The sequence below is a fragment of the Ipomoea nil genome, unplaced genomic scaffold (assembly GCF_001879475.1).
Source record: "Ipomoea nil cultivar Tokyo-kokei standard unplaced genomic scaffold, Asagao_1.1 scaffold3088, whole genome shotgun sequence".
Classification (NCBI taxonomy): Eukaryota; Viridiplantae; Streptophyta; class Magnoliopsida; order Solanales; family Convolvulaceae; genus Ipomoea; species Ipomoea nil.
Window position 1 is genome coordinate 215560 of NW_017619516.1, and position 72089 is coordinate 287648.

At 37.2% G+C, this 72089-nt stretch overlaps 1 protein-coding gene and 2 pseudogenes across 1 annotated transcript; 2 read left to right on the forward strand and 1 right to left on the reverse strand.

The window, feature by feature from the left end:
* Window positions 1-1996: 1996 nt before the first annotated feature.
* On the reverse strand, window positions 1997-2881 carry LOC109166432. Its single transcript, XM_019315394.1, has one exon. It carries the CDS (start codon window positions 2879-2881, stop codon window positions 1997-1999), a length of 885 nt encoding a protein of 294 aa, XP_019170939.1.
* A 9825-nt stretch (window positions 2882-12706) lies between these two features.
* LOC109166433 lies at window positions 12707-41656 on the forward strand (annotated as a pseudogene).
* On the forward strand, window positions 14946-16559 carry LOC109166424 (annotated as a pseudogene).
* Window positions 41657-72089: the final 30433 nt, after the last annotated feature.

Here is a 72089-nt window from a genome sequence, read left to right on the forward strand (position 1 = left end):
CCTGGGCTGCGGTCCAGAAGCTGGTTGTAGTCAGACGGGAATTCCTGGCTGCAATCAGGTGACATCTTTCCTGAGCTGCGGTTCAGAGGCTGGCTGTAGTCAGATGGGAATTCCTGGCTACAGTCAGGAAACACACACCCTTGGGCTGCGGTCCACTGTTTGGTTGCGATCAAACATTATGATGAGCTGCGGTTCATCGGTCGGTTGCGATCGACCCCTCCGTGTTGCGATACGGGGCAGGGTGCTGCGGGGCCGTGTCAGAGCTATATGCGCTGACCCTCATGTATGGGCATGCGATTGGTCCTGTGGCGCCAACAAAGTGTGCTATGTGTTGTGATACGGATAAGCTGTGATTATGAGTATCTCGGAGAAATGTGACTGTGGGATTTGTGTTGGGGATTGATTATGATGGGTGGTGATCATTGTTTATGCTTTGCCTTATCTGCCTTATCTGTTGTGAACTGCATATGCTCGTTATAACTGTGCTCGTGTCTGGCCTTATCTGTCGAGTCATTCCCGGTCTTAAAGCTAGTGTTCGTAGGATATATCTTCATGCTCAAAATGGTTTTCGTATATCTATATATATCTCTATATGTATTGTATCTCAACGCGTTGGTGTGGGTTACCAGCATCTCTCGCTGAACAGATATATTTGGCTTTCAGGCACAGAGGATTAGAGCACTGGAGCGCGCTAGAACTGGAGCGTAGAAGTAGTATAGTTTCCCTTTCGGCCTGCGTGCCATGTTATGCATTTATATTTCAGAGGATAGTAGCTAGACAGCCTGTGCACCTGGGTTCTCTAGCCCAGGTGTGGCATAGCACCCCGTACACTTATGTTACGCTTTGGGATTTAATGAGATATTACCTTTATTATTGAGTTTTAAATGTCTTGAAAATCAGGGGTGTTACAGTCCCAGTAATCAAGTGGTACTGAGCCTTCAGCGAGTAGAGCAAGACCCGTTTCGACGATGTGCCTATTGCGGCGCTCCACTCGCCCGTTTTGTTCATGTGTGTACGCACATGACTGCCGATGTTGGATACCTAAAGTTTGGAATATTGTATGTAACTTTCTGAATTCACCCCCTAAGTCCGATTGGACACATTTGATAGAGCGCGAGAATTGTCGCTCTACCAACACCCGAAACAGTTCAAACATTTTATAAACATCAGATTTTACCCGTAACGGATAAAACCAACAGTACCGGGAGTAATCGTCTACAAACAGTAAAAAGTAGCGATTACCACTAGAAGAAACTACTGGAGCGGGGCCCCATACATCAGTAAAAATTAAGTCTAAAACATTCAAGCTAGATTTTGGATTCCTATCTAACTTGAACCGAGACGACTTGCCGAGGTGACAAGCCGTACAGGACTCCGCGGATTTTGACTTATTCGACGAAACTGGACAATCTTTTAGAATGTGTTTCTGAACAACCCCATGCGGGTGACCTAGCCTGCGGTGCCAAACATCTGGTGTGGCCCGGGAACTGACGAACGCAAACGGAGTGTTTGACAACGGAAGCTTGTATAATCCCCCGGAAGTCGGTCCCTTAAGCAGAATGTCCCTGGTGTTGGAATCCTTCACAACAAAACAATCATTATGAAATTCAAAATAAACACCATTTTCTTTTGTAAATTTTTGTACAGAAAGTAAGGGGACCGACAGACGCGGAACATGTAACACATTAGATAGATTTAAACATTTTGACACGGACAGGATCGATGCATGACCGACACGGGTGATAGCCAAACCTGCGCCGTTCCCGACCCGTAGCACATCTGGACCGTTGTACTCATCCGAGCGGGACATCATGCTTGCGTCCGGCGTAGCGTGCGCGGTAGCACCGGTGTCCGGGTACCATCCGTCCGCCGACGTAGCCGCGGGAGTCGCCGGAATCTCGCCGGCGGTGGCAACATGGGCTTCTGCCGGCGGTTGTGTCGTGTACCGCTTGTAGCAGTACACCGCCGTGTGGCCTTGAACACGGCAGATCTGGCATCATGGAACACCACGATTATTCCGGCCACCTCGACCCCGATTGTTCCTGCCGCCATTACTGCTCCGTCCACCACGCCACTGTTGACCCGAGGAGTTCCGCCCGCCATCTCCGCCGGATCTGCGACCACGACCAGCATATAAGGCTGCCGGAGGGTGGCCGCCACTGCCGTCTGCCCCGGTTGAATAATCATCAGAGATGATGAATTCCTGAGCAGTCAAGAAGTCGGCCAGTTGCGGTAGAGACACAGCCTTGTTGGTGGCGGTTAATGAAGCGGCTAATACTCTCAGGTCCTGACGCAAACCGCGCAGAACATAGAGGTTCTGCTCGGTGGATGACAGCGGCCGTCCAGCTTGCGCCAACGCTTCGACGAGAACCTCCGCGCGTCCCAAGTACTCGGCCGTCGACTGATTGCCTTGTCTCAGCGTCTGGAATTGGCCTAAGAGGCTGAGACATCTCGCTTCGGTGGATGACCCGAGCGATGAGGTGATCGACTGCCACACCGCCGCCGCTGTCTCCCGTCCGACCGCCAAGTGAAGAACCTCGTCGGACATGGAGGAGATCAGCATGGAGAGAATGGACTGGTCTTGCAAGACCCAGGCCTTATACGCGGGGTTGGGAACGACCGCATTCGTTGTCGCACCGGAGCCCGACTCGCCGGAAGCAGCAGCCGCGACTGTTGGCGATGGACACGACGTCGATCCGTCGACATAGCCCAGTAGATCTTGCCCCTGGACGAATGGGACAAGCTGAGTACGCCAGAACAGGAAGTTCCGGCTGTTGAGCTTCATGGAGACGTGATGATGGGCTCCGGCGAGAGAGACGCCGGTCGCCGGCGACGGGGAGGCACCGGCTGTGACGGTTCTCTCCGATGAATGCGAAGACATGTTGGCCGTGAAGGTGGTGGTTTGAGGTGGAGAGAGAGAAAATGATCTACCCTATCTGATACCAAATGAGAATTCAATTCTTCGATTAGTTGTAACTGAACGCAAATACAATCAGATAAAAGGTAAGTTAACGTGAGACTCTCCTAACTAATAGAGAGCTCAGGTCAACACAAACTAAACCACATAAATAAAGAAATATAAAACTATATACTATAACATGTACTAACACCTTTCACTATATATATATATATATATATATATATATATATATATATATATATATATATATATATATATATATATATATATATATAATCCGGATCAGGTGAGGACCTAATCTTATGTGAGGACGTGAGGACTAATCTTGTGCGTTTGTTTTTTTATTTGGATGGTCCAGATTTGAGTTCTTGAGATGACATGGATTGATCTTTTTTGCTAAAGTGGGATAATAATGTCTTTTTTTCAATTTTTTTAAGTGTGAACACATGTATAATCCTTGGCCAAATAAATTTCCTATTTTCTTGGATCATCACCGTTGCAATTTGGAGCCGCGATTTCTTCATCATTGATTGAGTGTTCGCCCATGGAAACTAATCAGTATTTTTTATTTTTTTTCACTTGTTCTTTTGAGTATAATATTGTCTATATTTGGATTGTCGTGTATATGTATAAATGCCTGAGTAGTACGATTGTGCATTCGTGTGTGCTGATTGTGCATTCGTGTGTGCTAATTGTGCAACCTAGTGTTGTAAGTTGTGCACTATAGGCTAGGGAGTTGTGCATTATAGCACATAGTTCAATGCATCGTAGAACATTGGATGTTCACTGTATGATTTTTTGGCGGGGTTTGAATGCACAACAATGAAGTTATTGATGCACAACACTCAGTATAGGAATGCACAACATTTTGTATAGGAATGCACAGCTTTTAATAAGACTGATTTACCCTAAATTTATATATTTTAATATTTTAAAGGGATTTGTTTTCTTAATCCGTGTGATTTGTTTCTTTTAATCTCAATCATACATCATTCTGATTTAATGGTCTAGATTAGTCCTCACGTCCTCACCTAAGATTAGGTCCTCGCCTGATCCGGACCCTATATATATATATATATATATATATATATATATATATATATATTCAATCAACCATTTAATAAAATGGTTAATATATAAATTCATCATTCAAGAAATAACTAGAAATTACGTGTTGTATAAGGTGTTTGAATAAATTTAAGTTGGATACAACATCATATCACTTTTTTGTTTTTGTTTTGGTCTTGCTCCCTGAACGGTGGTAGCATGTCTTACGTAAGCTCTTGTATAAACAATAAAACAACCACGTTCTGTCCTTTTTTTTTTTTTTTTTTTTTTTTTTTGACTAGGGAAACCCAGCGTACTGTCCTTGTTTCCTTTTCCCTGTGTGGTGGAGAAATTGTTACATCTTTTCTGGCTAGTCCTTTAGTATGTACACATACTATATATATATATATATATATATATATATATGTATATAGGGTAGGGTTCCACTGAGAACATATGCATAGGTGAGAATGTGAGAACACATCATATGCATCCATCTAATATTTTTTAATGGTCTAGATTAGATTATGTGTGTACGAACGCGCATTAAATATGTGTAAACGCGATTTAGTTTGCTTGTAAACATTTAATGCGCGTTCGCACACACTTAATTTAATCTAGACCATTAAAAAATATTAGATGGATGCACATGATGTGTTCTCACGTTGTCACCTAAGCACATGTTCTCACTGGAACCCTACCATATATATAGTAGGGTTCGAATGAGAACACTTCCTTAGATGAGAACGTGAGAACAAATCGTGTGCATCCATCTAATTGTGTAGATTAGATTAAGTGTATGCGAACGCGAATTAAATGTGCGCAAGCGCACTTAATCGCGTTTGCACACATTTAATTCGCGTTCGCACACACTTAATATAATATAGACCATTAAAAAATATTAGATCGATACACAACATTTGTTCTCACGTTCTCACCTAAGCAAGTATTCTCATATGATCCTATATATATATATATATATATATATATATATATATATATATATATATATATATATATATATATATATGTATATATATATAAGTGTCAATAAAGTTAGATCTATAACGGGAACTAAAAAATATCCGTCCAATTGTTTGATAAAATGAATGGTTCAGATTATTTTGACTTTAGTATTTTTTTTTTTGTCTTACTTTATCTCTATTATATTATTTTATTTCCCTTGAGTACCCTCGCATTTTGTTAGTATAAACTTTAGTAACGGAATATTCCGTGTTAACTTTTAACTTACTCATTGATTTCAATAAGAAATGTCTTAGGTTCTAACCACATCCCGATCAGAGTTGGCATAATTGTTGAACATTTATTACGAATATGTTAGAGTGTATTAAAAAAATACAATATAAAATTTAACATAAACTTTAGTCAAATAATTAGTTAGACTAAATGCATAGCATTCAAAGTTGAGCATGAAATATTACTAATAATGAACTTTGAAAATAATTTTCTTGCGATTAAAAACAATTTAGGTTGATTTTTTTTTCGTTTAATTAATCTTCTTTTGATTTTTTAGAACAAGACTCAATATTTCAATTATGATTTTGCATTATTGAGAATGGTTTAGGTCATTATGGTATTAATATTTTTTTTTCTATAATGATATAATAGTACATTACTTTACAAATATTGTACTATTATTTTTTATCGGACAAAATTGTTTTTGCATCATCGTCAGGCCTGCGCAACCTAACTACAAAGTTGTTGATCATAAATACTACACCTGGACTCTAAACGGTAGGATCATTGTCCAAAGAATTGCCAGTGTTGATACCCAACTAGCACCAATTGAACAAGTTTATGGCCCTGTTTGGTAAATGGTTGTTAGCTGTTTGGGTTAGAGGGTATAACTAGTTGATAACATTAGCTAATTGTAGAAAGTTTTTAGTAAATTAGTTGTTAGTTGATAGCTGTTTGGTATAATTTATTTTCTCAAAAAGCTAATTGAAAAAGTTTGTTTTAAGCAGCTTTTTGAATTTTAGGATTTTGGAGTTACAAAAAGCTGATTATCCAAACACTTATAATGATTTTTTAACCAAATCAAACAGTTAATAATGATCAAATAAGTCAAAATTAGGTGATAAGCTAACTAATTTACCAAACAGAGCCAAAACTAGTTGATAACATTAGCTGATTGTAGAAAGGTGTTTGGTAAATTAGCTAGCTGATAGTTGTTTGGTATAATTTCTTTTCTCAAAAAGCTAATTGAAAAAGTTGCTTTGAGCAGCTTTTTGAATTTTATCATTTTGGAGTTACGAAAAGCTAATTAACCAAATACTTATATTGATTTTTTAACCAAGTCAAACAATTAATAGTGGTCAAATAAGCCAAAATTAGTTGATAGGCTAACTATTTTACCAAACAGGACCTATAAATCATTCTTAGAATTTTATCAATCCATGAAAACTTCTAAAGCAATTTGTACGTTAATTTTTACTATATCATTATAACAATATCTATTGTAACCATATATTTCGAATTATTTATTCTCATCCGAATTTAGAATCTTAAGTAGGGGGCTTAGCCCGCCCGCCTACCAATCAAAGAGACTGAGAGTAAGCGTAAACTCACCTGTAAGCTCTTCAAGCTTCCCTTCATTTGCTTTGTGGGAGCCGCACATCACATAGTTGGAAGTCAGAGGGCCCATACTACCTACATAACCCTTCGCTCCGAGGGACCAAAGATCGGAAAGCGCCTTCTAAACCACCTCATTCATCCAAAAGAGAAGGGAAGGGTCGGGGCATATGTATTTGCATGACCCCTGCAGATTGAACCCTATTTACACCCGGAGCCACTCCTCGAGCGGTCCTGCCACCAAGCCACAGAACGGGAGCTCGTGTGGAACCTTTTATTCTAGCGTAACAGTAGTAGAACGTAACAAAATATTACGACCCCCTAGTTCAAAATAATTTGTCTCAACAACGAATGGAAATAAACAAACAATGAATTCATTGTTGTCGATGAAAAGTAAGTACCTCACTCTATTACTTTTATTAAATTAAATAAATTAGTAGCTATAACAATAATAACAACAACAACAAAAAAAAATTTGTTGTCTACAATGCCTTTATTCAAAAAAAAATTTATTCTTTATCAAAATATTTAAAAAGAAATATAATTTCATTAGTTATATTGTCTTTATTTTCTACCATGCAAAGATTCCTTACGTTAAAATTCATTAATTAATTATATTAACTATATTGTCCATTGTCTTCTTTTTACACTATCTTGTAATTAAATATCAAAGTTATAATAAAAAATATGTAATATATTTATTTACCAAGTTTTTATTAATACCATGGAAAAATTGAAAAATAGTTTGAAGCCAATCATATTAACTACTTCGTGAGGATTTGTTGACAAAGAGGGTATTCAAATATCCAAGAAATTGAAGTGGGAAACTATACCATAATATCTCTGCACTACATCACAGTTATTCATTTTAAAGGTAAATCATATTTCTTTTCTAAGATGATTTAAAATGTATAATTTTTTACTACATTATCTAATCTTATTCCTTAAATAAACTAGGAATTTCTCTATCCACAAGAACTCATTCAACAATATATAATGGTTTAATCAAAAGTACCTCGAGCAAAACACCTAACGGAATTATATGTTTTTATGTTGATAATAATATATAAATGGTAATTAGATCATTGTCTTACGTTGCTACATTTAAAACTCAGTATTAAAAATGACAATGTAGGGCAATAGAACATCGCGACACACTTGACGCATTGAAAAGATGTCGAGACTACAATAATGATGCAATCAATCTTACAAATTCAGAAAATGACGAAATTTTAAAAATAGTCACCGTTGCAGCATTCATTGATCCACCATATAAAATACTTATTGTGCATCTTTTAAATATATTAAAACTAATATAAATTTACAATAATTCATTTCATTTTCTAGACTCAACTTGTTTGGATTAAAGACAAAATTAGCATCAACCTTAGAGAACAAAAACACTTGTTATATAGGATGTAGCCATTGTTTAAAAAAAGGTTTATACACAAAATGTCAAACTATTTAACTACATGCATTGTGTTGATAAGGCAGCAATGGGTACTCCAATATTAGCATCAATTCAACAAAAAAAAAAAAAGTTACAAAATAAACACACTTACACGCAGCAAAAATAAAAAATAAAAATTAAGTACTACACTCATTTATACTAATTCCAAAAATATGAACTTCAAAATGATCTAAACAGGTGCAAAATAGATGTGGAAACTATTGATGAAACTCGACATATTGCGGCATTAGTATTGGACTACCTACAAAGTCATTGTTGTTACTATAAAGTAAACAAGTTATGGAACTATAAGAAAATGTATTACTCATGAACCTTCTACAAATATAATAAATATTACTCCGTAATATTTTGTTTAATACTTTCACATGAGAATCTACGACACACATCTCACAACACCTGAAATATGTGGGAAAAACTACCACGGCCAAATATCAACAGGCACTTGCAAGATCAAGAGTTCATAGTACAACTAAGATCCCCGTCATATACACAAACACAACAAGGCAAATCCACATCTTCTTACACCATAACCTCATTGCATGACGTTGTCATCTATACTACCACCACTAACCCAATTGCCCATGACACATTAACAATAAAAAAAGAAAAGGACAAGTACTGAAGATGAAGACAACGACAATACTACCCAAAAGAGAATCAAGAAGACTTGGAGAAATTCAAACTAAAATTAAAGTAGTATTTATTTAGATTATCATTTTTAGACTAAGTGTTTAGACTAGCGTTTTTACAAAAGTGCAAATATTTATTTTAGTGACAATTATAATCAACTTCTCCTATATTATCTTGCATTCATATGCTTTGAATTGACGATTTAAATAAACAAATTCAACATTCAATTACATATGGATGAACATCTCCTATTTAATCTTACATTGATATACTTTAAAGTACTTATTTAAAAATAAAAATTAGGCTCCATTCTCCCATTCGCGCAATGCGCGTGAAAATAAACTCCGCATGCGCACACCACGTTGAATCACCAATTCAAACAAAATTTTTCTTGTTCTTAGTTACAACCTCGTAATATGGGGTGTTTGAAAAATGGTTTGTCAGTCAAAATTTAGTTTGTTTGACCAATTTAATTTATTTGAATGATCAAACAGTTAAACAACTAATATGAGTGTTTGGTAAACACCTTTCTTGTTTAACAATTCCAGATTCTCATCGTCTGATCTTCTCGTCACCAATTTATTGGATGTTGACGATATAAACTTTCTAAGCCCGTCGACCAGATGGATGTTGCGATCATTCACTGATTTTTAAGATTCCGAAAGATCCAACAACGATACTTTTCAGGATTAAAAATTATAGATTCACATTGTGCAATATAATAACCGAGATTTTAATTTCCATAGGATCGTTATGTTATGCATCCGTATGCAAAAACGACGTCGTTTTGACGTCTAACTTAAAAAAAAAAAATCAGAATTATATAACTACACATTCATAATTTCATGACATCCATAATTTCATAACTATACATCCAGAATTACATAACTACACATCCATAATTTCATAACTATAAATTCAGAATTGCATAACTACACATCCATAACTTCATAACTATATATCCAGAATTGCATAACTACACATCCATAACTTCATAACAATAAATCCAGAATTGCATAACTACACATCCATAAATTCATAACTACACATCCAGAATTGCATAACTATACATCCAGAAATATAACTGTAACACATGCAGATTAACAACAAAACTAGCACAGCGGAAGATAAACGGAAATTGGATAAAAGAAATCCAAACAGGGGTGTTATGCCACGTATACCACACTAGGTAACGCTAAGGCGACAATCTGCAAGTGTATCACACTATCCCAAAACATCAGTCTAAAACCATCTAAAACCATTGGCGTGCAGGCCACAAAAACACAGTCTAAAGATACAGGTGCTAAGCTACCAGGCTCTAGACATCGCGCTCGACTACTCAACACCTGAAAGAACACAAAGATAAACATCGGGGCGACGCCCGGTCAGCGAAAGATGCTGGTAACCCACCAATACCGTTAAGTATCATAAATAGGTAGATATAAGATATAAAAAACATTTTCGAAACGGAATACATATATATAAGTCAAAAGCCAAGATCAAAAGACAACACAAGACTCACCACTCACAAGGATAACACCAGGAACACATCCCAACCACAAAGGTTAACCACATACAAGGATAAAGACTCACCCAACGGCAACACATGCCAAAACACCACAAGCCTCCGTGACTACACACGTCACGAGAGAAGATCACACAACAACGGCTACACAAGCCCTCGTGACATCACCCATCACGAGTTGATATGCCTTCCTTATGCCTTGTTCCAACCTTATGGCTACCCCCAACCTTGTATCTTCTTTCCAACCATTACCTCCAGAATCCCCTGTACAGCCAAGTCCAACCTTATTCCTCCGGGACCGTCGTCCCCCACCAACAAACCACCAACGAACCACCACCAATCACGGCAACACATGCCCGGATAACACAATGTTATCCCCCAATCACGTGAACCTTTCTCGAAGGAACACAACTCCATAATCACGTCATGGCCACCACGAGGACCGCTGTAATACCTTGGTGACTAGCGTCCCATACCACTAATCGTGCAATCCAGGTAGAGCCACACACGCACCACCACTCACACGAATCAATCAACAGATTGCAAATAAGGTATGAAACTTACTCAATCAAGGAACGGATCACAGCCCAACGACAACAACGATGAATAACGCAAGTTATCATCAACCAAACGGAAGGTACAAACAACACACACACTAGCATTAAGACAACAAACTAGCATGCTTATCAACGGGGAAACTCAAGATAGTTCTGAGGAACACACAAGACACCACTTGGTTCAACGAAACACAATGTTGAACACTTAGCACGATTCAAGACACCAAAGATCCTACATGGATACCTACCATATAGCTCTAGACCTACGAAACATCAAGAAGACGCTCAAATAGTTCAACAAAAGAACATCGGGAAGCCAAAAAGATCAATCACCAAGACAACCGAATCACGGGGAATAAATCCCGACATCTCCACCACTATGTACCCGCGGGTGGACCCACGGGTAGTGCCCCACCCGTGGTCCCGCCCACGGGAACAATATCCCACGAGGCTGTACCCGCGGGTTGGCCGGCGGGTGGTGCCCCGCCCGCCGTTCCGCCCGCGGGAATGTCCCGATATCACCACAAATCCCTTCGGGGATTTTCTCCTCCAAACACAAATTCAAGTCCAAAACACACCAAATCTCACCAAACACAACAAAATGACTTGAACGAAGGAACATGCCAAGCAATGGCACAAAGGAATCCTAAACACAAGCTCTAGATATGCAATATCACAAGATAAATGCATAAACACTCACATTTCATAGCAAAACACATGTAGAATCCAAGAAATCATATATAGGTAAGCAAAATAGGTTTTGTAGAGCATGGGTTACCTCTTGAAGACCAAAAGACTTCTCTTACACCACAACAAGCTCTCCACTAAGCTCACTAGCCAAACCCACTTCAAGATCAAACCAAAATTTCATAAAGATCCTACCTTTAAGAAAAAAACAACTAAGATGGAACCAAAAACACTAGACAAACTTAGATCTTACCCTTCTAGATGCCCAAATAGGTGAAAGATTGAATCTTGGAAGCAAAATTTGGAATCTTGACAAAGGTCTCACTTGGCTTGAAGAACAAGCTACTCTTCTTTTCTAGAGAGAAGGTAGTGATATTTATCTAGGAATTTTAAGGAATGAAATGAAGAAGTCTTCTAGGTTTAGATTACAACACTAGCTCTTGGTGAAAAGACAAGGATACCCTTACTAACTCTTAGAAAGTGTAAGGAACAAGGGAACTCCTCTCAAAGCACAAGGTACAACACAACTTAAAGATTGACTAGTCAAATACTAGTCCTTGAGTATTAAAAATCATAATTTTAGGAATCAATTCCTCAAGAGAAATAGAATTAATTACTCAATTAATTCATGGATTAGAGCATGGATATTTGGGGTGTCACAATATAACTATACATCCAGAATTTCATAACTAAAAATCCAGAATGAATAAACTAAAAAATGAATAACATAATGTTGTTGCTAGGAATCGAAACTGATTTTTTTTAAGTATGACGCGCGTTTTGATGAAAAACAGCGTCGTTTTTTTGCATTAGTATGCACCATGCATGGTGCATACGGATGCACAACATAATTTGCCATTTCCATAATTAAAGATTACATATTCACATCGAACAATATTGCATAGGAATGAATAATTAGGGTTTAAAAAATCAATACTGTTCACCGTGTTAGGTAATAAGATTGAAAAATCCAAAAATAATAATCCTACAAAAAGATTATTATTATGTGGAAAAATAGGCTAACATTTGGGAAGGAAAGGGTGGATGATTCGTTTAGTGGTCAGTACGAGTTGAACGAATCATTCTTTTCCTTAAAACTTTATTTGCTACCTCCCACAAGTGCTAGGAGCGTTGTAGCCTAGGTTTCCCAGGATAAAACGTGTTACGGTTCAACGTTTGAGCACCCAACCTATGAACCCGGTGAACAAGAGCAAAACTAAGAACACAGTAGGCTAAGAAAGGAGTAGAAGCAGAGAGTTTTGAGAGCTGGAAAAATATATTTTTGTGTACTGAAAATCTGCTGCTACTACTTATTATATAATAGCCACTAACTGAGATTAAATTCGAAATTCAAAAATTGGAATTAATTCTGTAAGTCAGTTGAGCGTTGAACGAATAGGCTAACATTTGGGAAGGAAAGGGTGGATGATTCGGTTAGTGGTCAGCACGAGTTGAACGAATCGTTCTTTTCCTTAAAACCTTATTTGCTACCTCCCACAGGTGCTAAGAGCGTTGTAACATAGGTTTCCGAGGATAAAACGTGTTATGGTTCAACGTTTGAGCACCCAAACTATGAACCCGACGAACAAGAGCAAAACTAAGAACACAGTTGAAACTCTGCTACCCAAACTATGAACCCGGCGAACAAGAGCAAAACTAAGAACACAGCTGAAACTCTGCTGCTACTAATACTTATATAACAGCCACTAACTTGGAATTAATTCCATAAGTCAGCCGAGCTATACCGTCCCGCAACCATTTGTTTTGCTACTAATACTTATATAACAGCCATTCCATAAGTCAGCCGAGCTATACCGTCCCGCAACCATTTGTTTTGCACCTCTTGTGCACGAGAAAGAGCCTCTATACTATACAAACAAATCAATAAATCTTAAAAGAGCTCTTGTATAAATAATAGGGCAAATTCACTTCCAAAACCAATGTGGGACAAAACTTCACTTTTTCCTTCATTTTTCAACTCAAATGGGTCTACTTTGAGAATCAATATCTCATTCACCCATTATCCGTTCTGAGCGTACAATATATCAATCTCTTCGTCTCACTACGAAGAACCCGAATCCACTTTGACCCGATCCAAATCGAAAGTGTACCCCACTGATAATTGTACCACAAAATAGCTACTTAAAATGTCATTTTATGCCAATTTATGCTATTTTTTTCCAACACATCGAAGATATAAGGAACATTCATGCTGATAGCGTGTTATGAATTTGAATGTATTCTCGTGTGAATTGTTTCATAGTACCAATCACAGGAAAGCAATAGATAAGAAAAGCCAAGAGAAAAGAAGAACAAGTTAACTAAGAAACCCCAGAACTCCTTTCTCATTAGATCACCGCAAAATACATATAAACATTAGATAAAACAGAATACAATACATGATCTTATAAAATAGGATAATGACCTTCAAAATATATATATTTACAACAAATATGTAATTTTATCATCCAATTAAAAATATTTAGAATGAAATGAAGAGAAATTAGGTATTGGGCACATCATATCACTTCTTATTTTGGGACTTGCTTCCTGAATAGTTCGGTCCTTGTATCTTTTCTTCTTTTCTTTTTTTTTTTTTTTTTTTTTTTTCAATGTGGTAGGTGCAGATCGAAATTATTAAACGATGTTAGTATGTTACGTTAATTTAATTTAAATCCACGTACGTTCTTCACAAATTAAGCTCTCAACATCAAACTGATCATCTTTTTCCAGCTAGTCAATATAATTTAATGAGTTAATACCCAAAATGGTCCCTCGACTATGCCATAATTACCAATTTGGTCCTCAACTACTATTCTTACCCAATTAAGTCCTCAACTATGTAACTTTTACTCAATTAAGTCCTCAACTATACAATTCTTACCCAATTTAGTCCTCAACTATACAATTCTTACCCAATTTAGTCCTCTGTATTAATTTGATTGTGTTGTTGACTGTCAAAAGTCGGGATAAAATTATAATTTTACAAGATTTCTCCTTCCTCTCCATTTAGCAGCGCCAAACCAGGCAGCAATACACTCCGATCAGATTTCGATCGTCAAAAAATCGTTGGAAATCAAATTCATGGGCTATCCGATGCATAACCACTACTTCGATACTGACAGGTTTAGAACCCAACCGGAGCTTATTGCTACATGTTTTGGCGCTGCTAAATGAGGAGGAAGGAAAAAACTTGTAAAATTACAACTTTATTTCCACTTTTGGCAGTCAACAAACAGTCAAATTGACAAAGGACTAAATTGGATAAAAATTGTATAGTTGAGGACTTAATTGGGTAAGAATGATAGTCGAGGACCAAATTGGTAATTACGACATAGTCGAGGGACTATTTGGGTATTAACTCTAATTTAATTTAAATCCAGGTATTTCTCTATATATAAACTCCGCATGCGCACCATGTTGAAGCACCAATTCAAAGAAAATTTCTCTTGTTTTTAGCTACCGACAAACCTCCTAATATAATATATATTTTTGGGCAGATCAGAATAGCTTAAAATGGGTTCCGTCAAGAACAGGCACGCTGAGGTTGAGGTTGATGATGATCACCCCTTCAACACCACAAGTAGTCTACTTTTGGATCCTAAAGAGTTCAGGAGACAAGCCCACATGGCTGTTGATTTCCTCGCTGATTACTTTCACAACGTCGGCAACTATCCGGTCCGTAGCCAAGTTGAACCGGGTTATCTCCGGAAAACTCTACCGGAAGCTGCCCCCAATACGCCGGAACCCCTAGAAAACATCCTCCGGGATGTCTACAAAGATATACTTCCGGGGATTACCCATTGGCAAAGTCCAAATTTCTTTGCTTACTTTCCTTGCATCTCTAGCACCCCCGGCATTCTCGGCGAAATCCTTAGTTCCGGCCTCAACGTCGTCGGCTTCAGCTGGATAGCATCGCCGGCGGCCACTGAGCTCGAGAGCATTGTGATGGATTGGTTTGGGAAGTTGCTAAGACTTCCCAGTTCTTTCCTTTTCTCCGGCGGCGGTGGAGGGGTACTCAAAGGTACCACATGCGAAGCCATGGTATGCACTATTGTGGCCGCCAGGGAAAAAATTTTGAGTAAGATAGGGAGAGACAAAACTGGGAAGCTTGTTGTCTATTCATCTGATCAAACACACTTTTCACTAAAAAAGGCCGCACAGATTGCGGGCATAAACCCCGACAACATTCGTGTCATCAAGACTATTAAAGCCGATTTGTTTATTTTGTCCCCAGAAGCACTTCAATCCTCTATTCTTTGTGACATAGAACAAGGCCTAATCCCGTTGTATTTATGCGCGACGCTAGGGACAACAGCAACCACCGCCGTCGACCCAATACGGCGGCTGTGCGAAATCGCCGGCAAACACGACATATGGGTGCACGTAGACGGGGCGTATGCAGGAAGCGCATGTATTTGCCCAGAATATCAGCATTTTCTTGACGGCCTCAAAAACGCACATTCTTTCAGCCTTAATGCACACAAATGGTTCTTTTCAACGTTGGATTGTTGCTGCCTTTGGGTGAAGCATCCAACGGATCTAACAAAGGCTTTGTCCACCAACCGCGAGGTCTTGAGGAACAACGCCACCGAGTCCAAGCAAGTGCTTGATTATAAAGACTGGCAAATCGCATTGAGCCGACGCTTTAAGCTCTAAAATTGTGGATTATTTTCAGGATTTATGGAGTGGCAAATCTCAGAAAGTTCATTCGTGGCGCTGTGAAAATGGCAAAAGGTTTTGAAGGGCTTGTAGCCAAGGACGAGAGGTTTGAGATTATGGTTCCAAGGAATTTTTCTTTGGTTTGCTTTAGAGTGTTGCCAACAGCAATTGAGAAGCATCTCAAGGCTTCACAGGGAGATGACGAAGAAGTGAATGAGTTCAATGCGAAGCTGTTGGAGGCCATAAATTCAAGTGGGAAAATTTTCATTACTCATGCAGTGGTGGGAGGAGTGTATATGATGAGGTTCGCCGTGGGAGGATCATTAACCGAATTCCGGCATGTGGAGATGGCTTGGAAGGTGATTCAAGACCATGCAACTTCTATGCTCAATGATGCAGCTTAATGAGTTGGGAATTGAATTTGTTTATGTTTGTATGTTTTTGTGTATGTGTGTGTGTGTTTTTTTTTTTTTTTTTTTTTTTCTGCCATTTATGAAGGTCATTTATTCCAGTTCTACATATTGAGTGTACTATATAATATTATATATAAATATCAGATCCATTTGCAATTAACTATCATTTCGAATTTTTAGTTATGACATAACACATTTTATTTTGATATCACATTTGATGAATTGTATACAAGCACTTTGAAATTCAGCCTTGGCATAATCGCATTAGTGGTTAGACTCAAACTAAGTGGTCAACCTTAGCCCAATATAGTCTAAAACTTGGGGGCCATGTTATCTCATTTGTGGGAATTAAGTACAACTAGGAGATCTTAGACCAATTTTAAGAGATGATTTTCTTTAATTTTGGAGATTACTTACATTATGTTTTAGAAGATCAACATGTAATTAATACCCCTGATGTGGGGATTCACTTTTAATGTTCTGTCAAGTTCTTAATGGTTGTTTGATTGAGCTATATAAATACCAGACTTGTGAGGGATGCACAATCCTTTTCACTCTATGCAATAACAATACCCCATTTTTCAATAGTGACTTATATTGCTTTATCTTTTCTAATGATAATTGAAGATTTTGGTTACGTTGCATCTCTGAATCTAGACAATGTTGCTTTATTGGCTACGTACAATAGTGACTAGCTACTTGTATCTTGCCTATTCTATCTTGATTCTTGAAGTTTTATCTTTATCTTTGACATATTGTTTATTAAAACACGGCTGGAAATCAGCAGATTTCCGACCACCTGAAAGTGGTCGGAAATGGCCTTAATTAGGTCGGAAACGCTTGTTCCGACCTCTTTTCCGACCAAATTGGGTATCCGGAAAAATCCCCCTCGCTATATCCGACCACGGGAGAAGTGCTCGTAAATAACGACCACTTTTCTAAGACCGTCGGAAAAAATGACCAAGAGAATAGTCGGGCGGGTCCAGATTTTCCGACCACCGACGGTCGGAAATTTCGACCACTATGGTGGTCGGAAAACTGGACGTAGTCAATAAAAAAAATTCATTTCACTACAGGTTCCCTCTGTAGTGAAATGAATATATATATGTATATATATATATATATATATATATATATATATATATATATTGTGGCAAGTTGGTAAGATATTTGCTGAAAAACATAGACATTTCATACACTTGAAAAGAATCCATTCATGAATATACAGTTGAAAATTTAACACAAGCATTGTTGAGGTGTAGAAGGGTTTTTCATCAGCTGCAAATTACACAAATACAAATGAAATTTTGGTCATGCAGACAGAGACCTCAGAAAAATACTGGAGAAGCATCATCTAAACACTGTTCTTCACTTCTTATAAAGAATATCTAATAGCATCATCAGTTAACACGTTGGACATACTGATATAAGGGCAACAATAGCTTTCCCAGCAGCATCAGTAGATGTATCACCTTCAACCTGCAGAAGACATCACCTGAAATCCCTATACCTGCACATCAATAGAAGCTCAATAAATACACAGATCATAGCAATGGAATATAATAAGCATTGATAAGAACAAGTATTACTATGGAAAACAAGTGACCAATAATTACTTGTTCAAAAACTCAAGACCACTAGCAGTCCTGGACTCTAAACCCAGCAATTCAATTAGTCCTTCCCATTACTACAAGAAAAGTTGAAGAACATGGCAGTTAGATGCAGTCAAAGAAAGATATGAACTTGCAATAGATAGGCGTTATATACAAAGACATCAAATTTTCTTCATTATCAAAGTTAACTTTGCTTGGAGATGTATAAGCACAAAAATATTAAATTACACTATAACTACCTTGAAACCTTCATCAGAGATAGACTTTCCAACAAAATCAAATAATTGCTTCACAATTCTGTTTAAACGAACTTTATCACGAGCTTGCTGAACCTGAAGCCAGAAAACTACAGAGCCTTTCTTTCCATGTTTCCCGTGGTGGACTCCATCAATCTGTGTTGTGGGATAACACATTTCAATTATGAAATTAAACTATTAAAGCACATACACAAGTTTAGTTAGTATTTGCAAATATGTAATAAATTTAAGGTAAATATCTAAAAACTGATCAACAAACTCAGACATCACTAATCAATTTGACCATGACATACCCTCATAATGTTTGAAGAGACAGTGTTAAGTTCATACAGACGATAGATGTCCATGCTCTGCAATAGAAGACAACTCAAATTATATATCTTTCAAAGACATGCACACTCCAGTACAAAATTCATCTATCTCTAAATTATGTTTTTCTTATTGGGGATAGGGCTAAACCTGTATGCAAAAGAGGTGTGAGAAAAGAAAGAACTCAATGTTGGACCTTCAGTAGAACTTGGTGCTGTTGTACAGGCTGTTTGTACAATAGATTTTCCAACAAGCTGATTCCAAGCTTCATACGTGATGTCAGATAAATTGGTGCAATCTGTAATTATTGTCAAGGTATTTAGGAAAAGACACAATACTGTCAATAACATAACCAAAAGCTTTAAAACAGTTAGAGAAAATGCGTTAGTTGATAGAGAAAATAAGTGATGAACAATACTTATATAGGGGGAAAAACATATTACAAAATTTTGGAAGTGGATTATGAGTCTAACTGTGTAGTGCATATATCATGACTATCAAGATAATTGAGATGCATCATAGGTCCAACAATATTACATGACACCACAAATAGCAAGTTCTTTAGTCCTCAGAGACAAGAAAATATAGTCCTCAGAGCCTTGTGTGCATATTCCACATAATTTTCATGGAAAAGCTTAAAGTATATGAAATTTAAATTTCTCTTCTTCCTTAGGCTATGAAAATTATGAATCTAGGCTCGGTATCAAGTCCTTTAATATGTAATTGCAAAAAAATAGAAAAACAACAAAATGGAGCAGAAATCAGAGGGAGTATTATATATTTCTTAATATCTAAACCTACAAATCCATCTATATTTACTCAGAAATGTCAAAGCAAAAAAGCAGGAAAAAAAAAGGAAAATGTAGTTAAAATAAGATTTCTAAGCCTTAAACCCTAAACAGAGACTAAATTTAGTAGACTTAATATATAGCATTAAAATGCAATTACCTTCTAGTTGAGGATGCGAATACTCCGTAACTTTAGCTTGAAATGTCTCAGTTGATGACTCGGTTGAGGTGCGAATCAGTTGAGGATGGAGACTCCATAACTTTAGCTTGAGGTGCGACTCAGTTGAGGATGGCGATGATACTCCTCAACCTGGAAAAAACCAGCTATATATATCAGCAAACCGATATTCATTCAAGTTTTCACTTTCCTTTTATCTCTCCAATTCTCATAGGAGACAAATATATAAGATTTAAACATTTTACCTACTCAGGAGGGATACAACATTGTCCATCAGGTTTTGCAGTTTGGGTAGCAAGACGGGCCATAAGCATATTTCCAGCAATACCGGCACTTGCAGTGCATCCTGTTATCTCAACAATTTCCTTCCTGATCAGTCTGACAAATGCTTGAATGTCATCCACCCCTGAGTCAGTGGCATCTAAAAATGCTTCATCACAACTGACGGCCTGCTTTCAGTAACAAGCCAATTGAAGAGTTATATAAGTATAATATAATGTGTGCTCTGAAGAGAACGATATACATGGACAGACCTGCACTTTCTTGCAGTGCTTATGCAAAATGTCATAAAACTTGTCAGCCACCTGTAAATCAAAAATTGTGTGTCAAACTATTCACGTGACTGAAAGTTGTAAAGGCACAGGAGAAAGCATGACTGAAGAATTTCCATTTTTACTCAACCAATCTCACAATACCTCCTCATAAGCTTCAAAGTCATAAGAAAGAATGACAAGTTTAGGACAAAGAACCTTAGCATCTCTTACAAACATTCCAGCCTTAACTCCTGTGAAGAAGAATTCCATGTCAAACTGAAACTTTTTACAAAAATAGAAATGTTAGCATATTCGCTGCAAAGTAATTGCTGGATTCAAAACCAACCATAATTCCCCCTTATCAATCTCATCAACCAGAACCCCTTACTCTAGAAGAATTACCACTCTCACTGACGCTGCCTTCCATCAATGGTGTCTCACCTTTAGATATTACTCGGTCAGTTGAGCCCTTTTCTAGAATAGAAGGTGTGGAATTTTTGAAGTAAAGAAGGCAGGCAACTTTGGTTGATTACTAGCTTCGCTTGCAACCTATTCCAGTTGATAAGGAACCCCTGTAAATGACCAATTAAGGAATTAGTCATCAAAAGAGTAAAAGTTCCCTCTTTGTCTTCTATAAATTCAATTTCACCATAGATGTCAAAAACACATCCATTATTAAGTGTTTGATCATTATAGCATTTCAGAGTAACATGGTTAATAATGAAGAATTTAAAAGTGAGAGCATAATGTCTAGTATATACCTTGCATTCAATGATTCAATTATATTTCTGGAAAATAGGTAAGGGCATCCATTCTAATAACCAAAAAAAAAAAAAAAAGATGTGGGAACTTCAAAATTGATTTAGATTTTCTTTTTTAATGAAAAGCAGGAAAACACTAAATTGCACACATGATTCAGGCAACTCTCAACCAAAAAATCAAACCTTTCAAAATTAAAAACTAAGTAACTTTTCTGAATGGTTTCAAACTAAAACATATATATATATATATATATATATATATATATATATATATATATATATATATATATAAATATAATAAGAATAAGAGAACGAAGAAGTGACTGTATGTGAGAGCAAATTTAAGCATATTATTTGGGTTACATGGTAAACCCCATAACAGAGCACCAGCTCATTGCAAAAAAACAAGCACCACAATGAGAAAATGTGCAGAGTACAAGGAAAAGACAAAGCATGAAGACCGCCACATGCACAAATTCCCAGAGTTGATCTCAGGTGAAATCCAACACGCATGACATTTTAAAAGTACTGAGCTTCACACAACACACCAAATACCTAAATGATATTCAGACCAAAATAGTCATTACACAACACCTCATTAATTATTATAGAAAGAGATAGAGAGAGCAAGGGGTGAAGGGAGGAAACAAGGGAAGCAATAAACTAACATGTTGAGTGTAATATAATGAAATTATAGGAATAGTATAAACAAGTAAAAGTAAACTAGATAAATGAAAGAAATATATTTTGGAAATGATGAAATATTTGTTTGCCGCTTCAACTAAAAGCTTAAGCTATTAGAGAGGGGAGACATTTAATAGTTTATTTTTTATTCTTAACAGGCCCTCATGAGCTGGCCACATTCTTTTAGGTGGGCAAAGCGTGTGGAAATATTTTATAACAGGCAGTGAATGAAATTCAAACTCAAGACCTCTGCCTTCTCCAATAAACTTATCTACTCCACCACAACTAAAAGCATAACATATTAAAAAGGGAAACAATCATCTTTGCACCTTCTCTTTGAATGAAAAATTGCAAATGCATAGATATAGCCAATCCATGCCGGATCTCCTTCTTGCATTGACTGTAATATGTGGAAAGAAACAACTATGAGATGATATAGTTAAAGCAAAAGTCTACAGAACAGAAAGGGAGATTTAGGAAAAGGAGTTAATAGACATGCTTTAATCACAAAAGCTTACTGCACAAAATCCTGATGGTTTCAAAAGTTAATACAATAGAACCAGTGTGTACCATGTTGCCGGGATGGCCCCAGTGCACAATCCAATCAGGAAGGTTCCATGATTTAACGAGCTCAACGAACGGTCCAAACACAGACCTCACAGCTCCAACTGAATTCAAATCATCAGTTTCATTGTGTGGAATCACACAAGTGCCCTGAAATGATACCAACAAGAGAAAAAGTTCTATAATAATAATGATACCAACATGGAAAACATTTAACTATCCTTGCTTGTTTACTAAAAATGAGAAGCAGAAAAGGTATTTCATTTCAAGCAAACTCTCATATTTTCTTTCTCTTCTAGTCTTGGTAGAGACCAAGGGACCATCCAATAGAACTCACCCCAATAACAACAAAGCATTGATGAATTACTAAAACTGACCTTACAAACTTCTCTTGCCGGTTGATTCATATGAAAGAAATTATTCACATAAATACCTTGCACTGGAGCAAGAAATAGGCAACTAAGATTTCGTGAAGATAGAAATAGAAGTCAACCTCTGTTCACAGAAAAAGAACAACATAGCAGACTAGGTCTACATACATAACCAGGCATCCTTCCCAAAAATAAAATAAAAAATCCTCAAAAACATTTTTTGACAGAATCAGCAGCAACAAAGAGTATAATAGCACATTTACAGACCACAACTTTGATATGCAAATGACAAGGCTAGTAAGACTAGTAAAAAAAAAATTAACATTTGCATTTCTATTATATGGAGAGGAGCCAAATCAAGTGCAAATCATTCCTTAAGTATAAACTACAAACACATCTTAACTGTTAAAGTAAAATTCACTCCAGAAAAGTAAATACAAAAAATATGTATCTATCAATACAAGTTGAAAGTCATACATACTGTATACTGTTTTCTGGATTCTCAATCGTAGATATCCTACCTGCCTGAATGCCTGATAGATCTAACAGAAGCCACTTTCCCCAATTTGAAGTGAAGGCCAAGCTCGAATCAGTTCCCGAACTTCGCTCTTTCATACCTCCTCCCTGACTATAGTAAAAATAAGTAAATAACAATACATTAGAAATAAAGAACCTTAAGTCCTTGAACTTTAACAATAGATGAGAAACTAATGAAGGCATAATAGCGGTTACCTTAGAAACGATCAATGCAGTGTGTTGTCTTTCATTGTATTCCTCATCCTCATACAAATTTTCTCAGCAGAACAATATGCCAACGAGTGTTTGAGACGGCGCAAATGAGCGAGGAAAACGTTTATATCACAGCTACGTCGTTGATCGAGGAGAAGAGCTAAGGAGGAGAAGGTTCGCAGCTGCGTAGTCGATTGAGGAGAAGGCGATCGAGGACTTCAACATCGTAGACGATCTAGGGCTTCAGCGGTGGATAGGTGTTGGTTCCCAGAACGTATAGAGAAATCTAAAAATCTAACTCTTGAAAATAAAGAAAAAATGATGGGTCGTTTTCATATTTTAAAGGTTTCTAATATTTTAAATAAATGACCCGCTCCTTTTAAAAAAGATGCTAGGAAAAAAAAGTTATAATAATAATACATTTTCGACAACTTTTGAATGTGGTCGGAAATAATAAATAGATAATTTTTTAAAATTTAAACGGCCGAAAGAAATTTTCGATCATCTTTACTTTGTGGTCGGTTATTCCGACCACTAAGTTATGGTGGTCGAAAATTTTGACCTATTTCCGTCCACCATAATCCTTCAACGGAAAAGTGAAAAAAAATCACTTTTTCCGACCAATATTCTAGGTGGTCGGAAATGTGGTCAGAAAATGGAAAATTTCCAGCAGTGAAAGGGTGAGAAATGTCACATTTAGGAGAATACTCTGTGCAAATTGTTAAGAGGGAGTTTTATTATTGTTGTCTTTGGGGGTTTGATCAACGTATGTCCAATGGAGAATTTGGAGGTTTGATCAACATATGTCTAATACAATCATACGTATAGAAACTTTAAGGGTAAAAAGGGAGTACTATCAAGCGTAATTGCTCCAATCAAGATTAAAATACAAACAGTGTTGAAAATCAAGTTTATATAGGATAACAAAGGTTAATTTTTCGCTTCTGGAAGGCACGAGAACTGGTCTACATTGTCTTTAAGCTATGAAGTTCAAGACTCTAATGAGCATATATTAGAGTTTTGAACTTTTTTGCTCACATTGCTTTCTGCTCTTGCTCAAATTAATTCTAAATCAAGCAGAAGGAGCTAACAAACATCCTAATTAACACATTCAAAGGCAAATAAATTAGTATTTTAGAATACCTTTCATCCATAATCATATACAGATCATTATTAAGCCCACAACACATGATAAAAAAGCTTTATACACTGCAACACCTTAAAACCCCTACAACACATCTCTCCCCTAAAATAACATACAGATGATTACAAAAAGGAAGAAAGCGAGGGGTTGTAAATACGTGCAGGCTAACCAGTCTTTGAGAGAAATTTTAACAGGTCAAAAATTAAATGAACATAAACAAGGTTAAAAATTCAAAGCAATATAATGCCAATTTTTTGCATTACTTAAAAACATATAAATACACATGGGAGACTATAAATTTGAAGCATGTGAAACTAAAGTGTCTTCTTCTAGTGATTTTATTAGCAAATACAACCCCTAAAACTCATAACCAGATAGAAAAGTCCCTTGTTACTGCTTTATCTCACTTAATTCAGATCAGAAATCGTCAAACTATATTCCAAACAATAACACGGAAAGGAAATTATGGCTTAAGCGATGGAACTTACCCCCACTGAATAGTGAGCAATTCGTAATCCCAATACTCCCTAGGGAAAACCACATTGATGTCTGCATAAACTCGAGATCTAGACATGGCTTTCGAGCGAATCCCCGTCCCGGAGAAGCAAAAGAAGCCGATTGACGAGGCGCAACTACTTGCGGCTGAGAACGGCGGCAGGGATGTAGACAGACCTTGTAAGTGTAAAAATGTTGCACATTTAAACCTCTTATTATTGGCCTAGATTAGTTGCCAAAGTAGTTCTGGACTAGTTGCTGGATTAGTCATACTGTCTGGAGTAGTCGACTGGATCAGCGCAAGAAAGTAATCCAGGAGGCATGAAACTTCTTCAAAACTTTTATTTAGTCAAGACCCTATCTTGGTGGAGATCTACATCAATTGGAGCAACTGAAATCAAGGAGGAAAAAGAGTGCTTGTTTTGTGGATCGAAGGATCCTTTACTACCTATATAAAATGCTACTTTGGTTAGCATTTTTCACACACTCTTTCACATGATTTTACTCTGAAATTCCTTGGTTATTTATTCCAAATATATTCTGTATTGCTGAGAGTGAAGAAAGGTCCTTAACCAGTTCATGAAGCAATGAAGATCGCCTGCACATCGGATCCACTGGAGTAGTTATAGGTTATACTTTAGTGTGTAATTAACTCTCCTCTTGTACTCCTTTTTATCATAGTGAATTTGGGTTGATGTGAGTAGTCCCGCAGACGTAGGAGTGAGGCTCTGAACTGCGTGAACATTTCCTGGATATGCATGCTTTCTTTTACTGCTATCTATTTTATGTTCTTTATTATATTTGGAGTAGGATTACATCTAGTCCAGCTTTATAATTGAAATAAAATTAAAGTCTTAAGCTATATCTTGCATTCAAGATTCACATGTTTTTTTCAATTGGTATCAGAGCTCGGGGACTTAAGATATTAGTCTAACCGATCTGGCTATCACGTGTTTTTTGAACTCAAGATCTTAGTATCTACTCTTTTTTCTGTTTGTCTGGTTTATTTGTTGCTCACTGTGCATTGAGTCTTACAGCATGGAACAACATAGAGCACCTCCTGAACTAACAGGTGACAACTATGCGTACTGGAAGGCCCGCACCAAAATGCATCTACGAGCTCAAGGAGAGAGGGTCTGGAGGGCTGTTCTTACTGGTTGGTCTCATCCTACCAAAGATGGAGACAATACAGGAGATCCTCTAGTCTTCAAACCAGAGGAAGAATGGACAGAGACTAAGATAACTATAGCCAGCTACAATCATAAAGCTTTAGATACTATTTTTTCTTTAATGCATGAGAGCCAGTTTACTATTGTTGCAGTGTGTGATTCGGATGCCTTGGAAACCACCTATGAAGGAATCGCATCGGTTAAATAATTCAAGTTACAAATGGTTCAATCAGACTTTGAAGATATAAAGATGAAAGATGATGAAACTATAGTGGATTTTCATGCTCGGGTACAAGAACTAGCCAATAGGGCAAGCATCTTAGGCGAGCCAATCACTCAAGAAAGACTTGTCAAAAAGATTCTTCGCTCACTCCCTCCAAGATTTCGCATGAAAGTTACAGCTATTCAGGAGCATGATGGATGGGAAAAGAAAACTGTACAACAATTGATGGGGAGCCTACAAACCTATGAGATGGAAATTTTAGGCGGCCCTGAAACAAAAGGAAAAACTGTAGCTTTACTGTCGAAGATGCTGGAGCTGTTTCTGATCCAGATGAGGTAAGTGACGATCCAATAATTTTCTTAACTAAAGGTTTTTCTAAATTATTGCAACAGGTAAAACAACGACAAACTGGAAAATCTGGCAAGTTTCAAAGTAAAAAAGGATCAGGGTCGAGTACTATTCGAAACAATCAAAAACCAAACCCGTCCAACCAACGATCAGGCACATCAAGAAACCCTCAATTCAAAGAAAAAACCGGAGGCAAATGGATCAAATGTTATGAATGTGAAGGGTATGATCATGTGCAAGTTGAATGTCCAACTACCTAAGACGGAAGAAGTCGATGAAAGTCGCCCTTACCTGGAGTGATGATGATGAACCAAAAACTGATCCAGGATCTGATCCAGATGAGATCTCCGGGAACTTTGTTGCCTTCACGACCCTCACAACTACAGTACCTGACTTAATAACTGGTGAAGAATATGACATTGAAGAGGACAAGATCATTGAAGACAGTCACATGCAAGAAGAAACTCTCAAACATGAGCTGGAAGAACTCAAAAATGAACTGGAACAACTCAAACGCAAGATCAAAATGATGGACAACACATCCACTTTGGACCAAATTTTGGATTCTGGTCGAAAGACACCCACGAAGAATGGGTTAGGATATTCTGGAGGAAAGGACAAAGCTGTTACAGTTTTTGTCAAAGCCTCAGGCCCTGACTCTGTCACTGGAGCAGATCAAGATAGTCCAGAAACTAGTACAGCTCAACGTCAAGTCAAATTTACTCCAAGTAAAAAGACAACCAAGATTAGATTTTATAATCCTATATGTCATTATTGCAGGGTACGTGGACATACCAAACCGGAGTGCTTCTACTTCTACAAAGACCAACGTGTTGAGAAATACACCAAAAAGTCTATCACCCCGTTTGTTAAGCAAATTTGGGTGAAGAAAAGTGATTTTATCTACCATGTCTCCTTTCACTCTACAAGTACTAACAAAAAATAGAGATGGTACTTTGATAGTGGGTGTTCACGTCATATGACGGGAGATGCTAAGTTCCTAAACAATATAAAAGGAAGTACAGGAGAAGTGACTTTCGACGACAGAGTTAAGGGAAAGATCACTGGAATTGGCACTCTAAATGTCACAGGGCTACCCAAACTAATACAAGTTCTTCTGGTGGACGGCCTTCATGCAAATCTTATAAGCATAAGCCAATTATGTGACCAGGAATGGAAAGTCTTCTTCACCAAGGACAGTTGCAATGTTACAGACTATCAAAAGAACTACGTCATGGAAGGTCCAACATAAAAGAATCAAAACTATGGCATCAAAAAATGGGTCACTTAAATTATCGCTCACTGGAAAAACTAATCAAGATTGAGGGTGTACGAGGTCTACCTAACATCAAGGTAGAAACAACCGGAGTATGCAGTGCCTGTCAAGCTGGAAAACAAACTAGAGCCGCTCATACCCCTCAAAATATGATCAATACCACACACTACTTGGAACTCATTCACATGGACCTTATCGGACCTACTAGAAAAGAAAGCATTGGAGGTAAAATGTACATTTTAGTTTGTGTTGACGATTTTTCTCGATTTTCGTGGGTCAGTTTTCTCAGGGAAAAGTCAGAAACTTTTGAAGTCTTCAAAGCCCTAGCCCTAAAACTCCAAAAAGAGAAAGATGAGCCAATCATACGCATTAGAAGTGATCATGGACGTGAATTCGACAACCAAGTGTTTGATGATTGGTGTGCATCGGTTGGTATCTCTCATGAATATTCAGCCCCTAAAACGCTACAACAAAATGGCGTTGTTGAAAGGAAGAATCGAACGATTCAAGAGATGGCTCGGGTACTGCTCAATGCCAAAGACTTGCCTCAGAGATTTTGGGTTGAAGCAGTAAGTACTGCATGTCACACGATAAACCGAGTATATCTGCGACCTGGAACGCATCACACTCCGTATGAAATATGGAAAGGTAAGAAGCCTAATATCAACTACTTCCATATTTTTGGCTCACGGTGTTTTATTTTGAAGGACCGAAGCCCAACTGGAAAATTTGAACCTAAAAGTGATGAAGGGTACTTTCTTGGTTACTCAACGAATAGTCGTGCTACCGTGTCTACAACAAAGTCACAAAATCCATCATGGAATCGGCAAATGTGGTTGTTGATGATCAACCTGATGAAATTACTGAGGTAATGGGAGTCTCTGACTCCGAAGTTATTCTAGAATCTGACACAAATAATCCAGAACCTCCTGAAATTGCAACATCAGATCCTACTCCGACTCCACCATCTTCTAGTCCAGAACCAGATGTTGGAGCACTCGAACTGGCCATCCGAACCCACAAAGATCATCCTACACAAAACATCATAGGGGATCCATCCTCCGGAGTACGAAATAGAGGGATTAAGCGAAATTATCTTGAGCTTGCAGGGTATACATGTTACACATCAAAGACTGAACCCAAAACGGTAAAAGAAGCCCTATCTGATGAACACTGGATTAAAGCCATGCAGGAAGAACTCGGACAATTCAAACGAAACAAGGTATGGAATCTAGTTTCTAAACCTGACGGTGTAAATGTTGTAGGGACAAAGTGGATCTTTCGTAACAAGACTGATTCAGCTGGAAACATTGCTCGCAACAAAGCACGACTGGTAGCACAAGGCTACTCTCAAATTGAAGGTATTGACTATGAAGAGACGTTTGCTCCTGTAGCACGTCTAGAATCTATTCGCCTCTTTCTATGTATAGCTTGTGCTCTAGGGATAAAGCTGTTTCAGGTGGATGTCAAAACGGCTTTTCTAAATGGATATCTATACGAAGATATATATGTCGCTCAACCTAAAGGCTTTGAAGACCCTCATCATCCTGACTATGTCTACAAACTGGACAAGACTCTCTACGGTCTAAAACAAGCTCCAAGGGCCTGGTATGAAAGACTGTCCCAGTATCTTCTCCAGCAAGGCTACAACCGAGGGGGAGTCGACAAAACCTTATTTATCAAAAGGTCATGTAAACATATTACAATTGCTCAGGTTTATGTTGACGATATTATCTTTGGTTCCACTCAAACAGGTGCTACAGATCAACTGGTTCAAGTCATGCAACATGAGTTCGAAATGAGTATGATCGGTGAATTGACCTATTTTCTAGGACTACAGGTTCAACAAACCAATAAAGGTATTTTTATATCTCAAGAAAAATATGCAAAAGGACTTCTAACGAAGTTTGGACTCGAGTCAGCTAAAAAAACACGAACGCCAATATCTACAACTACAAAATTAAGCAAAGATGAATCAGGAAAACCTATTGATCCTACTCTATACAGGAGCATGATCGGAAGTCTACTATACCTAACAGCAAGTCATCTAGAAATTATGTTAAGTGTTGGAATATGTGCCAAATTTCAAGCTGCCCCTAAAGAATCACATCTCAAAGCCGTGAAAAGAATAATTAAATACGTCAAAGGTACTCTCAATTATGGCATTTGGTTTTCAAATGATACTAACTTGAATCTTGTAGGATACAGTGATGCCGACTGGGTTGACAATGCAGATGATCGCAAAAATACCTCTGGTGGTTGTTTCTTCTTTGGAAAAAACTTAGTTGCCTGGCTAAGTAAGAAACAAAATTTGATATCTCTCAGCACAGCTGAAGCTGAATATATAGCAGCTGGTAGCTGCTGTACGCAGCTCCTATGGATGAGACAAATGCTTCTAGACTATGGTCTACATCAAGAGTGCATTACCCTCTATTGCGACAATACCAGTGCTATCAATATCTCCAAGAACCCAGTTCAGCATTCCTATACTAAACATATTGAAATACGGCACCACTTCATAAGAGAATTGGTAGAAGACAAGGAGATCAACCTGGAGTACATTTCAACAGAGAAAAATCTAGCTGACCTATTTACAAAACCTCTTGATAACACAAGATTTGAGTTACTCCGGGCTGCTTTTGGAGTGTGCAGGTTTTCCATCTAATTTTTTTTCTTTGGAACAATAAAGTTTTTTTATTTCTTTGTTTTATGTTTATTTTTCTGTTTGTTTCTTTTCAGGTTTAATCCAGAAAATCCTCCAGATCCGCTCTCAACTCCAGTCAGTACTCCAGGCCGTATACTGAGTCATTGGACCGCACTATAAGTCTTGCCATTTTTTATTAATTGTTTTTCTCTCCCCTGGCTGTTATACACCACAGTCTCCTTCCCCAAATTTTAGAATCTAATCCCTAATATCTCTCTCACCTTCCTTTAATTCTTCTCAAACTCGAATCCTTGACAAAATCTTTCACCAAATCTACTCGTTATCTCCTATCTCTCACATGGCTGGCCATTCTGATCTAAATCCTTTCTGTTTTTACCTGACTGAGGATGAGCATTTGGACCTTTATCGTCAAATTATTCGAGGCACAGCTCCGATTTCCGATCTCTCCACTCCCCGTGTCCTTGCGACTCTGCTTCGACACCCAGCTCTAATGGAAGATTTGTCCGTGCAAGATTCAAAGGAGATCTTTGCCAGAGCTACGGGCATCACGGGTGAACCCCGGCTTCTTGATGAGGTGTTCGACGAAGGGGATCTTCAAGCAGAGCTTCGATCTCGACAGCTACAGGCTCAATCTACGGTTTGCTCTCTTCATTCTCTTAGGAAGCAATCACTTGTTGTTTTTTTTTAGGCCCCTCTCTTTTTTGTTCTAATTCGCTTTTATCGCTTTGGTTGTGTTTGGTTGCTATGTGTTGTTGTTATGCATTTGTTGTCTTAGGATCCCTCTGCTGGTCTATCTCTTGTGCATTTGTCTATAATTTCATACACATGTTCTCTACCACACCGCTCAGATGAGGTCATTCCCCCAGTGCCTGCGCATTTGTCCGATCCGGCCTCTGCTCCAGTTACTGATCCAGTCTCTGCTCCAGAATCTGCTCCAGAGGATGTTGGGGTTTCTATTCATGACATAGTATCTGAACCTGAGGATCCCTCTGTTCAAGCAGCCATTATGTCCGATATTATTACTAATATGCCCAACACTGCCCGTGCACAAAAGGCTGTCCCTGTGATCACTGTCCCATTTGCATCATCTAAAGCCAAAGGGAAGGCCAAAATCACTTATCCAGATGAACCTCCAGTTGCTCCTGTCCCAGCTCCAGCGGCTAAGAGAAAGTTAAATCTGTCCGAAGATATTGAATTTATGTCTGAAACTCGCCCAAGTAAACGATCTGAACATCGTCTGACTGGCCTTGCTCTGCGTACTAGGTCTAGAATTGGCATGTCTACTCCAGCTCCTCCTCCAGCTTCTGCTCCTGCTTCAAAGCCAGCTGCTCCGTCTAAGACTAGGGCCTCTAAGGTATCCAAGGAGACACTTTTCCGACCAATCTTACTCTCTCCTGCTCTGGAAGCAATATGGCAACAACATTCCAGTTGTGACATCCTTGTTGAGAAGAACTTTAGCATTGAGTATCGTATCCACACTTCGTGCCCAGAATCTTCTTCAGACTATACAAAATGTGGGTGCTTACTCTGCTTGGCTAATCCCAGAATTTTATGCAAATCTACAATCTGATTCTCTCCTGCCAGCCTCTCTGCACTATCATCAGGTATTCTTGAGGGATGTTTGGTATGACTTCAGTCCCGCTATTATAAATGCCTACTTTCAGCGTGATGCTTGTGATGATTTGTTTGAGCCTGCAGGAGATTTTCTTGCATCACACCTTACTCACAATGAAGTCACAGTCTGGCCGAAAGATGGTCTTCCTTCGAATGTTCTTACTGCCGTCTACTCTGTTCTGTTTCGTTTAGTATCAAGCAACTGGATTTTGAATGTCTCTGTGCACATAGTCACTAAGAAGATGGCTTCTCTGTTATACAAAGTCAGACATCAATTGCCCATTGATCTCGGTCATCTTATTTATCATCATATTATGAGCTTTGCTAAGAAGAAGGAAGCCAAAATTCATCTCCCGTTCCCATGTCTGATCACGGGGATTCTACAACAACAAGGTCTACAACTCTATTCCAACGAAGAGCTTTGTCACATCACTCACAAGATCTCTATGGACTCTCGCCTCTTTCAGAAATCGCATTATGATGATCGGGCCACTCTCTCAATTCCGCCTGTTCCTGCTCCAGCTGCTACACCAACTACAGGCGTCGGATCACCATCAACTGCTTCGACTCTAACTTTTCTTCGGCAGCAGGTCACCTTTCTCAAATCTCATATTGCTACCATGAAGGATGCCTCTCTTTCTCTCCAATCTTCCATCTCTATTGACGAAGCTCAGCTACTTCACACCAATCGTCACATTTCCTACCTTGAGAATGTCTCGCCTACTGCTCCTGCTGGTGATGAAGAAGTCTTTGAGACATCATCCTCCTCCTCCTCCAAGTCCTGATGCTGGTCTTTGTCCATAGCTTGCCAAAAAGAGGGAGTGCTCGTAGTAAGGGGGAGTGTTGTTTTTGTGAACTTACCATGAGTGCCAGTGAATAAATGTGGTGTGCTGTCTGCTATCTGTCTCTAGTAATGTGTAGTTATCTGATAAGTTTTTGTGTGGTCTACTTGATCAATGTGATAACGTGCTATGTTTTATCTTGACTCTATGATAAATGCTAAGCTATTACCCTATGTGAAATATATGTGTTTTTTTCTCTATGTGCTTGTATGTTCTAAATATGTTTGAATTCTCTGGCACATCATTGGTTAACTCTAAGAAGGTTATGTATCTAACTACTCCTGACTAGTGACTAATCCGCTTTGTCAAATTTGTATCCTTTTACTCATCTGGCGTTTGATTATGTTTTTAATAAGCCGATGAGAATCATTTGGTAGTTTTGTCAACTAATAGCCAAGAGGGAGATTGTAAGTGTAAAAATGTTGCACATTTAAACCTCTTATTATTGGCCTAGATTAGTTGTCAAAGTAGTTCTAGACTAGTTGTTGGATTAGTCATACTGTCTGGAATAGTCGACAGGATCAGCGCAAGAAAGTAATCCAGGAGGCATGAAACTTCGTCAAAACTTTTATTTAGTCAAAACCCTATCTTGGTGGAGATATACATGAATTGGAGCAACTGAAATCTAGGAGGAAAGAGTGCTTGTTTTGTGGATCGAAGGATCCTTTACTACCTATATAAAATGCTACTTTGGTTAGCATTTTTCACACACTCTTTCACATGATTTTACTCTGAAATTCCTTGGTTATTTATTCCAAATATATTCTATATTGCTGAGTGTGAAGAAAGGTCCTTAACCAGTTAATGAAGCAATGAAGATTGCCTGCACATCGGATCCACTGGAGTAGGCTCTGGAGTAGTTATATGTTATACTTTAGTGTGTAATTAACTCTCCTCTTGAACTCCTTTTTATCATAGTGGATTTGGGTTGAGTGGCCCCACAGACGTAGGAGTGAGGCTCCGAATTGCGTAAACATTTCCTGGTGCATGCTTTCTTTTACTGCTATCTATTTTATGTTCTTTATTATATCTTGTGTAGGATTGCATCTAGTCCAGCTTTATAATTGAAATAAAATTAAAGTCTTAAGCTATATCTTGCATTCAAGATTCACGTGTTTTTTTCAGACCTAAACCCACAAAAGATTATCCAAGGTATGCACAGGGTTAGGAATTTAAAAGTTAAAACTAGCGACGGATTTTGATCTGCCGCTAAATTATAAAATAGCTATTGACCGTGTAAAGGATAGGACAGATTATTAAATCTATCGCTACATTATGAACATAAAATTTATCCATGTAAAGTTTAACGACGGATTCTCTAATCCGTCGTTATATAGCGACGGATTCTTTAATCCGTCATTATATTGCGACGGATTCAATAATCTGTCGCTAAATTGTAACAATTATAATTTTTACAATTTTTGGAGTTAGCTCGCGAATAATTCGTAGCTACATTTTGCGCCAAATTTTGCCGCTAAGATTAGCTACTATTTAAGGACGGAAATATTCCGTCGCAATATCCATCGCAAATCCGTCGCTAATCCGTCGCTAAATATCCATTTACTCAAAAAATTAAAATCCTTCGCTAAAATGTCGCTATTCCGTCGCTACATTAGCAACGGAAATTTTTCGTCACTAAATCCGTTAGTATATAGGCATTTTTTGTAGTGACGTAGTTACAGATAAACTTTACAAAATCTATGATCGGCCACCTTCTGGGCGCAGCTGGTGCTGTAGAGGCTGTAGCAACTGTTCAGGTTTCTATTTACTTGCTCCCATAATAATTCCTCCAAAACCACTAGTCTATATTATACACAATATCTGTTACATTACATGGTCTAAGAACGATTGACTGCATTATGATACGGTTTCTTACTTAATCAATCGAAAGAGAACTGACTGATTCACCGTGATGGCTTGATGTGCTTTGTAGGCAATTCGGACCGGGTGGGTTCATCCAAACATCAATCTCTAAAATCCAAATGAAGGGGTGGTAAGGCTTTCCGTCTTCTTTCTCTTCAGACCTGGTTTCAGTATTGGTGCATAATATATGAATGATCAGATGAATTACGTTCTGGAACTGAATATTTGACATCTGTTTCACTGAAATGGCACCTTTATGTTAAATCACATTTCCCTCGACCACAGAGCCCCCACACCTTGGCCTAACATGCTAAATATGCATAAATACAATAAGTTATTAGAAGCCATAAACTATGTCTGTAACACCTATTTTGTGCATCAAAATAGGACACAAAGGTCCTTGTGGGATCTAAAAAGGAGCATCTGGGCATTAAGGTGACCTTATCTAATTCATTTGGATTTGGTGGGCACATATATGAGATATATATATATATATATATATATATATATATATATATATATATATATATATATATATATATTCATTTCACTATATAGGGGTTCTCTCTGTAGTGAAATGATTTTTTTTTACCAGGCACATTTCCGACCACCAAAGTGGTCAGAAATGTTCGATGTTCTCAGTCTCTACGACCTTAGAAAAGTGGTCGCTATTTCCGACCACGTCTCCGGTGGTAGGAAATAGCGAGGAGGATTTTTTCGGATACCTAAATTGGTAGGAAAAGAGGTCGGAACAAGTGTTTTCGATCAAATTAAGGCCATTTTCGACCACTTTCTAGGTGATCGAAAATCGACAGATTTTCAGTAGTGAAACTCAAAGATCCAATATATATTTACAAATAGTAAGAAAAATCAATTATCCAATGTTGTAAGTAAGGGTGAGTTAATATTCTCATATTTGAAATCCTACATAAATTATAATATCCACACAAATTCATTAATTCTAAAATTTTGATCCGTGCTTCACACGGGAATCATACTAGTAATAATAATAAGAAGAATCCTCCCAAATACTCTTTCAGGTCGGGGTGCAGCGGGCCCTTAGGATTGGGGTTCATCCTTTTGGAAGAATAATAATAAGATGAAGAAATAAATAAATAAATAAATCTGTGCGCTAGGGAAAAGGGGAAAAGCTGTCGAAAGGCAAAGCAAAAATAACGCTAATCTGTGCGCAAGGAGGAGGGGAAAAGCAAAGCAAAAATAACGAACGCGTATAGCAAAAATCGAACGGTTGACCTCCTAACACTTATTAATGTGCACCTATGCATTCTCCAATTCTCCATTGGAGAGGTTTGAATTAGACTTCTCCAAAAATATATATAAAGTTGGAGAATAAAGAGAAGTTAGGCAATTGTAAAGATAATTTTAATAAAAAAGTTTATCATTTTCTATTCTTTCATTTCTCTAATTCTTTATTTTTCCAGAAAATCCTTCAGTTTTTCATTTTAGTAAACAATCCCCAAGTATTGCCTATATCATATTACTCCCTTTTTTTTTTTTTTTTGTTTTTCGGGTCTTGCTTCCTGAACTCCTACATACGTAAGCTATTTTGTATAGCAACCACGTTCTTGTATCCTTTTTTTCCAATGTGGTAAGTCATAGATGCAGAAATTATTAAAAGATGATGTTAGTATGCATGTTACGTTAATTTAAATCAACGTAACGTACGTTCTTCACGAGTATTTGATGAAGGATCAAAATAGTATTTATGATAAGCCGAAAGGGCAACTCCGCATCAGTAATACTATTTTGATCCTTCATCAGTATTGCTCTATATAAACTCCGCATGCGCACCATGTTAAAACACCAATTCAAACAAAATTTCTCTTGTTCTTAGCTACCTACAAACATCGCAATATATATATATATATATATATATATATATATATATATATATATATATATATGGGCAGATCGATCAGAATAGCTTAATGGGTACCGTGAAGAACAGCCAATCTGAGCTTGATGATGAGCGCATCTTCAATACCACAAGTAGTCTACTTTTGGATCCTGAAGAGTTCTGGAGACAATCCCACATGGTTGTTGATTTCCTCGCTGATTACTTTCACAACGTCGGCAACTATCCGGTCCGTAGCCAAGTTGGACCGGGTTATCTCCGGAAAACTCTAACGGAAGCTGCCCCCAATACCCCGGAACCCCTTGAAAACATCCTCCGGGATGTATACAACCATATACTTCCGGGGATTACACATTGGCAAAGTCCTAATTTCTTTGCTTACTTTCCTTGCATCTCTAGCACCCCCGGCATTCTCGGCGAAATCCTTAGTTCTGGCCTCAACGTCGTCGGCTTTAACTGGATAGCATCGCCGGCGGCCACCGAGCTCGAGAGCATTGTGATGGATTGGTTTGGGAAGTTGCTAAGACTTCCCACTTCTTTCATTTTCTCCGGCGGCGGTGGAGGGGTACTCCAAGGTACCACATGCGAAGCCATGGTGTGCACTATTGTGGCCGCCAGGGAAAAAATGTTGGGCAAGATTGGGAGAGACAATTTGGGAAGCTTGTTGTCTATTCATCCGATCAAACACACTTTTCACTAAAAAAGGCCGCACATATTGCCGGCATAAACCCCGACAACATTCGTGTCATCGAGACTACTAAAGCTGACCTGTTTGTTTTATCCCCAACAAGCACTTCAATCCTCTATTCTTTGCGATATTGAACAAGGCCTAATCCCGTTGTATTTATGCGCGACGCTAGGGACAACGGCATGTTAGACTAAAATATCACATGCACCAAAGAATATGTGATCATAGGATCGACTAACCTCCAGCCATAGTTTCTATTACGGTTGAGCGATCCGGACTGCTGCAGAGATAACGAGTATTTTGTCTCTCACTTTACTCAGCTCTCTCTAGATGGTGTATGAGGTATGTAATGTGAGCAGTGAGAGGACTAGTGACCTTATATAACCACTGGCCATCATTGTGGTTGATTGTCTTTAGGTCTCCTAAACCCTAACCAGACTCCTAATCATAATGGTAGTCTAGCTATTAGGTTATTAGTGTTGCACCACATATCAAATATTGAATATTATCATAACTTATCCTAATGTTATAATAATAGTAACGGATAAACGTTACATTCTCCCACTTGGTGCAAGCACTACCACTCAATAACAGAAAAACACCAACCATAATGATATGTTCTCATTAGCACGAGTAGTATCCATTATGATCAAATGCAAACTGCCATTGAGCACTTAATTAGGAAACAAAACCCAACGAAATAAACCTTATGTTTATTCCAAGTCCCTGAAGTACATTTTCTCATCAATATGAAGCAAATGAAGGTGTACACACTTAATTGAGAAAATGTCTGAATGCCAAAGAATTTTAAACTGAATGTATATACAAATTCCATAGTGGGAAGAAGTCCCATTTTCTGAACCAGATCCTTGAATTTAACTGAAGGCATGCATTTAGTCAAGGGATCTGCTGACACCAACTCAGTATGAATGTGTTCAAAGAATACAACTTTATTTTTGACACGATTCCTAATTGCTAAGAACTTGATGTCGATGTACTTAATTCTACTCCCACTTTTGTGGTATTAGCTAGGAAGACTGCAGCTGAGTTGTCACAGTAGACTTTCAATGGCTTAGATATAGAATCCATAATTCTAAGCCCAGAGATAAAATTCTTTAGCCAAACACCCTATGAAGTTGCCTCGAAACTGGAAACGAACTCGGCTTCCATGGTAGAAGTAGCTATTAAGGACTGTTTAACACTTCTCCATGAGATAGCCCCACTGGCCATAATAAAGACGCACCCTGATGTTGATTTCCGAGAATCAACACAGCCAGCAAAGTCCGCATCTGAATGACCGACAACATCTAAATTGTCCGTCTGCCTAAACCCAAGCTTGTAACCTTTGGTTCATCTTAGATACCTTAGAACCCTCTTTACAGCTCTCCAAAAGTCTAACCCTTAGCTATGGGAGCAACATTAGATGAACAATTTTGCACATGAAATCTCTCTAAAACTTTGTTCATATAGGTTTCTTGAGATAAGCTCAGTATACCCCGGGACCTATCTCTACGAATTTTAATGCCGATAACGTAAGAGGCATCACCCATATCCTTCATATCAAAGTTCTTAGAAAGAAATTGTTTCACGAAGCATCCCCTTATTATTGGTGGCAAGTAAGATGTCATCCACATATAAAACAAGAAAGCAAATTTTACTCCCACTCACCTTTTGGTATATACAGTTATCTGAGGGATTTTCAACAAAACCAAATGAAGAAATTACCCCATCGAATTTGATGTACCATTGACGGGAGGCTTGTTTTAAACCGCATATGGATTTCTTAAGCTTACATACTAAATACACACCACCCCTAGAAGAGAAACCTTCAGGTTGTTTCATAAAAACCTCCTCTTCTAGATCACCATTTAGGAAAGCGGTTTTCACATCCATTTGTTGCAACTCAAGATTAAAATGTGCAACTAATGCCAGAATGATCCGAAGTGAATCTTTCTTTGATACAGGAGAAAAGGTCTCCTTGTAATCGATTCCTTCTTTTTGAGTAAATCCCTTGGCAACAAGCCGGGCTTTGTATCTCTCATTGTTGCCTAATGAGTTTCTTTTAGCCTTAAAGACCCATTTACAACCAACGGCCTTGGCCCCATTAGGCAACTCAACAAGATCCCAAACTCCATTGTCCTTCATGGAATTTATTTCATCCTTCATGGCTTCTAACCATAAGTCAGACTGTGCACAATTTGTGGCTCGAAAGAATGTTTCAGGATCATTTTCTGCCCCTATGTCAGATTCTTGTAGATACGAAACATAATAACTAGGAACTGTTGGTCGCCTTATCCGAGTAGACCGTCTTAAGGTTGGACCCCCACCGCCTTGCACAGGCTGCGGATCAACTACCTCTTCAGGAACTGGTGGCAGTTCTTGAATTGGTTCAGTCTGCATTGGCTCAGAATCTTGCTGTATATCCTGAGTTGGTTCAACCATTGGTTCGAAATCTAGTTCAGGCGGTTGCTGTAAGTCCTGAACTGGTTCTTCCAAAGGTTGATCCTCAACAGTTTGTGGAATCTGAACGGTAGGTGGTATATCTGCAGGCAGAACTAAAGGAGCACTGCGGATAAGTACCACCAGATGACGTAGAAGGGTGAGAGTCAATATGATCGAAAGAAGGAACTAAGTCCTTAAACCGATCACTCCCACTAATCAAGTCATCTTCAAGAAATTTAGCATTCCTTGATTCCACTATCCTAGTAGTATGAGATGGACAATAGAACCTATAACCCTTAGAAGACTGTGCATATCCAATAAAGAAAGCACAAATCGTCCTTGGGTCAAGTTTCTTCTCGTGTGGGTTATATATCCTCACCTCAGACGGACATCCCTAAACACGCATATGTTGCAAACTCGGTTTCCAACCTTTGAATAACTCAAACGGTGTCTTAGGGACAGCCTTGGTTGGAACACGGTTTAATATATACGTTGCCGTCTTAAGTGCTTCATCCCACAACGACTTAGGAAGCTTAGAGTTGCTAAGCATACTCCGCACCATATCCAGAAGGGTCCGATTTCTTCTTTCAGCTACACCATTTTGGTCCAGAGAACCAGACATGGTGTATTGGGCAACAATCCCATGCTCTTGAAGAAACTTAGCAAATAGACCAGGTGCTTGCCCATTCTCATTGTATCTACCATAGTATTCACCACCCCTATCAGACCTAACTATGTGTATTTTCATGTTACATTGGTTTTCAACTTCAGCTTTAAATGATTTAAAGGCATCCAATGCTTCATGTTTATGATGAAGTAAATACACATAGGAAAGTCTTGAGAAGTCATCAATAAAGGTGATGAAATATTTCTGACCAGGTATTGTCATATCAGGACAACATATGTCAGTATGAATAATTTCTAACAACGTTGAACTCCATTGGCACCTTTCCTTTGACTTGTTACGTTACACGGCAACCACCGCCGTCGACCCAATACGGCGGCTGTGCGAAACCGCCGGAAAACACGACATATGGGTTCACGTAGACGGGGCGTATGCAGGAAGCGCATGTATTTGCCCAGAATATCAGCATTTTCTTGACGGCCTCGAAAACGCACATTCTTTCAGCCTTAACGCACACAAATGGTTCTTTTCAACGTTGGAGTGTTGTTGCCTCTGGGTAAAGCATCCAACTGCTCTCACAAACGCCTTTTCTACCAATCCTGAATACTTAAGGAACAATGCCACCGATACCAACCAAGTGGTGGATTATAAAGACTGGAAAATCGCATTGAGCCGATGCTTTAGAGCTCTGAAGTTGTGGATTATTTTCAGGAGTTATGGCGTGGCAAATCTCAGAAAGTTCATTCGTGGCGCGGTGAAAATGGCAAAAGGTTTTGAAGGGCTTGTTGCCAAGGACGAGAGGTTTGAGATTATGGTTCCAAGGAATTTTTCTTTGGTTTGCTTTAGAGTGTCGCCAACAGCAATTGAGAAGCATCTCAAAGCTTCACAGGGGGTGAAGAAGTGAATGAGTTCAATGCGAAGGTGTTGGAGGCCATAAATTCAAGTGGGAAAATTTTCATTACTCATGCAGTGGTGGGAGGAGTGTATATGATGAGGTTCGCCGTCGGAGGATCATTAACGGAATTCCGGCACGTGGAGATGGCTTGGAAGGTGATTCAAGACCATGCAACTTCTATGCTCAATGATGCAGCTTAATGAGTTGGGAATTGAATTTGTTTATGGTTTTGCGTGTGGTTTTTTTTTTTTTTGGCCATTTATGAAGGTCATTTATTCCAGTTTTACATATGATCGAGTGTACTATATAATATTATATATGAATATCATATCAATTTGCAATTAACTATCATCTCGAATTTTTAGTTATGACATAACACATTTTATTTTGATATCACAGTTAATAAATTGTATACAAGCACTTTGAAATTTGGCCTTGGCATAATGGCATTAGTGGTTAGACTCAAACTAAGTAGTCAGCCCTAGCCAAATATAGTCTGAAACTTGGGGCCATGTTATCTCATTTGTGGGAATTAAGTACAACTTGGAGTTTTTAGATCGATTTTAAGAGTTGATTTTCCTTAATTTTGAAAATTATTTTCATTATGTTTTAGAAGATGAACATGTAATTAATATCCTTGAAGTGGGGATTCACTTTTAATGTTCTGTCAAGTTCTTAATGGTTGTTTGAGCTATATAAATACCAGACTTGTGAGGGATGCACAATCCTTTTCACCCTATGCAATAACAATAATACCCCATTTTTCGATAGTGACTTATGTTGCTTTATCTTTTCTAGTGATAATTAAAGATTTTGGTTAGGTTGCATCTCTTTATCTACACAATGTTGCTTTATTGGCTACGTACAATAGTGACTAGCTACTTGTTGTATCTTGCCTATTTTATCTTAATTCTTGAAGTTTTATCTTTATCTTTGACATATTGTTTATTAAAAAGGTGAGAAATGTCACATTTAGGAGAGTACTCTGTGCAAATTGTTAAGAGGGAGTTTTATTATTGTTGTCTTCGGGGGGTTTGATCAACGTATGTCCAATGGAGAATTTGGGAGTTTGATCAACATGTGTCTAATACAATCATACGTATAGAAACTTCGACGGTCAAAAAGGAGTACTATCAAGCGTAATTGCTCCAATCAAGATTAAAATACAAACAGTGTTGAAAAATCAAGTTGGTATACGATAAATTCATAATTTAGTCACAAATAATATTCTTTTTGTGATCAAAAAAATAATTTGACACTATTGTGTGATGTAATTGTGATAACTTTTTTTTTTTGTCACAGATAATATGGTAATTGTGACGAGTAAGTATTTGTTACGAATAAGTTGTCACTATTACTAGAATAATAGTGTCGTAACATGCGTTGTCACTAAATGTATGTTTATTTTGACGGCATTATAATTATGGCGGGAATGAATGTAATTGTGACAAAAAACAATGTTGACACAAATATTTGTACTTTTTGTGACAAATAGTTGTTGGTCACTTTTGTTGATAATATTCGTGACAACGTTTTTTGTCAATAAAAATACAATTGATTTGTACCATTAGAAATGAGAAACAATTGTGAGAAGAAATATTGTAGTCACTAATATTGTCATTTTTTGTGATGATATTGTTACAAATATTTGTGACGCTCTATAATTTCGCAAAAATTACTAAATTGTGACAATAATTGTGTTGATTTCTTTTTTTGTCACTAATTTATTATAATTTTGACGAGTAATTAGTTATTACAATGACTTGGTCACTATAATTAAATAGATAAATATTGTGTGAGGTTATTTGTAATCAATATTTTCCACTAAAATTGCATTCAAGTTGGTGTCAATTAATTTTGGTGTAAACTAGGTATTAAATATTATGGTCACTTAAAATGCAACCAGTTAGTGCCTCTTAAAATGAATGTAATTATGAAAATACATTTTATAATCACTCATTTTTAAACTTTGTTTTTTTGTGATAAATAAGTTCACCATACGAACACTTATTTTACTTATTTGATGAGCTTACTTCAATAGTTGCAACATCCAAATCAGACCTATGCAATACCGTGCATAACATTATTATTGTCCTCCAAATTAAAACTTTGAATGGTAAAGCTAAAATTTTCATTTTCCTAACATGGTTCTTCTCATATGCAATACCATGTATAATTTAGTTTGGTTGATTAGGTAAAAAATAGTATACATAATAAAATATTAATTAATTCGACCAATTAATTGAAACAATCAAAATATTAGTTTGGTTGGTTATGTAACAATTTCACCACACAGTAATTCAATTTTAAATTAATTAAAGTATTGAAAAAATTTAGTCTTTTTGTTATTTATGTACATTACAAAAAAAACTAATTATTTAAAATATTAAGTATAGACGTATAGTTATATATTCCTGATTGTTATCTATTTTTTCTTTTGTAATTATTTATTAAATTTGAAAAGTAAATGATAAAAAAGATATTGGCCCTCTTTTTTTTTTTTTTTTTTTTTTTTTTTTTTGTCAATGTCTACCGAATTTTTATCAAAATATTTATTTATTTGCATATATAAAATTTAAAATTTTACAAAAACCTTCCAAATTGGCGCCTCTTCTACGGTATTGATTTTTTGTTTTCATTACCCTAGGGTGTTTTTGTTTATTTGTCTAAATTTGTTAAGTTTATTAGTGAAAGGATGTTTTAGTATTCCGTTAACCCTACATCAACCACAAATTACTATTAGATTCCTTAATGTTAGTCCAAATCAACTAAATCTGAATACAATTTTTTTTCTGTCAAAAAAATGCTCTCGGAAAAAGTTTCCAACACGCCGGCGACGAGGCCATCAGAAGACCAAGATCTTCTGGAACGCAGCACAAAGAAGACGAAAACTGGCGACACATCGACAGAAGCTAATCGAACAGTGCCTGACGTTGCCATGGAGGAAGAAAATCCGGCTCATCCCGATCAGACCATGCAGAAGGAAAACCCGGCTCCTCTTGATCAGACCATGCGGAAGGAAGGAATGTTAGATAATAATATTAAGACTAACACAAACTGTAGTAAACGAGTAACCTGCCTCGTTACAGCGGAAGTTTTAGGATAGCCCAAATATCCCCAGCCATAGTCGTTGGTATTGCCACGAGATGGTAAACCTGCAGAATAAAGGTTAGTGTCGTTTTGTCTACCACTTCTCTCCCGAATACGTGATGGTACGTGTCCTGAACTCGGGAGCTGTGGGAGGACTATTTTGCTTAGAAGCCTACATGCCATCAACATAGGCAGATATTCAGTTAAAGCTTAACTGAATATCCTGAGTCGCATAACAGATTAAGTCACTAATTGACTCAATCTCCTACTTGCACCACAGCCACCCAATAATACAATATATTATAATATATTGTATTTAGGGAAAATACTTGCATTCTCCCACTTGGTGCAAGTACTGGCACAACCTTCATTAAAGAAAAAAATACAAGAACCATAGTAATACGTCATCTACTAATCAAGTGAGTAGTATCTACTATGATCACATGCATTTAAATTCTCTAACTTAGGTTCTTTATGAACAAACCCTACGTTTATTCTTAGTCCCTTAATGGATGTTTCTCAAAATATATTATGTGCACAACTGAAGGAAGAAACCATCCAAATTCACTGTATGATCTCCAAAATCTTAGAAGCATGCCTTAAGTAGAGATCTCTTAATGTTAGCATAATGCTAACTATATTCTATGACTTGTTTATAAGTTAACATAAACACTACCTCTAACGGCTAAGAGCTTGGAGTTGACACGTCTGTCACTCCCACTCATTAAGATAGCCCAAAAGATAGTCAAGTCACAGAAACATTCCAATAACATAAACCATAAGGTCTAAGTCAATAATTTGAAATCTTAAACAGACACCAACTTCCCAAATAATCTCAAGGTCCACCTCGAAATTAATTGAACATTACGAGTCTTATTATGTCTTACAAAATTGTTTTGAGCCTTACAAACCAAAAATGGCCCAGGATCAATTTTGAAGAAACTAAAGACTATGCTAATTGCTACTAAAGAATTTATTAATTGGCAGTGCACCACAAGTTAAATGTTTTCATTCTAATAAATTCATTAATATTGTTACAACATTTTCATAAATATGTTGTACAACCAAACGTTCAATGAAATGAACTTATGAATTATAAGAACAAAAGACTAAATTAATACTTGTGGAAACTTTTGGACTTATTGCTAGACGCACAATCCAATTTGGAATGTATGAAAACAACTAAATCCATCAGCTTTAGTGGAGTATCTTAATGATCTTTCCTAAATGATCACTCCCACTGATTAAGATATTCTTTAGCCAAATTAATGATATAACACTCATAATTGATTTGACCAACTAAATAATGAAGATATAATTCTCCACCATTAGTTGGGCATACTAAATAATCAATATTTGGTTCTAATTATAGTCCAACTAAATGAATAATTAATGAGGACATGATTCTCCACCATAGTTGGACATACTAAAATAATAAAATACGCCTTCAAAATCCAAGTTGGAATTCGGCTCAGAAGATATATTTTATTATTGGAATCCAAAAGAAGTATATCATACCACGCAATTACTATAGTTAATCCAAATAACCAAGTAAGCTTCGTGAAAAATAATTAATAAAATGTGTATCTAAATTTTGGGAAGTGACTAAATACATGTTTTGCCAATGCAAACCACGAAACTTAGAATTATAATTGAACTAAATTTATAAATTCTAAGAAATTGAGATAAAGTTATTATCGAATGGGTTGATGAATTTATTGACATAAAACTTGCATGTGGGCTAAAGTTTAAATTCTATTAAATTCAATTAAACACTTATGATAGTATTTTATCTCAATTACTAAATGGCCAGAAGAATCTAGTGACATAAAACTTGCCTGTGGGCTAAAGTTTTACTCAATAAGATCCAACTGAAATTTTATGATGAAACAATTAGCAAATGAGTTGAAGAATCAAGTGACATAAAACTTGCCTGTGGGCTAAAGTTTTAATTCAATTAGATTCATTACAGCCATACAATTATCAAATGGGTTGAAGAATCAAGTGACATAAAACTTGCCTGTGGGCTGAAGTTTTAATTCAATTAGATTCATTACAACCATTATGACAAAAAAAAAAACACTTAAGAGATCATGTTCCTTATCTTAATCCCTGTGGGCAAATTAAGATATATGACCTAAAGTTTACATCATAAAATTAAGCTTCATGATAGAGATGAGAATTATTCATAAAGTAAGTAAAATTCTTTATTTCTATCATTACTGATAAAACTACTAAACAAAATTCCGATACATAATTGCCTGTGGGCTAAATTATGATCATAGTTCAGTATTTCATCCTAATTAATCACAATTGATATGTCTAAAACTTTATGTGACCCTAACATCTCAATATATAATTTTAACTGATTAAGGATGCTGTGGCTACTCCCCAACTAATTAAAATTATAAGATCACTAGACATTTATCAAATTTTATGTGACCCAACAACTCAATATATAATTTTAACTGATTAAGGATGCTGTGGCTACTCCCCAACTAATTAAAATTATAGGACCACTAGGCATTTATCATTGCCATCTTTATGTGATTTGAACTTTGGACAATTTTTAGTAAATTAAAGATGCTATGGCTACTCTTTAATTAATCTAGAAATTGTAATCACTTGGCAAAAGGGGAAGTTAAAGCCTCTAACAAACGAATTAAAAAAACACATGATAGACAATTATTAGGTATACTCCCAGGAAAGTTGGTCGAGACGAAGCTCGGTTAAATACCAACTCCTTAGACAGAGTAGCGTCGCAAGGGGACTAGTAGCAACAAGGCTTTTAAGCCAGGGCCATAGAACTAGTATTCCTCCCCATGAAACTTCCCTAAGTCATGTGTTCTCATGTTTGAAGTAAAACCGTTTGGGAGATCTATAAGATTGTAGATTCACCTATGGATAAGGCTTTAAATTGATTAACTAAATTAACAGACTAAAACGTGCTTAAATTCAGACACTACCGCAACTAAAGTTTTATGCATAGGTCCAACTTAATAAGGAACTAATATAATTCCATCCTAAAGTATGCATTTCTAAAGGCATAATAAAATTGCATAATTAAAAAAAAACAGAATATTATGCAGTGGACAAGTATGCATAAAATCAAACATTAAACTCATATATTCTAAATAAATTGCATAAACCAAAACAATTTTAAATATGAGCAATAACCTCAAAGTACACAATTAATATTCAAAACTAGCTAATATGATTTCTAACCAAAAGAAATCCAAAATTTGAATAATAATATAATAGATGTATACTTTGAAAGGTTAAAAACTATAAGCCCACGTGGAAAAGTTTTAATTGCATAAAATCAACTTTGGGAGAAATAGGCTAAATTCACAAATATCAAGCCATAGTATACGTTTTATTCGTAAATAAAATCTCACAAATCTCAACTGCATAATTAAACTTAATATTATGCACTTAATGTGATTAAAAGCATAAAACAATTTAAAGAGTATGAAAAACACTAAATGTGTATTCAATTATTCATACTTAACTAAATGTGGGCAATGACATCTAAAATCATAATTCAAATACTAAATAAATTGCCAAGAAAACATGTTTTTCCAAAATCTGAATCTGAATTGATTAAAAAATCACTCTCCAAAATTCAATTAATATTATTAATGGCAAAAGAGTCGCAAATAAACCAAAAAACAATGAATAGCCATAATAATAGTATTATGTTAATTTGGAGACTAAATATGAAAAAACAATAGTTAAAACTGTTAAACTTTAAAACATTTTTGGATATAACTTTAAAATGTAATAAAACTTAATTCCGAAAATAAATGTCACATAAATCAATTTGGAAACAATTCATGACTTAATACCATAAAAATAATGTTATCATTAATTAAAATATTAATAGTAATAAGGAGCATTATAATCACTATGAACATTTTAATAATGACAAACATGGTAATACATATCTTAATGTTTCCATATTCTTAAGGATAAAATGTGACTAGTTCAAAATGGTTAACAGCTATAACAATAGTTACCAATAATAATAAACTGTAATTAATGATTTGCGTACCTTAATGATGCAAACTACATCTATCAATAGCACTAACAGCGATAGCGAAGAAAAATCTCCAAAATCTCCCATCTTCACGGAGTGTTTAATTGAATCGCCCAATGGTACGCAACAGTTTATTGGTAAGAAAATGAAGTGACAGGGGTAATCTTACCAATGTACCAAATATAGTAGATTACCATGAATTAATAATTATTATGAAAGATAATAAATGAGATTAGCCCCTAAACTTAATAACATTAATTAATAATAATTGCAATAAATGTAAAACTGTAATTAAGGGATACTAAATATTAATCTCAATTTACCACATAATAATTAATCAAGACTGTAATGAGTCGGAGACTAAAATTAAGTTATAACCAAATTACCAATAATGTAAAGGCAACATAACTATGTACATTGCTTACCATTAAGAAAACAGAATGTTATTGTTAAGGCCCGAAAACTATTAATAGATTAAAAACATAATTAACTTAAATAATAGTTATAATTCTTAATGGCCAAAACAATAATTATAAATCTTAATGACTTCAAATGGTAATTGTAATCCTTAGATACTTAATGACTCAAAATCAGACAATGATAATAATTATAGCACAAAAATTACTTAAGTCAGGCCCATAAACCTTAATGTCCCAAGTTAATTATAACATGAATGATAACTGCTATGATATGGAAATAGATCCAAACATTATATTATCACCAACAATAAGTACCGTTAACAAAATACGGTAGTTAGTAATAATTGAAACTTAATAAACATGTTACAATCAAAATAAAAAGAAAGTGCTACAATTATTATTAAAATATCAATCAAATAATAGTATGATCCATACTGACCAAGATAGGTCCTAAATAGCTTGTTCAAAATAGGTTTTAAAGTCCCAAGTTAAAATTAGGACTAAAATATGCTCAAAATTAAATGAGAAATTGACAAACTAACTTAATAGGCTATATTGTCCAAAATTAGCCTAAGGATCCAAAATTGAATGATATTTAATATATAGGCTATGAGTTAATAATATGCTATATCCAACCTTAATATATGCTTTTCTAAATGTACAATTATAATGAAATAATTTATGAATATACAAAGCATGTTTGGATTTTTGCATATTAATATATTATTAACTCATAAATACTAAATAAATTGCAATAATTCAAGCAATTTAATATGCACGTCAATATTAAATTAAAATTCAAGTAGCAAATTTAATACTTAATATTTGCTCAAAATTGAATAATAATTTAATTGTGAATATAATGCCAAAATTGAGAGAAAACTAAAAGGCATTAATACAACTCTCAATATTAAATTAGAATTCAAATAGCAAATCAAAACTTAATATTTTGCTCAAAATGAATAATAATTTAATTGTGACAAGAATTACTATAATGGTAATAATTCAATCACAAATAATGTCACAATTAACAATTAATCTCAATTTGAAATTTTTAATGCCAAAATTTAAAGAAAGACTAAAGGGCATTATTATTTAAAAAACAAGCAATTACTAAATATTTACCATTTGCCAAAATAATATACAATATTAATTGATGTCAAATTAATATGATAATATTAATCCTAATATATTACCATGCCAAAATTAATATGTATAAAACTAAATAAGGCAAATATTAAATATGGTAAATAAAAGATAATTGCATGTAAATAGGAGGCGTACCAGTCGTGCATCCATCTTCTCCGCAGCTCTCTGTTCCGCGGAACCAGCGCCGCCTGATCAGAACCACGGAAGACACCGCCTGATCTTGAGGAGCAGCGATAGGAGAGGGACAGAGGTGGCCGGCGCTAGTGCCACCTTAATGAGAGAGAGCGCAGTAACAAGCCGGGAACCCAGCCGCTAACGACCGCCGCCATAGCTTGATGCGGCACGGACTGAAGAAGGAAGCAGTGCCACCGCCGTCGAAATCATCGCGACGCCACCACCGTCCGCCACCCGCGACTCCAAGCCGCGTCGTCCAGCATCGCCTGAAGGAAGGGAGGGGCAGCGTCGTCTCCTGAAATCCAGGTTCGCCAAAGCATTCGTCGCGACGCCGCTTACTGAACTCACCATCAGCAGCACCCCTCGTCGGAGTCGTCGACGTCACCCATGAACCAGTCGACACCATCGACATCCTTACAGAGAGGAGCGATTGACGCCGGAAATCCGTGCCGCGTTCACCATTGACGCCTCACTGCCGCGAAGGGGAGCGATTGACGCCGTACTTAGTTCCGCAGCCACCCCACGGTGCTGCTTATCCCCACGCGAAGGCTCGCCTGAAAAGCCAAAAAACAACAACAACAAAAAGGAGAGGCCAAGCAGTACGTATCTCCCAAAAAAACATACACTGTAATATGCTAATATTCTTACACAAGCATGGAGAAAAAAAACTTTGTTGCTTTCCAGAAAACAAATATATTTTCAAAATATATATTTGTTACTGATTAATCAACCAGGCAGAGATTAATAGGGCTCTGATACCAAATGTTAGATAATAATATTAAAACTAACACAAACTGTAGTAAACGAGTAACCTGCCTCGTTACAGCGGAAGTTTTAGGATCGCCCAAATATCCCCAGCCATAGTCGTTGGTATTGCCACGAGATGGTAAACCTGCAGAATAAAGGTTAGTGTCGTTTTGTCTACCACTTCTCTCCCGAATACGTGATGGTACGTGTCCTGAACTCGGGAGCTGTGGGAGGACTATTTTGCTTAGAAGCCTACATGCCATCAACATAGGCAGATATTCAGTTAAAGCTTAACTGAATATCCTGAGTTGCATAACAGATTAAGTCACTAATTGACTCAATCTCCTACTTGCACCACAACCACCCAATAATACAATATATTATAATATATTGTATTTAGGGAAAATACTTACAAGGAACGTTACCAAATGTTTCTTACAAAGATGCTGCAACGAACATGTGCTTAGGACAAGGTCCGACTGCAAAGGATCTTGAACTGATATCGGATGATGAAGAGGATGCTGATGAAGATGGGGATGATCCTATATGTCCCGGAATTACTCTAACAAAGGAGGAGAAATTCTATATGCGGAGCAAGTGGAAATTCACGCTTATTGTTAAAGTTTTTGGTCGAAGCGTGGGTTATACATATCTTCTGAAGAGACTCACCGCAATGTGGAAACCGAAGTCCAGGATAGAACTAGTCCCCATTGATAATGGATACTATCTGGTTAAGTTTGGTTAGGAAGAAGATTATAGTTTTGCCAAGTTTGGGGGACCTTGGATGGTAATGGATCACTATCTCATAGTTAAAGAATGGCGCCCCAATTTTGATCCCATAACAGATACTACGGAGTCGGTTCTGGTGTGGGTTCGTATTCCAACTCTCCCGGCGGAGTACTACGATTATAATTTTCTTATGAAAGTGGGGAGAAAGATCGGGGAACCGATCATGATTGATACTACTACTAGCCAAGGTCTCCAGAGCCATGTTTGCAAAGAGTCTGCGTTGAGGTAGACATTACCAAACCTCTTTTGTCAAAATTCACGATTAGAAGGAGAGTTAGACCAATCATGTACGAAGGTCTACAATTGATGTGCTTCAAATGCAATATGTATGGGCATAATGCTGAAAAATGTCACAAAAATAATCCGGCGGCGACAGTGGATGGAGAGCAGCAAGGTGACAGGGATGAGGAAGCTACTCCAGCAACGGTGGCTGACAAATCCAACGGTCAATACGGAAACCAGAATGGTAGCTTTGATCATACTAAGGTAACTTCTATAATTCGCCCGGAAATCTTGGAGGATTATGGTAGTTGGATGATTGTCCAAAAACCAGAAAGGAAATATAATCAACACCATAATAAGAGAGATACAAGAGGAAACAAAAATGGCAAAGGGAATCAATTTGAAAGAAATCACAAGGGTGACAAGCGAAGTAACAGCAACTCTAGATTTACTACACTAAGGACTTTACAGGAGGTTGATATCGTGGAAAACATTGTAGATACTGAAGTGGAGCTTAATGAGCCCATCACTGGAGTGGACCTAAGCCCAAATAATGCTAGACCAGTTGTTATATTATAGACCGTGGTGCATAATCGATTATGCACCGCGGCCCATATACGGCGCCGTTTCTTTAAGTAAAGAAACGGTCCGCCGTTAGAGTTAACGGAGTCCGTTTGTTTGGTGTATTAAACACCAACTCACACTATAGTATATCCAAACCAACACTGCAGTTATATCAAAATGATACTGTAGTTATAGTGAAACGAAACTGCAGTGTATATAAACTGAAACTGAATAACATTTCACATATTTGAGTGTATATTGTACAATGAAGCTGTAATTATATCAAAATAATCATGTAGTTGTGTTTTAATAAAACTATAGTGTATATAAAATAAAATTAAATAACATTTTCACATATTTGAGTCTATAAATATCGAATGAAACTATAGTTATATCGAAATGAAACTGTAGTTGTGTTCAACTGAAACTGCAGTGTATACAAAATGACACTAAATAATAGAGTTACTTTTTGCAAAAGGGTGCGAAACGGCGGAAATAAACACGGTTAATTTTCATTTAAAAAAAAAGACGAGCGATGCATAATCGATTATGCACCGCGGTGCATAATATAATTTGCCATGCTAGACCAGATAAAGGAAAAAGGCCATCCGTCCAATGTAACGTTTATCCGTTACTATTATTATAACATTAGGATAAGTTATGATAATATTCAGTATTTGATATGTGGTGCAACACTAATAACCTAATAACTAGACTACCGTTATGATTAGGAGTCTGGTTAGGGTTTAGGAGACCTAAAGACAATCAACCACAATGATGGCCAGTGGTTATATAAAGTCACTAGTCCTCTCACTGCTCACATTACATACCTCATACACCATCTAGAGAGAGCTGAGTAAAGTGAGAGACAAAATACTCGTTACCTCCCTCTGCAGCAGTCCGGATCGTGCAACCGTGTAAAGAGCTATGGCTGGAGGTTAGTCGATCCTGTAATCACATATTTATGATGCATGTGATATTTTAGTCTAACAGTTGGTATCAGTCGCCATAAATAATCTCTGCCTAGTTTTTTTTTGCTTAAATATTTGCATATTTTATATACTTTGTTATATAATTGAGATTATGTGAATATTATTGAGTTCGCAATTAAATTGTCTGGGCTGCTGGAAATTAAGTTTATTCCGCATTAAGAAAAAAAAATTAAAAAAAAAAATGGATATTTTATTTTGGCTTGGCTGCTGCTTCATCGTTGCTGCTATCCTTGCGTTAATGAAGAAGATGATGAATGATGGGCTTAAGGTTTTGGGCCAGGTCTGGCCCAATTTGGCCAGACCTGGGCTCATATATATAAAAAAAAAATTGTTTTATTAAATCTGGGCCTGTTATGGTTTTGGGTCAAGCCTGAATTGATATTTGGATTACATCAATTCATTCAGTTTAATATCATCATCATATTTGGACTTCTTCTAATTAAATTATCTAATTGAAAATTTTTTTATTAAGTCTATTATTAAATTATTATTCAACTTTGAATAATTATTCAGCTTTAATTTTTCAGTTGAATTTTAATTTAATAATGTTTTTCAGTTTAAGTTGTGGAGTATTTTGTGAGTAAATATGCATAATCTGAGCATGCTATTTATCTCTTTATTGCAATAATTATTTGACTGTTATAATTATGCCTGTAGAAAAGCATGTTCATTAAGAAAAATTTAGAGCCTTTGAGGTCTGAATTATATGCTGATTATGCATGATTTAGTGCCTTTAGGTGAATTAGTGACTTTCAGGTTAGATTATGCATATTATTACTCAATCTTCAGTCATTACTCCACTCGTGTTTTATAAAGTTCCTAAAGCACATAAAGTACATAAACAATTTGTAGTTTACCCTATTTAAAGCCTTATCCATAGGTGAAACTACACTCTTTAGATCTCTCAAACGATTTTACTTCAAAAATGAGAACACATGAATTAGGGAAGTTTCTTGGGGAGGAATACTAGTTCTATGGCCTTGGCTTAAAAGCCTTGTTGCTACTAGTCCCCTTGCGACGCTACTCTGTCTAAGGAGTTGGTATTTAACCGAGCTTCGTCTCGACCAACTTTCCTGGGAGTATACCTAAGGATTGTCTATCATATTTTGGTTTAATCTGTTTGTTTATTAGGTTTTCTTGCTAATGTGATTATGTTCTTTGGTTAATTAAAGAGTAGCCACAGCATCTTTAATTTTTCCAAAATTACATATTAAGTTTTACTCACATAAAGTTAATGCAAGAATATTGTAATTCACTCTGCGTGATATGGCAAAATTTAGCCCACAGGCAATTTTGTTATATTTGTAGGGTTAATTAGGATGAAATACCGTGCTATGATCATAATTTGCCCACAGGGATTATGTATCGGCATATAGTTTTGGTAGTTTTGTCATTAAGGGTGGAAAAATTGAAATCGCACCCATTCCGTTTCCACCATTCGGTTTTGGTAAATTCATTATGCGTAAAAATTTAGCCCACAGGCAATTTTTATGGCATCCAAATTTATCTTTTGCATAATTTTACATTGGTAATATTATGTACTTCAGTATCTCTCTCTAATTTTGTGCCTCGAAAATATTCTAACCAAGCTTTCATTTCTTTTACAGTCACTCTTCCAATCACTCAATCAATAACAATTGATATTCCTATCCTTAATTATGACAATCACAAAGAGTGGAAAGACGCTGTTTTATTGAATTTAGGAATATTGGGGTTTGATTATGCTCTTCGCAATAAGAAGCCTGCTGAGCTTACTGCGCAAAGCACTGAGGAACAAAAAACGCTATACGAGCGATGGGCAACAGCCAATCGCTTAGGCGTATTCCTCATTAAGTCTAAAATTGCCAGAGAGATTCGTGGTCCCGTCGATGATATTGAGGACATTGAGCCATTACTCAAAGCCATCGATGAGCAATTTGTTGACGCGAATAAATCTTTGGCAAGTACCCTGATAATGAAGTTTATCAATATGCGTCTTTCCACTGTCAAGGGAACGCGGAAACACATCATGGAACTCAGGGACATTGCGGCACAATTGAAGAAGTTGAAAATTATTCTTCCAGATGCCTTTGTGGTGCACTTTGCACTAAATACCCTATCTTAGGAATATAGCGCGTTTAAAATTGCCTATAATACACATAAGGATGAATGGTCTATCAATCAATTGATTACCATGTGTACTCAAGAGGAAACGCGACTTGTAACTGAGCTTGGGGAAAGTGCTTTTATGGCCACAACAAGGCCTAAAAGAAAGTCTGGAAAACCTAAGGGACTTACCATAGCTGCTAAGGAGAAACTAACCCCGAAAGCAGACATTAAGAAGATACAAAAGTGTTTCTTTTGCAAAAAGAAGGGACACATGAAGAAAAATTGTATCAAGTTTCAGAAATGGATGTCCCAAAAAGGTAACATTTCATCTTCTTTCGTTTGTTTCGAATCTAACATGTCAGAAGTTAATACTAATTCCTGGTGGGTTGACTCTGGTTCAACAATCCACATTGCAAACTCTTTGCAGGATATGACAAAACTGAGACAGCCAAAGGGAACTGAGTGTAGCATCTTCTCTGGAAACAAGATTGCGTCACCAGTAGAAGCTGTCGGAGTTTGCAATTTAGTTTTGGACAATGGCTTTGTATTGACATTAGAAAAGACTTTTTATGTTCCTAGTTTTTCTAAGAACTTAGTTTCAGTATCTAGACTTGTACCCTACGGATATTCTTTTGAATTTAATGCCAATGATATCAAGTTATTTCGTTATTCTACTTGTGTTGGTACTGGTACATTGTCTAATGGTCTTTTCCGTCTTCAATTAAAGAATGATTCAGTTTACAATTCTTTACATGTTCAAAACGGCACCAAACGGTGTAGTATTAACGACAATTCCTCAATGTTGTGGCATCGGAGATTAGGTCATATCTCCCTTGAGCGTATTAAAAGGTTGGTAAAGGATGGAGTACTTTCTACTCTAGACTATACTGACTTTGAGACTTGCGTTGACTGCATTAAGGGTAAGCAGACAAACAAGTCAAAGAAAGGTGCCAATAGAAGTTCAACGTTGTTGGAAATTATTCATACTGACATATGTTGTCCTGATATAACAATACCTGGTCAGAAATATTTCATCACCTTTATTGATGACTTCTCAAGATTTTCCTATGTGTATTTACTTCATCATAAACATGAAGCATTAGATGCCTTTAAATCATTTAAAGCTGAAATTGAAAACCAATGTAACAGGAAAATACACATAGTTAGGTCTGATAGGGGTGGTGAATACTATGGTAGATATACTGAGAATGGACAAGCACCTGGTCCCTTTGCTAAAGTTTCTTCAAGAGCATGGGATTGTTGCCCAATACACCATGCCTGGTTCTCCGGACCAAAATGGTGTAGCTGAAAGAAGAAACCGGACCCTTCTGGATATGGTGCGGAGTATGCTTAGCAACTCTAAGCTTCCTAAGTCGTTGTGGGATGAAGCGCTTAAGACGGCAACGTATATATTAAACCGTGTTCCAACCAAGGCTGTCCCTAAGACACCGTTTGAGTTATTCAAAGGTTGGAAACCGAGTTTGCAACATATGCGTGTTTGGGGATGTCCGTCTGAGGTGAGGATATATAACCCACATGAGAAGAAACTTGATCCAAGGACGATTAGTGCTTTCTTTATTGGATATGCACAATCTTCTAAAGGTTATAGGTTCTATTGTCCATCTCATACTACTAGGATAGTGGAATCAAGGAATGCTAAATTTCTTGAAGATGACTTGATTAGTGGGAGTGATCGGTTTAAGGACTTAGTTCCTTCCATAGATCATATTGACTCTCAACCTTCTATGTCATCTGGTGGGGTTGTACTTATCCGCAGTGCTCCTTTAGTTCTGCCTGCAGATATACCACCTACCGTTGAGATTCCACAAACTGTTGAGGATCAACCTTTGGAAGAACCAGTTCAGGACTTACAGCAACCGCCTGAACTAGATTTCGAACCAATGGTTGAACCAACTCAGGATATACAGCAAGATTCTGAGCCGATGCAGACTGAACCGATTCAAGAACTGCCACCAGTTCCTGAAGAGGTAGTTGCCCCGCAGCATATACAAGGTGATGAGGGTCCAACTTTAAGACGGTCTACTCGGATAAGGCGATCAGCAGTTCCTAGTTATTATGTTTCGTATCTACAAGAATCTGACATAGGGGCCGAAAATGATCCTGAAACATTCTCTCAAGCCACAAATTGTGCACAGTCTGACTTATGGTTGGAAGCCATGAAAGATGAAATGAATTCCATGAAGGATAATGGAGTTTGGGATCTTGTTGAGTTGCCTAATGGGGCCAAGGCCGTTGGCTGTAAATGGGTTTTTAAGACTAAAGAAACTCATTAGGCAACATTGAGAGATACAAGGCCCGGCTTGTTGCCAAGGGATTTACTCAAAAAGAAGGAATCGATTACAAGGAGACCTTTTCTCATGTATCAAAGAAAGATTCACTTCGGGTCATTCTGGCATTAGTTGCACATTTCAATCTTGAGTTGCAACAAATGGATGTGAAAACCGCTTTCCTAAATGGTGATCTAGAAGAGGAGGTTTTTATGAAACAACCTGAAGGTTTCTCTTCTAGGGGTGGTGAGCATTTAGTATGTAAGCTTAAGAAATCCATATGCGGTTTAAAACAAGCCTCCCGTCAATGGTACATCAAATTCGATGGGGTAATTTCTTCATTTGGTTTTGTTGAAAATCCCTCAGATAACTGTATATACCAGAAGGTGAGTGGGAGTAAAATTTGTTTCCTTGTTTTATATGTGGATGACATCTTACTTGCCACCAATGATAAGGGGATGCTTCGTGAAACAATTTCTTTCTAAGAACTTTGATATGAAGGATATGGGTGATGCCTCTTACGTTATCGGCATTAAAATTTGTAGAGATAGGTCCCGGGGTATACTGGGTTTATCTCAAGAAACCTATATAAACAAAGTTTTAGAGAGATTTCATGTGCAAAATTGTTCATCTAATGTTGCTCCCATAGCTAAGGGTTAGACTTTTGGAGAGCTGTAAAGAGGGTTCTAAGGTATCTAAGATGAACCAAAGGTTACAAGCTTGGGTTTAAGCAGACGGACAATTTAGATCTTGTCGGTTATTCAGACGCGGACTTTGCTGGCTGTGTTGATTCTCGAAAATCAACTTCAGGGTGCGTCTTCATTATGGCCGGTGGGGCTATCTCATGGAGAAGTGTTAAACAGTCCTTAATAGCTACTTCTACCATGGAAGCCGAGTTCGTTTCCTGTTTCGAGGCTACTTCATAGGGTGTTTGGCTAAAGAATTTTATCTCTGGGCTTAGAATTATGGATTCCATATCTAAGCCATTGAAAGTTTACTGTGACAACTCAGTGGCAGTCTTCCTAGCTAAGACCACAAAAGTGGGAGTCGAATTAAGTACATCGACATCAAGTTCTTAGCAATTAGGAATCGTGTCAAAAATAAAGTTGTATTCTTTGAACACATTCATACTGAGTTGGTGTCAGCAGATCCCTTGACTAAATGCATGCCTTCAGTTAAATTCAAGGATCTGGTTCAGAAAATGGGACTTTTTTCCCACTATGGAATTTGTATATACATTCAGTTTAAAATTCTTTGGCATTCAGACATTTTCTCAATTAAGTGTGTACACCTTCATTTGCTTCATATTGATGAGAAAATGTACTTCAGGGACTTGGAATAAACATAAGGTTTATTTCGTTGGGTTTTGTTTCCTAATTAAGTGCTCAATGGCAGTTTGCATTTGATCATAATGTATACTACTCGTGCTAATGAGAACATATCATTATGGTTGGTGTTTTTCTGTTATTGAGTGGTAGTGCTTGCACCAAGTGGGAGAATGTAACATTTATCCGTTACTATTATTATAACATTAGGATAAGTTATGATAATATTCAGTATTTGATATGTGGTGCAACACTAATAACCTAATAACTAGACTACCATTATGATTAGGAGTCTGGTTAGGGTTTAGGAGACCTAAAGACAATCAACCACAATGATGGCCAGTGGTTATATAAAGTCACTAGTCCTCTCACTGCTCACATTACATACCTCATACACCATCTAGAGAGAGCTGAGTAAAGTGAGAGACAAAATACTCGTTACCTCCCTCTGCAGCAGTCCGGATCGTGCAACCGTGTAAAGAGCTATGGCTGGAGGTTAGTCGATCCTGTAATCACATATTTATGATGCATGTGATATTTTAGTCTAACATCCAAGTCTCTGAGAAACAAATTATGGGTAACAATGAGAAGGGTAAGCATAGCAAGCAACCGCAAATGGCTAGTACATCAGCTCCTGGACGATCTGTTCAACAAAATAAAAAAAGAGTTATTAACCAAGCGGGTGCAGCAAGAGAACATACGCTTGTGAGAGGTGATAAAAGAGGAGGAAAGACAATAGAAACCATTTACATGGAAACAGAGGAGGGGAGCTTTCACTTGCAAGCTGCTGAAACAGTGATTGATGAACACTCGTGTGATCCACCGGACCCAAACCAACAAGAGGAAGGAGATGGTGTATCTGAAGTGTTTGTGGATGTGGAAAATACTGAGCTTAATGATGGAGGGAGATGGAGGTGGAACTCTGACCTGTTCCACCCCATGTTTTTTTTTCTCCTCTCGTGTTTTTATTCTTTTTGGCCTTTGGGTGGTGGTTTCTTTTTTGCTTTATGTTTTTCCCATTTTTCTCATGTTTTGTTTTTCCATGATAGTGATCACCTGGAATTTTCAAGGGGCAGCATCTAAGAGCTTCACTAGAGCTGCTTCCTGGTTCATCAAAAATCACCGTCCGGATGTTTTTTGCCTGTTTGAAACCAAAACATCCGGAACCAACGCAGATGTGGCATGCACTAAGCTTGGTTTTGACAATTAGGTTCGCGTGGAGGCTCTCGGCTATAGAGGAGGGATATGGATTCTGTGGCATGACACTATAGAGGTTGAAATCCTCAGTTCTCACCCTCAGTTTATTCACAGAAGATAAAGGACATCAATGGCGACAGTTGGTTTTTCACGGCAGTCTACGGAAGCCCAAATACTCAGCTGAGGAAAAGGCTTTGGAATGATCTTCGCTACAACAAAGTCTCGGTGCATGGTCCCTGGCTTGTTGCTGGAGATTTCAATGCTATCCTGAGCACTGATGAAACCACAAGCACGCATGAGGAAAGCAACTACAGGAATAATGACTTCAAAAATTGGTATTTTGAAGAAGGACTGGTTGACATTGGCTTCTCTAGTCAAAAATATACATGGAAAAGAGGCAAGGAAACTTCTAACTTTAAAGGGGCAAGACTTGATAGAGGTCTTTGTTCGGTGGACTGGTTGGAGATGTTCCATAACACAACCGTTACCCACCTACCGGCCATAAATTCGGACCACTGTCCGATTAAAATCCACTTTAACAATAATCCAAGAAGCAGTAACCCCTCTTTCAGGTTCCAGGGTGCTTGGACCAAGCATAGGGGGTTTTTAGACATGGTGAGGAAAAGCCCGAATGCAAATAATGATGTGTGGTCGAACAAGGATGAGATGGCTTCAAAATTTAAAGAGTGGAACAACAAAGTTTTTGGGAACATCCAGGCTCGAAAGAGAAGATTGGAAAAGCGCATTGAAGGCATCCAAAGACAACTAGACGTATTTCATCACCAAGGCCTCATTAAATTAGAAAGAAAGCTCAAAATTGAGTTTGAAGAGGTCTTGCTCCAAGAAGAGATTTATTGGTATCAACAGGCTAGAGAGGATTGGATTGCATCAGGTGATAGAAATACTAAATTTTACCACACCGCTACAATGGTGAAAAGAGCGAAAAAGAAACGCTATACCCTTCACAATGACGCTGGCAATCCTATCCAGAATACAGCCGAGGAGGAGGCAATAGTCAGAGATTATTATACTAATCTCTTCAAGAGAGAAGATGCTACTGACTGCTCTCAGCTAGATGGGATCCCTTTTCCTACCATATCGGCAAACACACGAAGTGCCCTTAATGCGGAAGTCACTAAGAATGAAGTTAAAACTGCGCTTTTTGAAATGAGTCCTTTAAAAGCTCCAGGACCCGATGGATACCATGCATGCTTCTATCAGAAGGCTTGGGATGTGGTTGGAGATTCTGTATTCAAACAGGCTTCTAGTTTCTTTGAGAATGGAATCTTTAAGAAAGGTATGAATGACACTTTAATTTCCCTTGTGCCAAAAACTGATAACCCGGTGAGTGCTAGTCAATTCCGCCCCATCAGTCTTTGTAATGTAGTTTATAAAATAATCACAAAGACTATGACCAATCGTCTAAAACCCATTTTGAAAGAGGTGGTGTGGTTGGAACAGAGCAGCTTTGTCCATGGGAGACAAATAGTAGACAATATTATTGTCTATCAGGAGGTCCTCCACTCAATGCGTATGAAGCAAGGTCCAAAAGGCTATATGGTTCTGAAGATTAATCTGGAGAAGGCTTATGACAGACTAGACTGGGCCTTTATTAGGGACATGCTTAAAAAGGTAGGTATGAGTGAGAAGTGGATTGGAAATATCATGCATTGTGTTGAGACGGCAAGGCTTGGAGTTCTTTGGAATGACACTCAACTGGATTGGATCACCCCGAGTAGGGGAATTAGGCAGGGAGATGCTATCTCCCCTTATCTCTTTGTGCTTTGTATGGATCGTTTGAGTCACACTATTAAAGATCTGGTAGGTAAGAATAAATGGAAAGGCATTAAAATGAACAGGTATGGGCCTACCCTTTCTCATTTATTTTTCGTTGACGATTTAGTTTGGTTTGCTGAAGCTTCACAGGACCAAATAAGAACTGATTGTAGCAAAAATAAGATGTGAGCTCGGGTGTGTTATGTCGTCCTCAGGAGATTAGGGGTTATGGCACGTAATACGCAATCACAAGAAACTATGCACTAGCACTAGGCAATCAACAAGAAGCTAAGCAATCTACAAGTTTAAGGAAATGATAAGGCTAACACATATACACTAAGATAAAGAAATAGGACTCAAGCTAGGGAGCATTATCATCTAGATGCTTTAACAACCTAGGGATTAGGGAGAACAAGTAAGCAAGGAATCAAGCGGGAATGCACATAGGTATCTTAGTCTATGAACCATTTTCATGATTAATAAACAAGGATTAGAACAAGAAATTGCCCCACTTTCGTGGTGAATCAATTCCAAGTCCATCAAGCACATAAAGCATCTAAAGCCCCCAATTTCCCCTATTTTCGTAGGAAGAAATCGGGTCTATGCAATGGGTGGCTTGGATTCATCACCCAACTCTCGTTGAGGCAAGGAATCCTCCAAAAACAAGCTAATTAGTGTGTACATCAAACATTAACAAGATATAAATACAAAACCTTCACAAACACATGAACCCTAGGTTGGAGTTCTTCCCCTTTTTTGCAATAATCACAAATCAAGCATCAAGATAGATAATACAACCCTAACTCAAGTCCATAAAGAACTACTCATGATTCAATACCGTAAAGAACACAAAAACACAAATGTAAAGCACAAACATTGCAAGATAAAGAGATAAAAGAGAGAAGAAAATTTCACTAAGAAACACTAGTACAAAATTGAACATAGAAGATTGACCATAGGCCACCATTGTTGGAAAAATGGTTGCCTAATCTTAACCCAAAAATTCGCGGTGGCAATTTTGTAAATAAGTGATCAATAATCCGCCACCATTGTTAGCTGTAATGGTTGCCCATTATATTTTTTATTTATTTTTTAAAAAATTGATTTATAATAGGCAACCGTTTATAATAGAAATGGTTGCCTTAAAATAGAACTTGTTTATAATAGACAACCATTCCTAATACAAATGGTTGCCTAATATTAACCCTAAATCTACCACCCGCCTAGACCAGATCAAAATCGTCTCACCGCTTCAACACCCAACGTCTAAAATCTCCATCCCTCAGCTTCGATCCACCGTTTGCTTCGATCATCTCACCGCACACCACCACCATCTATTCTGTCGTCGCACACCGCCACAGCCGACGCCCCACCACAGCTTCGTCGTTTCGGACCAGCGTGCCGTCGATCTGCAGCCGCCAACGCCGTCTCCACCGCCTACCCTTCCGATCTTCTTCGTCGTTCCCTCCTCTAGCTCCCCTGCGACGCTACCCCTATCAGCCACCGCCACCGCCTTCGCCCTAGCCACCGCCGTCCACAGCTACGCGGCTCAGCCTTTAATCTCAGAGGTTTCTGCTGTGCAATGAGATTGGGCTTAGACTTTTTAAGAGGTATTAGGTTCAATTTCTCTTTCCCGCATATGTACTGCAAGATAATACTATGTAATAAATTTCTTTATATATATATGATAACAGGTCAGTAAAGACCCTAGATGGGGAAGATGCTATGAGAGTTTCAGTGAAGACACTAAAGTCATTAGAAAATTGAGCTGTCTTGTGACGGGTTTGCAAGGCCAACCACCAGAAAGACATCCTTATGTTGGTGGAAGGTAGTAAAAGTAATATATCTTTTACACTATTTATACACCTCTTATCTAAACTTCCTAAACTGACAATCTTAGTTAGCTTGGTCCTAGTTCTTTTATAGAGTCCCAAATGCTGGTAGTTATATATAGCTTTATTTTGGATCTATTCAGTATCACAGTATTCACTCCTGATTTTTTCTTATTAATGCCACATGTTTTTATCCATTAAGAAATGTTTACTATAGTTTACTTATTTGATTATCCAGAAACAATGTTGCTGCATGTGCAAAGCATTTTGTAGGTGATGGAGGGACTTTGAAAGGCATAAATAATGGAAATACTACAACATCGTATGATGATTTGATCAATGTTCATATAGCACCATATCTAGATTGCTTGGCACAAGGAGTTTATACTGTTATGGCTTCCTACTCCAGTTGGAATGGAAAGAAAATGCATACAAACTACCATTTTCTAACAGAGATTTTGAAGAATAAGTTTGGATTCAAGGTGAGCAAATGATTTCTTGTCACACCAAAAACAATAATTAATACAATATATTAATACATTAGAATAGGAAGCCCTTGGTCTTTCATTTCTGCTGTGCTTTTTGGATGAGATAGTAAGAAAAGGGATATGCTATTTTCCCACAATGTTGGTTCAGCCCAAAAGATATCAGGTCACATTTTTTTCCTAGCTTTCCTAGACATGCTCTTAATGGAACATTGGACTCAACTTGAAATTCCTTCAATTATCTACCTTTTGCAGACATGAAGGAGGACTTTTCGCTTTCTTGCAGTCTAGGGTTGTTCAACTGAAGCATAGAATAGTAACTTTATTTTCCTTATCTCGTAAACCACTCTCCAGTCAGAACTTAACCCACAAACGTCTTCAACCTCGATACACTGAAATTCTTTCCGATTCAGCTTGCCCGGTAGCAGCTCGACCTTTTCAGGGAACTTGGAGTTCTTAATGGTAGAAGACCATGTTGCTGTATCCACAGTTTTGGCCTCGGGAACAAACTTCGCAGAACGCCTCCTGGATTTGAAACTAACCCTCAAAGATCTCAAGCTAGAACTCCTCATCAAAGTCTGAAAAGATTTCACACTAGAAGAAGCAGCCAAGTTTGACTAAGAACTCTGATCACTGCTATCGAAACTAGATTCAGAACCTCGAGGACTTGCCAGGAGGAAATGGCCCTTCCTCCTTTCAGAGCAGCTCGCCGCCTTCATCTGATTAAGCGAGGAATCCTCCGATGTCTCTACTGAACAAGGTGAGTGATTTGCAGTTGGCTTCATGATCCTTGATCTCCCCCTCCTGAATGATCTTGTGCTTCCAAAACTTTTAATCACCTTTCTGACTCCTTTCAAGTTCTTGCTTTTGCTGTCATGCTTCACCGATATTGAAGAATCAACAGACTTCACATCATCGCATTCAATCCCTCCCTGACACGACATAAAAACCAGAATTTTACGACAAGCAAATTGCCACAACACAAGATTTCTTCATCCTGCTATACAGCTCAAGAGGTAAAATGTTGTTTCATGTTACTTGCGACAACGATAACAGTGTTATAAGAGTGTAAGAATTGCTCCCCTGGCCTGCAATTTTATGTATTCATGGTTCGGTTTTACTAATGAGTGAGTGCATTAACTTTGGAAATTGTGATTTTTCTGGAGTCCTTATTTTTATTTAATACTTTTACAGTGATCTGGGAAATGCTGCTTTATCAGGTCAATTAGTTCCTCAACTTGGCTTGCTGAAGAATTTGCAGTACTTGTATGTCCAATGCTCTTAAATCTTTCTGCAACTTTGATCTTATCTTCCTGGTTTAATGAGGTTTTATGTTTTTCCCAGTGAATGTTATTTGCATCATATCTATACTTGGAACTAGTTACAAAATAAATAAAGAAAAATGTACACTTAAACACTATATATGAAACCATTTATATATATTATCATTGATCATGACATCTTGGAATTAAACAATCAGGTTAGACTCAATACATTGTCATCAACCTTATCACCAAAAAAAAAAAAAAAGAGAGAGTCAAAAGCTCAAACTTACCTGAAAACTTTCCTTCTTTGCATAATAGCAGGCAGTGCCCTTCATGAAATGAGGAGATGCACTCGGCATTTGAACAAGGCTTGATTTCTCCGGGCTCGAGCCACCACTAGAACTGGATGGATCAATCCTTAGGCACCGGAATCTGGATTTTGCGGGCGGCCTGGACTTTAAGGATCTGCTGGAGCAAAGCAATCTGGGGAAGCTGATTACTGATCTTGGCTTCCTCTTGGGCTCTGCTGTCTCCCTTTTGTTTTTGCCAGCCAAGCTCTCAGAAAAGGTTGGTTCAACAACTGCCATTCCCACCATATACAGCACTAAATAAAATAGATTAGAACCAATTTCTCTGTAGTTTACTTTACTGTCTTTTAAACTTTCTTGGTAAATCTTGATTTTCTATAGTGATGGGGTGGGGGTGATTATATATGGGATGGTAATTATTCCACTTTTTGGAATTAATATAACATATGGGAAGATTCGACCGTCTCCGTTCAGGTGTTTCCAACATTATTCTAGATTATATTCTTTTAGTCTTGATTTTTTGTTGATTCTAGTTTCCTCCATGTTCTAATATTGTTTACATTGATAGATCCAACCATCTGTGGCTGCTCTACGTAATACAAGGGGTCTAACATGGCCGAAGGGCCATAAGAAGAATGTAGATGAAGATATTCTAGATTGGCTTCAATCTATGTTTGGTTTTCAGGTTTTAGTGCTTGTTGCTGGGATTATCTAGGCTTAATGGGAAATTCAAGCTACATATTTGCTGGGATTATCTAGGCTTTATGCCATCTAATGACTTAAAATTGAATCACTGTTATTAGTTGGATGATCTCGCACTTACAGAAGTCATGAAGAAGCTATTTAAAAACTACAAAAGATGGTGCGAGTACCTTAACCGCAAGAGTAGTCTCTGGTGAGTTTAGTTTTCATGTTTATACGTATTAGCAGGTTTGGCCTGATACTGCCTTTTGTAACATCCACACCCCCCACCCCCCAGGGGATCATAATTCAAGCACTGATTTTTGAAAAGTCTGTGATGTAATACAGAGATCACCATCGCCATCATCATCCTCTCATAACAATCCTTCTTTTAAGCCCAGTTGTTCCAAGAAAAATCCCGACTATAATTCCCACACAGCTTTGCAGAAAGGAGCAACCTTCACTTCGAGATAATGCAGGGTCAGATTGTTAGCCGAAGGGTGAACATGACCGCTGCCCATGAAGACATTTCCACCGCCCCCACACATGTCTTTCCCGTGGTAATTTTGTTTTTGCCTCCTTGTTTAGTTCTTCATACATACTACATCATCCTGTGATTGATTTTTGAAACATGGGTTTTGCTCATTTTGTGTAAGTCAATTGAATATATTGTACTGTTGTGTAAATTTAAATTTGCAGCTTCGTTTGCTTTCTCCCCTTTAGCCCAGGACCCAATCACCTAGAGGATTTAATTAACCCACAAACAGATTGTCTCATTGTCATTCTTAATGAGACATAGTTTAATGCTAAAATTTACATGCACATGAAGATTCTGAGCATTGTTTTGGGATTCCGTTACTTTTGCGGCAAAATATTCTATGTAGGTGCAAACATACAGGAAGGAAAAAAGCCAAATTTGACATCATTGTGTTAACATTTATCTTTCACAAAATATCTCAACTCAGACATTGATTAACTAGTTAGTTGGTTTTGGTAGAATACTGAAAAGTAAAGCTTGATTGGTAAATGCCACTTTTGGTTTCAAACTCATTCGATATTGTGTTGTTTGACAGATATCAAATTTTTTGATTGGGCTCTACTTCCTGAGCATTGTTAATAAATTTGGAATCGCCGCAAAAGCTTCAATGGACGTCGCCTCGCCGCACCTGGTCGTCGGACGTCGCATCGCCGGACGCTACGGTACGTAATATATATTTTTATTTTATATTTCGAATTTTTCTTATATATTTTTTAAAATTTATAATTTTATTTCGAATTTGTTGTTATATTTTGAATATTTTGAATTTTTTAAATTATTATTGTATATATTTCGAAATTTTATATTTGTGAATGTTATTGTGTTTATATTTTGAATTTTATGTGTTATTGTGAATGTTATGAATTAATGTGTTTTTGATTTTCCTTCGTGAGCTTGCTTTAATTTACCGGTGTTTGCAATTGGCAAGGAGATTGAAATGTTAGTCTATAAGCTATTTTCAAAGTTCTTTCTTCATAGTGAAGCCTATACCAACTGAATTGTATTTTATCTTGTAAAAGATTCTTTCTTCTTATGTGGAGCTCTTATATGGCGAAATTCGATACTAGTTTATTTATTACTTAATTTTTTTTCTTCAATTTTGTAGCATTTAGAGAGACAAGGATGGGGTTTGCCCTACACTCAACAAGAGATTGATGAAGTTAGAGATGTATAGTGTAAGTATTTTATTGATGAATGGTTTAGAGCAATTCTTGAAGTTTAGTTGATGATGATAATTTAAGTTTGAAATTATTATTATTATTATCAATTGTAGTGTAGAATTAACACTCAACAAGAGATTGATGAAGTTAGAGATGTATGGTGTAAGTATTTTATTGATGAATGGTTAAAGCAATTCTTGAAGTTTAGTTGATGTTGATAATTTAAGTTTGAAATTATTATTATTATTATTATCAAAATGTAAGTTACTGGAGTTGTCTTATATTTAACATTTGTTTATTTTGGTAGTTGAATTCTGGATTGTCGTCTCACATCTAATAATCTTGAGAATTATGATGCTATTGTGTTTTGATGATAGTATTGTTTTAAAGTGTGTTGATATATAGATTGTATTGTGGATATTATATTGTTGATATGAATTTAAAGTGTAACAGGTACATAATTATAAAAAAATTAGAGATTTTAATTAAAATAAATAAATAAATAAATAAATAAATAAAAACAAGCCATCCGCGACCGTTCCTAGCTTAAAACGGTCGCGAATGACTAACTAATAAAAAAACTGAAAAAAGGAAAACGCGACCATTCCTAGCTTAAAATGGTCGCGTATTACCTTAGAATTAAAAAAAAATTAAATACAATACGCGACCGTTCTTGGTCAAGAATGGTCGCGTATTACCAACAATGCGCAACCATTTTAAAATGGTCGCGTAAAGTCCATGACTTTGCGCGAGCCTCTCATAGGCAACCATTGTACAATGGTCGCCTATTGTCTTTTACAATGGTTGCCTATCTGCAATTCTGTACTAGTGAAATGGATGGTAAATCTTGGAATCCAAGTGTTGAATCCTTGATTACAAGCTTGAAAAATGTTAAGGAACCTAAATTTAAACCTAATCTAACACTACAATATGAAAGGAAGTGAAAGAGAGAAGCTAGGGCTCAACCATGGGTCAAAACCGTGGAAATAGAGCTCAATTCGAGCTTAAAAGGGGGGAGAACAGGTAGGGACGCCCTCAGGGACGGGCGTACGCCAGGGGGTACGCCACCTGCTTCATTCTTGAGCTGATGGATGAGCGTACGCAAGGGCGTCCCATTTTTGTGAAAATTCCAGTGAGAACTGGATTTGGGACAAAATTAACGTACGCCCTGAGGGACGGACGTATGCGAGGTAGTACGAGTTCCTCAGCAGCACATTGCTTATGGACGGGCAGGCGGACGGGCGTACGCGAGGCAGTACGAGACTCCTGAAAATTCCTAAGTGCATTCCAAACTCTTTGATTGATCTCTTGGTCTAAGAATTGCTCAAATCTTCCCAAAAATCATTGAATTCCTCACTTGTTGCGAATGATTGCACCATGAAATAAAACCAACACAAATTAGTCACAATTCACACAAGTTTTTAGGTAATTCACAAATAAAATGGGTTCAAGAAGGGGTAAAAATATTGACAAAAATGCATTTATATTATCAACTCCCCCACACTTAAACCTTTGCTTGTCCTCAAGCAAAGACAAGAAATAAATCACCAACCTAGCAATGAAAGTGATCACACTCCCACTTTGCACAACCTATCAAACCACAAACCAACTTGCTACAAGACAACTTGTTTCAAGAATCATTTTAGCCTTCCACACAAGTTCAATTCTCAAGCCAATAACCAAGCACCAAAATTATTAAAGTACGTGAGGATCAAGTGTGCACAAATACTAAGTTGAGATTATGCAAAACATGGCTTTGAATGAGATTCCATAGGCTTGCCCTTCATACTCCCACTAGTTCAACTCTAAGATTGCATGCTAAGATCAAATAGGTCTTTTATTAGGCTTGTAATGGGGCTAAGGGTGAATGGCTAACAAAGAAGGGGTTGGAAAATAAACAAAAGAGAGAATTTCACATTTATTCACAATTGGATCTAGAAGAGATATAGCATATATAAACTAAGGAGCAATTTACAATGGAACACAAAGCAACACTCTAAAGAGGTGGGGGTTAGGTACAACTTTCAACACAAACTAGAATCAATCTTCAAACTTTTATTCTTCTTCCTTTTCTTTTCATTTTTCTCTTTTCATCTTTTTTTCATGACTTTTTTTTTCTCAATTTTCTCAACATTCTCTTTTTTTTTTTTTTTTTTTTTTTTCATTTTTTTCATTTCAATAAACAAACTTATGAAACATGACCCCCACACTTAGACAAGTTTAACAAGAGGATTGCTTACAAAACAAGTTCCAATAAAGATCTCTTCAATGAAAAAGAATAAATGTTCTATTCTCTCAAGGGTGGAGGAAAATATTTTTGGTTAAGGGTTGGAGGTTAAATGATGAGGGTTAACACAAGTAAAAACAAACACAAAGAAGGACAAGTGCTTAGCACTTATTAAACAAACAAAAGGCTCAACGGGGACAACTAGGGGTAATAACATATGTAAGGGTAGGCTTGAAAGGCTCGGGCTAAACAAACATGGCCTAAATCATTTCAGAACATGCAAATCTTAGATTTCACTTGGAGAGTAATGAGGCAAGTTCTAGCAAAACAACCATGACCGGAATCTCACATAAGCCTTCACTAGCAATGCATAACACACATGATCAAGAATTGATTTAATTATTAAGTGGTTAACAAGGTTATTGGCAAGAGAATAGATCAATCATGAGTTAACCCTTGGCTCATCAATCACAAGTTGAATTGCAACAAGTTCCACCAAAACAAAACACAAACCAACAAAGAGGGAGTGATCACAACTTCAAGCAAGGAAAGACAATTTACCAAACACAAAGCATAATGAGTCATCCAAGCAAAGTTTCAAAACTTTCAAAAATTTCCCAATTTTTGTCCTCCCCCACACTTAGAAAATACATCGTCCTCGATGTGAAAGACAACAAAGCACAAGGGGAGAAAGGATTGCACAATAAGAACAAGGAACACAATCTCTACTATCTACACAAAGTAAAGCGTTATACACAATTAAAGAAAGTAAAGAAGGTAGATGAGACTCCCTTAATGAATCTTTTGTGTCAAAGAATCATCATGAAGCCTTCTTGGAATTGAGCATACTCCTTAGTGTCATTCCTAGAGTCAAGAGCATATATACATGAAAGCACAAGTGGAAGCATGATATATCAAAAATAAAAGTGTTAAGAAAAATAAAGAAGAAAGTAAAATGCAATAAAATGAAAGATAACATGGGGTGCCTCCCATGAAGCGCTAAGTTTAATGTCGCTAGCTCGAGTCAACCTCTCAAAATCAACCATCAAGGGATTGAAGGAGAAAAATTCCCATCTTTCTATCAACTTTTCCTTCCAAATATGTTTTCAAGTGACGCTCATCAATAAATTCCTTGGAGCTCAAGTTCATCACTTCAAAGTTTAAGAAATTATGCTCATCCAAATCAAACTCCAAGAATATTTCTTCCTCAAAGCCATTTTTAATCCATAAGTCCACCAATGATTTCTTCCTAAACCTTGGATCAAGATAGTAGCCATG

What these genes read in the sequence shown, in the direction of transcription:
- LOC109166432 (XM_019315394.1), bottom strand. Translation starts at nt 2,881, where the DNA reads ATGTCTTCGCATTCATCGGAGAGAACCGTCACAGCCGGTGCCTCCCCG.